The sequence below is a fragment of the Portunus trituberculatus genome, chromosome 50 (assembly GCF_017591435.1).
Source record: "Portunus trituberculatus isolate SZX2019 chromosome 50, ASM1759143v1, whole genome shotgun sequence".
Classification (NCBI taxonomy): Eukaryota; Metazoa; Arthropoda; class Malacostraca; order Decapoda; family Portunidae; genus Portunus; species Portunus trituberculatus.
The window spans coordinates 9,634,050-9,706,138 of record NC_059304.1 but is presented as its reverse complement, the minus strand read 5'-3'; the positions used below and the strand labels follow the sequence as shown (position 1 = coordinate 9,706,138).

General features: G+C 37.5%; 5 protein-coding genes across 13 annotated transcripts in view; 2 read left to right on the top strand and 3 right to left on the bottom strand.

Moving 5' to 3' along the window:
- Positions 1 to 14,141, top strand: part of LOC123499536 (stress response protein NST1-like) — a 22,469-nt gene extending 8,328 nt beyond the window's left edge. For 3 of the 7 annotated variants that reach the window (XM_045247633.1, XM_045247632.1, XM_045247638.1), the window contains exons 3-6: positions 6,823 to 6,953; positions 9,959 to 10,684; positions 11,639 to 11,856; positions 12,704 to 14,141. In XM_045247633.1, coding sequence (XP_045103568.1) covers positions 6,823 to 6,953; positions 9,959 to 10,684; positions 11,639 to 11,821 — 1,040 coding nt within the window. In that variant the 3' untranslated portion in view covers positions 11,822 to 11,856; positions 12,704 to 14,141. Of the gene's footprint in view, positions 1 to 6,668; positions 6,954 to 9,958; positions 10,685 to 11,638; positions 11,857 to 12,703 lie in introns of all 7 variants that reach the window. The other 4 variants (XM_045247637.1, XM_045247639.1, XM_045247635.1 and 1 more) reach the window with 3 other exon arrangements.
- A 10,710-nt stretch (positions 14,142 to 24,851) lies between these two features.
- LOC123499834 (SPRY domain-containing protein 3-like) lies at positions 24,852 to 56,682 on the top strand. 3 transcript variants are annotated; one of them, XM_045248369.1, is made up of 10 exons: positions 24,852 to 24,945; positions 46,858 to 47,128; positions 47,236 to 47,360; positions 49,620 to 49,701; positions 51,330 to 51,477; positions 51,690 to 51,875; positions 52,313 to 52,462; positions 52,969 to 53,147; positions 53,261 to 53,525; positions 55,556 to 56,682. In XM_045248369.1, exons 2-10 carry the CDS (start codon positions 46,923 to 46,925, stop codon positions 55,688 to 55,690), a joined length of 1,476 nt encoding a protein of 491 aa, XP_045104304.1. In that variant the 5' UTR covers positions 24,852 to 24,945; positions 46,858 to 46,922; the 3' UTR covers positions 55,691 to 56,682. The 3 variants fall into 3 exon arrangements, with proteins under 3 accessions (XP_045104304.1, XP_045104303.1, XP_045104305.1); XM_045248368.1 differs by lacking the exon at positions 24,852 to 24,945 and adding an exon at positions 24,957 to 25,271; XM_045248370.1 differs by lacking the exons at positions 24,852 to 24,945; positions 55,556 to 56,682 and adding exons at positions 24,957 to 25,271; positions 54,945 to 55,115.
- Positions 56,683 to 58,538: 1,856 nt separating this feature from the next.
- LOC123499879 lies at positions 58,539 to 59,563 on the bottom strand. The gene is made up of 2 exons (XM_045248414.1): positions 58,921 to 59,563; positions 58,539 to 58,753 (listed from the first exon to the last, which is right to left on the bottom strand). The coding sequence occupies exons 1-2, from the start codon at positions 59,561 to 59,563 to the stop codon at positions 58,539 to 58,541; spliced, it is 858 nt and encodes a 285-aa protein (XP_045104349.1).
- Positions 59,564 to 59,978: 415 nt separating this feature from the next.
- On the bottom strand, positions 59,979 to 66,579 carry LOC123499878. Its single transcript, XM_045248413.1, has 4 exons — positions 66,111 to 66,579; positions 65,555 to 65,934; positions 65,028 to 65,374; positions 59,979 to 60,072 (listed from the first exon to the last, which is right to left on the bottom strand). The coding sequence occupies exons 1-4, from the start codon at positions 66,577 to 66,579 to the stop codon at positions 59,979 to 59,981; spliced, it is 1,290 nt and encodes a 429-aa protein (XP_045104348.1).
- A 211-nt stretch (positions 66,580 to 66,790) lies between these two features.
- Positions 66,791 to 68,506, bottom strand: LOC123499877. Its single transcript, XM_045248412.1, has 4 exons — positions 68,271 to 68,506; positions 68,020 to 68,170; positions 67,250 to 67,863; positions 66,791 to 67,187 (listed from the first exon to the last, which is right to left on the bottom strand). The coding sequence occupies exons 1-4, from the start codon at positions 68,504 to 68,506 to the stop codon at positions 66,791 to 66,793; spliced, it is 1,398 nt and encodes a 465-aa protein (XP_045104347.1).
- Positions 68,507 to 72,089: the final 3,583 nt, after the last annotated feature.

Here is a 72,089-nt window from a genome sequence, read left to right as displayed (position 1 = left end):
CGATAATGTATTGGGAATATTCTGTGAATATTTTAATTTGTTGATTTTATTTATTTATTTATTATAATTATTTTATTTTTCTATTTATTTTTTTTATTTATTTATTTATTATTTTTTTTATGACGCTGTGTCATCACCTGCAGTTGACGGGTTAAGGATACTAAGAAATGCATTTGTTCAAGTTGTGTAAATTTTCCACTGATTGCATGTGATATCTCAAGCTAATAACGGAAAAAAAGTGGACTCATAGCATGCTCATGAACAATCATGTACTAGATCACTTTTTAAGCTAATCAGCATCTCACTGTCTTTGGTGGAGGATCCACAATATTATTCCTTATGTATCCCCTGTAGTTGCCAGAAAAGTTCTACGGATTTTTTAATTAATTGATTAATTAATTATTAATATTATTTTCTTTTTCTTTCATTTATATTTTTATTTTTATTTATTTTATTTTATTTTTTATATTTTTTCATTTTTATTTATTTATTTATTTATTTTGGTCATTAAAATTATTAATTGTCTTGAAACACTGATTCAAAAGACAGTGAAGAAGGTATAAACATGTAATTATGAAAATGCTGTGCCATGTGTTTGAACGTGAAATTGACCCAGCTTGCCACTAAATGTACTATCAAGGTGAGAAGAGAAACTAATAAAACAATTTGTGATACAAATTCTTGAAAGCAAGTATTGTATGTATGTGATTTCTCTGGTGACAGGTGTGAATTGCAGCATTGTCATCATCTGTGGTGAGTTCTGTTTTATTGTGTGTGTGTGTGTGTGTGTGTGTTTCACTGTTTGATCTGCAGTCTCTGACGAGACAGCCAGATGTTACCCTACGGAACGAGCTCAGAGCTCATTATTTTCGATCTTCGGATAGGCCTGAGACCAGGCACACAACACATACCGGGACAACAAGGTCACAACTCCTTGATTTACATCCGGTACCTACTTACTGCTAGGTGAACAGGGGCTACACGTGAAAGGAGACACACCCAAATATTTCCACCCGGCCGGGGAATCGAACCCTGGTCCTCTGGCTTGTCTCTCTCTCCAGCCTCTCTCTCTCTCTCTCTCTCTCTCTCTCTCTCTCTCTCTCTCTCTCTCTCTCTCTCTCTCTCTCTCTCTCTCTCTCTCTCTCTCTCTCTCTCTCTCTCTCTCTATATATATATATATATATATATATATATATATATATATATATATATATATATATATATATATATATATATATATATATGTGTGTGTGTGTGTGTGTGTGTGTGTGTGTGTGTGTGTGTGTGTGTGTGTGTGTGTGTATGTATGTATGTATGTATTTTTCTTTAAAGCTATGCACACTCTTTGCTGACACCACTTCCTCACTCAAACTATGCCAAGTCTCAACACATCTTTGTGGGAAACTATATTTTTTACATCTCTCAGACATCTTCCTTCCTCAGTTTTTACTATGCGATCTTGTGCTTCGAATGTCATATTCTTCTCAGGATCAGTTTCTCATCCACTTGATCCATTCCGTTAATCAATTTATAAACTTGTATCAGATCCCCTCTCTCCCTTCTCTGTTCCAGGGTTGGTAGATCCATAGCCTTTAGTCTCTCCTCATATGTCATACCTTCAAATTCTGGAACCATTCTTGTAGCCATTTTTGTAGTCTCTCCAACTTCCTTATGTGTTTCTTTTGTATGGGGGGTCCACACAACTCCTTCATATTCCAATCTGGGTCTTATTATAGTACTTATCAATTTCTTCATAATTTCTTTGTCCGTGAAGTGATTGCTAATCCAATATTCCTTAGCAAATTATGTCTCTGAAAATCCTATCAATATGGCTTACCGGTTGATTGTTTTCTTCCATCGTCACTCCCAAGTCCTTTTTCCTTTTATACTTTATTTAGTTCTACTCTATCTCCCATCTTATAGATTCCCACTGGTCATCTTTCTCTCTTTCCCATTTCCATGACATTACTTTTGTCCACATTGAATTCCATCTCCCACTTTTTACTCCATTTCCAGATTTTATTCAGGTCTTCTTGCAGTATTTCACAATTCTCTTTTTGCTTTATAACTCTGCACAGTTTAGCATCGTCCGCAAACTGTTCACTCCCTCTGGCATGTTGTTTATATATATATGAGAAAAAGTATTCGCCAATACTGACCCCTGTGGCACTCCGCTTTCTACTGCTCTCCACTTGGACTTCACATCTCTAACAACCGTCCTTATTTCTCTCCCCCTCAAATAATTTTCCACCCATCTCAATGTGCTTCCTTTTAATCCACCCTTCTCTTCTAACTTCCACAGTAATCTTTCATGTGGCACTTTATCAAACGCCTTTTTTAAATCCAAATAAATACAGTCAATCCATCCCTCTCTCTCTTGTACTCTATCAACTATTCTAGAGTAGAAACTCAGTAAATTTGTTACACATGACTGACCTTTCCTAAAACCAAATTGGCTATTTGATAATAATTTGTTGTCTTCAAGAAACTCGATCCATTGTTTCTTTATTACTCTTTCACACATCTTGCATATTACACTAGTTAGTGATACCGGTCTGTAATTTAAAGTTTCTTCTTACCTTCCCTTATATATGGGAACTACCTCAGCTCTTTTCCATTCTACTGTTACTGTTCCATTTTCAATTGAGCATTTTATGATGTATATAGGACTTGCTAGTTCTTCCCTACATCTTTTAATATTCTGGCTGAGACTTCATCCGGTCTCATTGCCTTTTCTTCATCTAATTCCATCATCAACTCTTTAATTTCAAGCTTGGTTACTTTAATCTCTTTCATATAGACGGTCTCTCTATTACCCTGTGGTCTTTCGAATTTGGATTCCTTAGTAAAGAACTGAAATTTACAATTTGACAGTTCCGCCATACTTTTTGGGTCTTCCACCATCCTGTTTTCTCCCTTTAACCTTTCTATTTTTTTCTTTTTGCCTTATTTTTCCATTTATGAATCTGTAGAATAATTTTGGTTGCTCCTTACATTTTTCGACAATGTCCTTTTCATAGTTCCTTTCCTCTTTCTTCCTCACCTTAGCATATTCATTTCTCGCTGCTTTGAAGTTTTCCTTATTTTCTGGATTTCTATTTCTCCACCTATTCCATGTTCCATCTCTTTTTTTTCCCTTGCCCTAGCACACTTTGTGTTAAACCAATCTTTCTTTCCTTCTTTAGGTCTATATTTTTTTATTAATATGTATCTTCTTAATATACAGTACTTCTGCTTTTCCTTCCCCACACTCCACTTGGTTTACCACCATTTCTTTCCTTAACATCATCATGACTTCCTCCTCCTTTACCCACTCTCTCTCTCTCCTCCATATATTATACCTATTATCCATGTCTATTTTTATTGCCTCATTTAATTTTGCTTCAACCAGGCATACAATATCCAGTTCTTCTTTATGTAATCTCTTAATTCTAATTTACATGATAAAACCCCATCTGTGTTCGTTTACATCATTTTTAATCTCTTGCTCTTATCATTTTTAGTTAAACTTGCTCCATTTTTTTCTCTTCCATCTCTTTTATATACCATTTCCTTATCCTGACTCCTAGAATTCTCCAAAAAATGCCTCCTTCTCCTCTGACCTTTCATTATTTTTTCCCTTGCTTCTGCCACCAGTTTGTTGTGTCTCTTCCTTTCTTCCTCATTTATATTTTTTTTTTATATATATATATATATATATATATATATATATATATATATATATATATATATATATATATATATCCTTGCAACCTTCTGTTTCTCTGAGTTTTGTCGTTCTATATAGTATTTCTTCTGTTGCTGCTTGTGATTTTAGTAGTATCTTAATTGGTCTCACTGTTCCTTCTTGATATGGTCCCATTCTGTGGATTTCTTCTACCTCCTCTTCTAAGTTCTGTCTATCCTCATCATTTAGATTCTTTAGTAGGTCTTTGACTGATTTCATTTCCTCTTTTTCCCTTCTTGGTCTATATTTTACATTTTTTCTTTCAGGCCAAAAATTATTACACTTTTTTTCTGCAATTTCCCTTACTAGATTTTCTTTTTTTTTTAAGGATTCCTATCATTTTGTTTGCCATATTCTCATCTCTTTCTTTTAACTGTTCTTGAAACACTTCCTGAAAATTTTCCTTGTCTTTCTTATCTTGGATTCTCCATGCCTGTACTTCTTTTTAATCACGTCCTGTACTCTTTCCTCTTCTTTGTTTACTAGATCTTTCAGTTCCTCTTTTTCTTTTTCGGCTTTACCGAGTCCTTCTTCCATCTGTTTCTTGTACTTAGCTACTTCCTTTTTCAGTTCCTCGTTTTCTGCTCTTAGCCTAGCTTCGTTTTCTTCCACTCTTTTTATCCTTTCTTTCAATTTCTGAAACTTTCCTGTTCTTCGTTCTCTTTAATTCCCATTCTTTCCTTTATCCATTTATCCAATTTTCATTCAATAGTTAACACTCTCTTAAGTAGGGAAGTATTTGCCTTATCGAAACCTTCGAATGCCCTCTCACCCTCATCAACTTATTCATTCACTTTTTGCATTCTTTCCCTAGTCTGATACCTGCATTTAGATGTAATCTCTTCCTTAATCATGCTTCTCTAACAATGTATTCATGAAAAGAGTCTACACTACTTGCCCAGGCCTCTGCAAACACAAACACCAGGTAGTGGGGATCAGCTGATGCTCGGAGCATCAGCACCGGGTCCTTCCTCGACTGTGTCTCGTTTGTGTAATTCACCATGGTCGCCTGCTGGTCACTCAGCCAGTCCTCCCCATTATGGGGCGAGCTCAGAGCACATAGACCGATCTTCGGGTCGGACTGAGACCACAACACACTCCACACACTGGGAAAGCGAGGCCACAACCCCTCGAGTTACATCCCGTACCTATTTACTGCTAGGTAAACAGGGGTCACACATTAAGAGGCTTGCCCATTTGCCTCGCTGCCTCTGGGATTCGAACCCGGATCCTTTCGAGTGTGAGTTGAGCGTGCTAACCACTACACTACGCAGTGTGTGAGAGAGGGGGGGGGTGGCCCTTAGAACCTTAGGGGGTCAAGTGCTATTTTTTGAAAACTGAGAAAATGCACGTTTATGAACAATAACTTCATTTCTAAGAAAGATATCGATTTCAACCAAGTTTCAGATGACAACTCTGCTCTTCAGAATTATTTTTACCAAGAATGAAAAAATATATGTATGGTGCGTTTGCATGCTATCATGTAAAATGTAACCCCCCCCCTCGAGTTTTCGTATATTTCATTGCATGGCTTGTGATTTGAACCTTGATGAAATTTTAACCAAAATAAAAATTTTATACAATAAACTATGTAAAGAAACAGCATCATAGGCTAAGTGTATTGAAAATAAGAGAAAATCCAAGTATTGGTACATACTACAGTACAATAGTTACTTAAAAGATAACACTAAATTGAAGGATGATTAATGGTATGTTAGAGGAAGTCATTAAGAAAATAACTTAAAGATGGTATAGTGAAGGATTAAAAGGTGGAACTTGTTATTCATAGGAAAATACTGTTTATGAACAATCTGTATTTACTCTTAGTGTTACTTTACATCCACTAAAGTAGTTGTAGGTTGGGAGGAGGGGGAGGTTAAGTTACTGTTCATCATGCTCCATCAGATTATCATCATCTTTCCCTTCATAGTCACCATCACCTGCCCCCTGTCCTCCCTTATACTGCAGAGCATCCTGCTATACCAAGATATCCTGGAAGTATTGGGACTTGTTATGAGTAATGAAGGGCAGATCCTTGATGTACATAGCAGTGCGGGATTGGCCCAGGGTGATACGTTTCTTATGGAAAAAAAATACTGATTGGACAAGAGATGGGTATGGACTGTGCTCTGTATGCTTTCATTGGCTGGCTGACTCCTCCTAATCTTGAGCCCATCTGGTTCTAAATCGACGCACCACTATGCTCAACCACCAAACACAACATGTGCTTTGCGAACTGATAGGTCGTGAGTTTCTAGCATCTACAAGACTTTCAAGCTTATTGAAAGTGGAAAATGCTAGACAGAGGTAGAGTTGCCAGTTCTGTAGATATGAATACCTTGAAAATTAGGGAGGCAGCATTTGGGTCCTTATGGTTCTAAGGCCCTTATATATATATATATATATATATATATATATATATATATATATATATATATATATATATATATATATATATATATATTATTTATTTATTTATTTATTTATTTATCTCTAAGAGTATTTGCTTAGTAATCTCATATGTGTCTGTGTTCTATGTAATCTTACAATAAACACAGCTCTACCTTTTCACCACTTGGTTGACATTTCTCTTGATGAAGAACCTTTGAACAGAACTTGAATAGAATTTATGTATGTACTTTTAAGCGCTTTATAATTTGAGAACTTTGACACCTATACCTCTTTTTTTCCAATTTTAATTTACCAAGTTTGCTTTTTCTATCTCAGTGCTTCATTTAAGAAGCAGATATCTATTATATTTATTACTTAGACTTTATTTATTTATTTAGTTTTTTAGCATTTCCTCTCATTTTGTTGTAAAATCTCTTTATTTCATAGAATTATATTCAAATATTATCTGCCCTAAGATCAAGTATAAGCTTAAGAAATGGTGCTATAGGTTGTGAAGCCTAGACAAGTCTTCCCTATTTTATCTTTTCAGAACCTGTATTTGTCGCCTAGTTATTGGTGCCATGTCCTACAAGATTAACACAGTTTATCCAGAGTATCAGCTGAGTTTAAGGTGAATGCACAGAAATCTTGACATCTAAAGTTATGGAGTCATCGTTCAATACTTCATATTTTGTCTCTTTCAGAACCTGTAGATGCCAGCTTAATAAATGATAATGGTGCAATGTCCTCTATGCAGGAAGACTCTCTCACATCCAATGAAAATGGCAGCACTGACTCAGTATACAGCTACGAAAACAGAGTTGCCATGGAGCTAGTGAGTTCCCCGGCTTGTGTTTCATTTGCTAAGGTTTCATTTCCTTCTGGTGAATGGAGGGATGAACCTTTTCTCTTCAAATCACCCCATGGGTCCACTGTGTATGGGTGTGTGAGAGACCACTAGTGTTTTTAAGATTCCCTGTTGAATATGAATGCATATAGAAACTTGTATATAAATATATACTGATGATAAAGATCTTTAAAGTATCTATTTACATTTTCCAATGAAAATATCATTGGTATTATCACATTGAACATTGTATTCAAAATAAGGGAAAAGTTCTATATTAATTGGAAAAGAATTTAAGATTTGGAAACAAGGATTTACATTCTTAAATGAAATTTATGATTCTGGAAATTGTTGTATTCCATGTTCATCTGTCTTGTCTATATAACTTTAGTGTGATGACAATTACTGGCTGCACAAAGACCGTAAACAAAGGACTCACTATGAGGCTATATTGTTATCCACTGAATACCATTAGAACATAAAAATGATCACATGTTTTTTTTGCATTGAAGCTTGCAGACATCACATATCCAACATCAGTAAAAGATGTAATATCCTTTAATGGAAACAAAATCATTTCAATTTACTTACATAACTTAAACATTGAAATGTATCATTAAATAAGATCTGAATGTATTTATTAACTTTGTTTTTGTAAGCCTTGTTGGTTAGTGTTTACTCTGTCATCCTCCAAGAGGAAAATTTAACCACAAGATCACTCTGCCTGAAATTTCACCTTCTCAGGATTTTAGACCTAACACACAACTCCTTATTGCTCCACGTGATGCATACTAGTTGCTGGCTGTTGCCTGCAGTTTGCATCACACATGAATCCTATGGTTGCTAATGACTAAACCATTAGCTTTGATTATGCACTCAAAATGGAAAGCAAATGCTCTTTCATTTGTAACCACTGTTTTTATGGATTTGGTGGAAGGATTGCAAGTTTTGTATGAACATTAATGCCAGTAAAGAAAATAGGTCTTGCAGCACTGTATCTGCAGCATGTTTCAGATGTTAATAAGTAAAAGACTGACGAACTGTTATCTGGCTTTATAGGTGCAATTCAGTATGAAGAACCTGTACACATGGGGTTGATTTGAAGATTTAGAAATGAGAGGATGAAAATAGGATAGATTAGTATCTCACTCAGCTATTTTATATGTCAATTGTGGTTCTGGGTAATAATTGGAGCCCAATAGATTCTTTTTTTTTTTTTTTTTTTTTTTTTTTTTTTTTCTTTCTTTCTTTCTTTCTTACTGGTAGCAGTGGTTCATTCCCTCCCTCCACCAATACTTCTTCACCAGAACGTGGTGACCTGTTAAGCACTTAATAGTCCAAAGATCATTGTGCCATGCAACCTCTATTGAGCACTTCCTGTTTATTTTTCTTTATTTTAGTGGTAAAATTTGTGGTATATACTAATGTTTAGATTTATGCAGATTATTTTTCTCGTTCATCAAAAAGGCTGCATAGTGTTTAACAAAAAGATTTGACACCCTGGTGAAAGTGTTGAGGCATTATTCAAGATCATGTTCTTAAAGATAATACATGGCACAAAGTTTTACTTCCTACATAATATCACAGCAGCTTCGATGCTCCTACATTGAGCAAGCTAGCTTATTAGTTGCTCACAGGCATCCACTACTTATTTCCTTAGTCTTGTGATCTGCTTGCTTTAGCCCTCTCATCTGGGCTATCTTGTCTGTTTGGTTTCAACCAATAACTGATAAAAGCCATATTGAACAAACATACCCACAAAATTCTCCTTTTTGGCAGGATCATGCACAGCATAGGTAACAGAACCAGCCATGGTGATGTACATGAGCAGCTAATACGTTGGTTGGATCTAGAATGGAACGCTGTACCTGCTGTGACGTCAAGTAGTTGCTCCAACTTTGTTATGCATATTGCCCTTAAGAATTCTATGGACATATCTCATTACTTACACCTGGGTGATGAATCACTTTGTTAAGCATTGAAGTTTCAGTTTCAAGTTTTACATACCAGGGTATAATTTGGAGGAATGCAAGTGCTTCTTTGAACTCTGGAAAGTATATTGGCTAATGAATGTCATTGTTTACTTTATAAAAGGTGTAATATTGTATTGGTTTGTTTGTGGCAGTGTATTAGCTGGTATTGTTGCTGTGAAAGTTAATCCCTTAAATACCTGTCATTCTAGAATAGAGATTAGTGATAGGGAATTGACTTTTTTTAGGTGATTGGTAAGTTATGCAAATCACATTAATAAATTAAAAGGCAAGTTCATGGTCATTAGCTAGGATTGCATTTGCTTTTAATATAGGTAGTACATTTGATTAATTTATAGCACCTAGGTTTACCTGTTATGAAGTGATCATTTATGTTCTACCAAAAAATTCAAGTGAACCATATCTTCATCAATCATTCATATCAAATTACAAGATTGTTTTAGCTAAGGTGATCAGTCTATTATGGTATGGAAAAAAGGTAAAATAGCTCTGCTGTCAGGCTCTGATGTAAGCTTGCTGTGCAGCTTATTATCTTGTAATGTGGTTCGTCAGGACCAGTCTACTTCCGTAGCATTTGAAGCTATATTTTGAAGAAAAGTTTGTCACTAAATGTATGCATGTCTCACCTCTTGTGTCCATCTATGTATATGACCTAAGAAAGATAGAAAATATTTATTTTAAATTGTTAGGAACCTAAATAGAAGTAACTAGAAATGATGTGATTAATGATAAAGATATGGGAAAGTATATTCACATCTCTTACTCATTAGAAAGTTTGATGGAAAAAAGAACTGGTTATTGCAGTCACATACAATGCTTCCTAGTAATTAGTCTTCTTAATTATAACAGATTCAATTGCTGTGTGGTAGAGACAGTCATTTATGAAGTGTTTGTGTTTGTAGGCAATATAGGATTATGAAACTATATTAATTTATTGTGTACATATGTACTGAAAATGTTGTTATGATTTTATTTTAAATTCTTATATTTCATTTTCCATAGCTGTACAATGCAGTGAGCGATGAACAGATCCAGTTGAAGTCTTCTCGTGCAGCAGCAGCGCAGAGAGCAAGACGACGAAAGCAACTCAAGAAAATGACTGAAGAAGAGATTAAAGCAAGGCGTGCGGCGGCAGCCAGGGCTCAAAGGAAAAACAGGCAGAAACGACTGGAAATGATGACAGAAGATCAAAGAGCAGCCTACAGATCTGCTGTAGCTACTGCCCAGAGAATGCGGCGCCACTTGCGCCTGGAAAAGATGTCAGAGGAAGAGAGACGTTCAGAGAGAGCAATGCAAAGTTCTTTGGCCGCTAAACGTAGACGTGAAAGGGAAGAAAAAATGACCAAGGAAGAGCTACAAACCCGACGAGCTGCAGCAGCAGCCATGCAAAGAAGAAAACGGCAAATGAAGCGAGAACAAATGTCTGAAGAGGAACTGAGAGAACGGCGTGCATCTGAAGCAGCTGTGAGGCGTCAAAGGCGGCAAGCCTCTACCAAGGAAGAGGAAGGAGAGGCTGAAAGCCCAGGTGAATCAGCCAAGAGAGGACGACGACACCGCCAGAAAGAATACTCAGAGAAAGGGGAGGAGTTCCAGCCGCAAGGACAGACACCTGGAGTGGTGCAGCATGACTACTACCACTACAGGAAGGAGTATGGGGTGGAGGGCCAGCCGCCTCCCAACATGGAAGGGGAGCCTACTCCTGAAAATTTAATGGTGCAAATCCTGATGGTTAGTTATCATCATCATCATCATCACCATCATCACCAGAGCTCCATCCCACTCACCTGTGGTGGAGAGCCCCATGCTCAGAAAATAAAAATGAATATGAAATTCATGGGAACAGAATTTACTTATCTTTCATATTACAATTTTCTGAAGGGGCAAACACAACCAAAGGACCTGTAATTGAAGAATCTTTTCAACTTTGCTGTCAAAATATTTTGTGGGTAATCATCAGCCTTCACTTCAGCCCTCCCTCCTTTAGCCAGGTTTTGCCCTGTGCACATATCTTGGTTATCCAATTGCTCAATTTTGTGAGTAGCAGAAAGGCAGCACATTCATTCACATTACATACTTCACAGTCATGACATCTTTGCATCTCACATACACAGCTTCTGCAGTCAAAATCCTATCTATTAACTTGCTTATTTACTCTCACTTACTTTGCCTTTATTGCTCCTACTAGAGCATTTGCAATGTCATCATCCCAAGGCTTCTCTCTCTCTCTCTCTCTCTCTCTCTCTCTCTCTCTCTCTCTCTCTCTCTCTCTCTCTCTCTCTCTCTCTCTCTCTCTCTCTCTCTCTCTCTCTCTCTCTCTCTCTCTCTCTCTCTCTCTCTCTCTCTCTCTCTCTCTCTCAGGTGCATTCTTTAAACCAAAGAAGGAAGTTATGCTGTTAGGTGTTAATTCTACAGATCTTTCTTTCCTTTTCTTTATTGCCTATATCATCATACCACAATCACCTCATGGATGATCACTATTATTATTTTTTTAATTTCTATTTGTTATTTTGCAACTAAAGCATCATGCCAGAGCTTTTTGTATGTGTTTTTCTTTCTTTTTTTATTTATTTATATTTTATGACATTTTGATGATTAAATCTAAACATGGAAATATACATATGTATACTGTTCAGTTTCTTTTGCTGGAGACTTGCAAATGTGAATAAAAATGTATGATTCCAGCAAGCCCAAAATGCTGCTGCCCACCAGTCATACCAGGATGACCGCATGAAGATGGAAACACCAGGACACCACTACCCAACACCCAACCAGCTGGTGGAGGCACACCACATTGCAGCATCTTATGCAATGGGACAAGCTTACCAGGAGATGCCACAGAATGACAGGAAGGACATGATGTATTAACCATGTTTCTCTGTTAAATATACAAATAACAGCAGGTATGATATAAAGAGGAATAAAATTAGATTGTTTATTTTTCGTTTCGCAAATCTTAGATGTGATTGCTTTGTAAGATTGAAGTGTACTTTTATAAGACCATTAGTATTTACATTTTTCTGACTCTTGGAGAAGTCATAAACTCACAAACATTCATACTTGCCATCAACACACACCAGAGCGTAGGATTTTGAATCTCTGCTCTTGCTGCAAAAGTGATGACATAACTTATTGGTTTGGATCCCATGTCTATTCAATTTCTGTATAGAAATCCATTTGGTGATACAAATACATAATTATACTTTGCTGTTTTCCTACAAATAGTAGCAAAGTAATATATTGTCTATATTCATCAATGGGGTCTTGACATAGTGAGTAGTCTCAGTAACTTTTTTTTTTTTTTTTTTTTTTTTTTTTTTGCCACAACTTAGCAAGACATTCAATTATGAGCATGACTACTGGCACAATGACTCATATGGTAGTGATGATGCCACCCAGCAGCATAATACCAAACTACTTCCAGTTTGCTCTCATGCAGTCTTGAAATTTTAGGACAGCACCTCATATTTTTATTCATATATAAGGGCCTATCACTAAGGTAGATTGAAGTTTTGGCCATGATTGTGTGTCATCCTAACACCTGGTTAGGTTATGTATTTATTCATTTGTTTATTTGTTATTATCATTATTATTGTTATTTTCTTTAGTGATTCATCAAGCTTTCACTATGTATATAATATTTTAATTATTTATTTCATTTAACTATTTTCATGAGCTTAACCTGCTCAGTATATGGAATATATTTGCTAATGAATGTGACAATGATGCAGTATTCTTTTGTCTTTTCAGATTTTGCATGGTGCTGGGTACTGCCAGTAGAACACATTCATAGTATTCTCTCCTTAGTAACCATAGACTAATACCTTAGCAAGTATCCTGGATGATGCCAACTGTGACCCATCAGACAAAATTTACATGGTAAATTGTAAGGTGTAAGCAATTGTAGTTTGACGATCAGTCAAGATTGCATAAAACAACAGTGTACAGTGATTATAGCAACAGCTGCATAGAAATTCTCACAGATTCCATACTGATCAAGATATACAAACTTACTAAGTGAACAAATTGCAAAAAATTGCAGGACACTATTGTGTATCACTTTGGAATATTTGTGTGCAGATCTAACAAATTTTTAATTTATGGAATATTTATAGATAAATTGAAAATGAGCATAAAAAGAGTTAGATAGAGAAGGAAATAATCACCAAGTTTAAGCAAAGAAAAGGCCTCATGGAAACCACTTGATATGTTACTATATTGTACAATGTTTCTATCTTTAGCTGAAGTTGAATGTGTATCAATTGGGATGTGCCATTTTCCCCTCAGATTATTATGTTGAGGTATATGTGGCATCAGTCAAGCCTTCTCAATAGTTCTTTTAAGATTTTATTTACATGTTGAATGATTAGAGTAAAGTGACATGCATACTCAGTTTACTTTGTATTACATAAATGTATGTTGGCAGGTCACTGTACTGACAAAAACACCAATACATAAGTGAAAAATTTCATACCACTGGCTCAGTAAAGTTTGATTTCCTGGGACAAGTTCACAGCTACTGTAGAGTACCAGAATATTTATTTTTTATTGTTGTATGTAACATTAAGAATGATATTTGTTAATAATGTAGGCTGTCGCTGTTTTTTTTAGTTATACGTATTTGATGACTTCACATAATTGAATGAGTAAAATCAGCTCTTAATCTAGTGCAAACATTGAATAAACATAAAGTTTTGTGAGAGACAATGCATGATAAGGTATTTTGAAGGTTATGTCATGGATGACACAAGATGTAGATGTTCATTTTGATATCTAAGATTGAAATGATTTGTTATTGTTTGGTTGCAACAATAGATACATGCTTTGGAAGTCAGTTGATAAATTCTAAAAGGCATCATGTCCAAGGTAACTTGTCATATGATGGAAATAAATTATATCAGCATTGCGCAAATTTAAACATTATATTGTATTAAAAAACAGTAACCATTTCACTATCAGAAAGGAAGTCAAGTATAAGAATGTGATGGCACTAGATGAGATGCTTATATTATTGGTGCTGTGTGACAGTGTTAAGTGTGAACATTAAAATAACAATATCTACCTGTGTCAGTATGATAGGAAGTTTTTGTTAATGAGTAATGGATAATGACTGAAGAAAATATGTTGTGTACAGAGAACCAATGTTTCTCCCCAAGCACAAAATATTATGACAAAGGAATTCAATATATTCTGTTGTTATCTTAACCCTCTTGTGTACTGTTTTGACTAGTTTTGTAGTTGATCTTTGCAGCTATTGAAGATGGGAATGTGCAGCGTTTTTTTTTTTTTTTTTTTTTTTTTTTTTTCTGAGGCATTATTTTAACTGACTAAACAAGATATAACTAGATCAAATTTGTAACTTTGATTCAAGTTCCTTATAGAACTTAGTTACACTTACTAGACTGATGAACTAACTGGTGACATTGTGGAACTTTCCACATTCCACTTCTGACCTGCTTGAAGCTGGAGAGGAAAAATGTTCATACATTATAAGATTTTATTTTGCTCTAGAATGGATAGATGCAATCGTATTGATTGTTTACTTACTTTTGCCATTTTTATGTTAAAATGCAAGGCACATTCAAATCAGAAAAAGAATATTGGAGTAATAGTTTTTTTTTTTTTTTTTTATGTTCCTTGGGACTTGGTTTGTGTAATGACATGAATAATAATCTTATGTAGATAAATTTCTTATCTCAGAAAATAAAAACTAGGAAGATCACTTGTAATAGTCTGTAGAGTGGACAAAATGTGACCTCTACTCTAGGTTTTGCAACACACCCAGTTTTATTGCAAAAGAATGACAAACAACTGAAAGCTGATTTTACTTGATTCTGAATAAAAACAAGATTTGCTTTATTACAACTAATATGTTTTAAGATTGAAAAAAAAGTCTGTACACCAACATGAGAAGTGAATTTGTTATTTCTGATCATATATATATATATATATATATATATATATATATATATATATATATATATATATATATATATATTTATATATATATATATTATTTATTTATTTAATTTTTATTAATCAATTGATTTTATTTTATTTAATTTGTTTTATTTATTTTATTTATTTATTTAATTTTTATTAATCAATTGATTTTATTTTATTTATTTATTTATTTTATTTATTTATTTTTTATTTATTTTATTTATTTATTTTTTTTTTTCAGAATAAGACAATTTGTCATTTTCAGGTTAACATCCAGATATCAGTAAATTGACTTTAGCTAAACTATAATTATTTGTACACTGTGTTAGACCAATAAATTTTTAGGAGTAGCATGTTAAACTTCACAACATTTTCAGGTTGAATTTTATACTTTATAGAAAAGCATGCCTAAGCCTGTGTGTATTGTGACTTTTCAGGTGCTCTGTCTGTGTATGAACACTTCAGTCAGCAATAAGATTGTAGATGAGTAACATAACTTTCAAGTAAGGCTACAATTTAACCAGTTAATACATCATAAAATTTTTTATTACAATTTTATATATGAATAGTTGCTTGTATCCATATCCTCACCAGTGAGTCCACCAGTGATATATGAGTACTTATCTTGAAAATCTATCATTGACACTGACCAAGTCCCATTTCTCATATTGAAAGATGATGAATGAAAATGAAAAGTAATTTATATCTGATATTTTTGCCAGGCATCTAGATTGATCTATAACAATTTGCCCATTATTTTTCGTGTAGATTCTGGATGAGTATAAACAGTGAAAAGAAAATGCATATATATATATATATATATATATATATATATATATATATATATATATATATATATATATATATATATATATATATATATATATATATATATACACACACACACACACACACACACACACACACACACACACACACACACACACACACACACACACACACACACACACACACACACAAAGGTTAAAAACAAAAGGACAAGGACAACATTGTCTCTCCAAAGAAAAGTGATGTTTTTAGTGACAGTATCACCAAATCTATTTGAATCTCTTTAGATCGTGTGCTTAATTTGATTTGCAAGTACATGCATAATTTTTGTCACATAGGTTACAGATTCTCATTCTTTATGACAGTGCTGAAAAGATGAAGAAATTAGTTATGTTTATGCATTCATTCATTGATTTATAACTTGATTTTTTGTAAAACTGAAGTGATGGATTGTATAATATCCGTCAAAAGAAATATAGGAGTGGTATGACAACACCTCAGACTAATTAGATATGCTGTTAGGAACTTAAGAAGCTGGAGATTTTCATCATTTTTAGTATAATGATAGTGTGGAATAGACCATTCCTGGTGTTTTTAGTAAGTGCCCATATATGGACAAACTCAGCACACATATATATAAACATAGGAGGGTATATATATATATATATATATATATATATATATATATATATATATATATATATATATATATATATATATATATATATATATATATATGCACACACACACACACAGATAAAGTAGTATAGGTTAAACACAGGATTTTGTGGTCAGCGGTATCAAAACAGTGACACAGTGAATAATTGATATTTATCTTAACTGACTGATGTAAAAGACTCATGACAGACAACTTAGCTTACTGTAATGATATAAAATAGATGATATACTGAGGATTTTGGGTTGTACATTCTTGTTTTCATTAGTATTTTTATGGCTGTACTTTTGGTTCTTGAGCAAAAAATTTATAGCGAATTTATTGGTGTACAAGAGGGTTAAAAGTGATAGAAATTAATCTCATCACATTCATTCTTTTCTTCCATTGATAAAAAGTTATGAATCAGAAATTTTGATTAAAGCTCAATATCTACGAAGCTTTCTTTTACTTGATTGTTGCCATATTGATTTTTCATCAAATAGTATAAATTTAAGGGAATGGAAGGCAGTTTAGCAGAGGGCTATTTGCCAGTCATCCAGTGATGAAGCATTAGTTTTCAACAAATGAATTAATAATATAGTATGATGGGCAAACGTATTTGTTACTGGCTACTTTGGTCATGTACTTGATCCTGGGGCTGTCTGTATAATAGGAAATATGCATAGGTATTATTTTTAGAGTTTTGTATTGGATATTTCATACAAGATAATTGTTTACTTCCATAAGCTCATACAAGGGGAAAGGAAACATTACCATGTAAAAAAATTCATGTAGTAGAACTATACAAGTACAAACTAATTGATACTTTTTTCCTGATCTTGATTCTTTTATTAAAATTATTATTATTATTATTATTATTATGATTGTTGTTGTTGTTATTATTATTTTATCATTATTTTTCACTAATTTTCTTTCCCCTCTTTTTTTCATGCTTTTTCTTATTTTGCTTTTTGCATGCATCAATTATTGATGTTTATTTGTGCATTATTTTCTGTTCTTGATCAACAGCTGGCTTTTGATAGAAGCTCAGACTTCTACAAAAAAAGTAACCCATTCACATAATGTGTTTAGTGAAAATGCAAGGAAAAGAGCATTAGATGTTTCACACTTGAAAACTGTGATAGAATTAAATTATGTTGTATTGTATATCAGCTCCAGTAATGTCCAATGGAGCTTTTGAGGCACAACAACTCTATATCAACGATAAAAATCTGGACATACTTTTGATTAGAACATATAATTGATAGATCCATGATGTGTAAGATGGTAGTTGCATGTTCAGATCATCCATGCATTGCAGTCAGAAGAAGAAAATCAAGAAATGTTTTTTGCTTCCTTCATACAAAAGATTATTACTTACATTTTTTTGTTAATTTTGAATCCATATTGTAACACAGACCAAGTGCTACACTAAACAGTTGCCAAGGCATGCCATAGCGTACAAGTAGATGCATAGGTGCAGTGGTGTATTCTTTGCTTATTTCCAGCCTATTGTGCTTGACTGATGTTGGCATTGCAGGTAACTTAATGACATCTGAGAGGAATAAAGGTATTTTTTATTTTCTAGGGTGAGAAGAAATTACTAATTCATGAGAAGTGTATCAAACTGACACTTCATGAATTGCAGAACATGCAAAGGAACACTGAGGCAAATTTTACACTTAGGCAGCCATTCCTTAGTCATAAAATGTGTTTCAAGGTCTGGTGATCCATGATATATTTTCGCTGCCCAGAAGTCATTGCACAGTGTTTAGAATATCAATTTCTTTTTATAATTTCTACCAAGTTTTTCTATAACTTTTACTTTATAGGGCTTTAGGGTAATTAAGTGGTGATAGACTTTAAGATAGGTTATATCATCTCTTGGCAACATTTATAATGTAGTATTATATACAGTTCCCATCACCTTTACCAGTACTTTCAGTACTAGTATAATAGGAGGATTGTAGACCATCAGTGTCTGTAGGTCTACTTTCCAAAAGCATGATGCAGTGATGATAAATACATGTAGCAGCAGCTTGCTTCAATGCATAGACCATTCACTGACATTACTCAAAGTTATCAAGGCATAAAATGGATAAATTGCTTTTTCCCTGTTAGGCTTAGTAATTTTTTTACATAAACGTAAATTTAGGTGCAGTTGCCATGGGTTCATACAAGCTATATTTCGGCATGTAAAGCTAAATTGCCAGTTAACATCAGTAAGTTAGATGAACAGTTTATGCAGATATCATACTAATCAGTGAAGACATAACATCTGTAGATCCTGGTGTTCTACTACCCTCATCAAAGTCTCGCAGGCAATACCTAGGTAGATAACCAGTCAAGAAGACATTGGTGGTAACTTCCATGAGCTATAGATGAAACTTTTATTTCACTTTTCACAATTTAGAGTCCTGCTTCAAGTAAACTGGAGTTTTGGATATTTGCAAAGCTATATTGGTAGGAGTGTATGCTTATATGATGGGAAGGAAAGTAATTCTTCAGTTTTATAGAATATTTTGATAGTTTTACTGCGCATGCACTTTTCTCAGTTGACTATTTATTACTCAATTATGTATTTGAAAATTCTTATAGAGGGAGATAGAAAGGCCTATTACTGGAAAGAACTGTAAGATATTATTGAAATAGAAACCTTGTATATTGCTTCAATTCTTGAGGATAGCTTGGGGATTGTGGCTGAGCTAGTGATATTCTCTGAGAAGGAGTCATGGTGCCTAGTATACTACCAATAGTTTGCATCTGCATACAGAGATAGTAAATAATAATTATGTTGAGGTTTGAGAAAAATTATTTGAGTACAGGAAGGTATGAGCTACAAAGAAATGTAAGAAAATGAGTGAAGAATAAATATTGAAAGATGTGATTTAAGGAGAAATTGTACAGGAGGATATGTGTGGAGAAAGTACAGTATTTCATAGACTGAACAAGACCTTAGGTGATCTTTAGAACAGATGTGTTTGACTTACTACACCAAAATTAAGGTTATTACTGTTTTAGGTGACATCATTCTAAGTGCATGATATTTTGTTTATTTTTTATCTGTTTACTTGTTTGTTTGTTTACTTGTTTACTTATTTATTTTATTATTATTATTATTATTGTTATTGTTATTGTTATTGTTATTGTTATTATCATTATTATTTTTATTACTATTATTATTATTATTACTGTTATTGTTATTATTATTATTGTTATTATTATTATCATTATTATTATTATTATTATTATTATTATTATTATTATCATTTCATTTTTGTTTTTCAGTTTTTATTTTATTAATTTATATTGTATGATTGTATTTTTTTAAGAAACAAAAATGAAATTGCAGAAAAGTAAACCACTAAGCCATGCCTCAAACATCTCATGGTCAGTAATTACTTACTTTGTTTTTAGTTATGAATGTCAGAGCTTACATGACACTGTATGAACAAAAGTATGGGTGATAAACAAATTTGACAAGACAAAACAACAGGCTTGAAGAAGATATTCCACTAAGTGAGCTTCTGCAGTCCTTGGCAAGTAGGGAAATTAGGCTTTTGTGATTTAATTCCTTTCATACCAACTGTCTGGTTTGTTTCTTTATGTTCTTACAGTGCTAAATTCCCTGTATATTTGCATTTAATAACTCTGTGGCAGAAAGTATATTTTAAAAATTCATATTCAGTATACTAATATGTAGGTAGTACATATAACTATTTAAGTAAACTTTATTACAGAAGACTGCTGTGAAGCCTTGTATGGAAGATAAGTTAGAGACATCCTTGAAGGTGAATATTAGGTATTTGTAGAATGATGAAGTGATATTTTATGTGAATTTTGTTATGTTTAAGCTTCTAGAATTTTTTCTTCCATAAAAGGTATATTTTGCTGCCAGATGTACTAATTCTAAATAGCAGCAAATTCCATGTTTTGCAGCTGACATGAAACTCTCTTTAGTATATAATGTATTCCTACTTAAAGGACTTACAGATATTGTACTGGGATAGTATCAACTCCTGTCACAGGCAAACCTTAACCAATCAGGCAGATAATCTGTCGTAATTTGAAAGGGTGACAATTTCTGAAATTTATAACGATTTTGTAAGCTGTTGATATTCATATGTAGCTTTATCCAGGTCCTCTTCTTCATTGACAGTACTATCCAATATGAGGAATGAGGACTAGACCTGATGAGTATCTGTTAGAGATCCCCTTATATACTCATGTCACACAACAAAGTACAATGTAGCATTGTGATAGTTTTCTGATAATGCCTCCTAAAGCTCTTGACAAGCTCATGGCATCTTAAAGTGGACCTCTCCTGAGATTGGTGTAAATGCTACATACCTCCACTGTGTAATTAACTGTAGTGATACATTTATGTTTCTTGATAGCTCAGAACCAGTTGCAAGAGTTTCAAATACTTTGCCTTGACAATTTTCTTTACTGAAAGTATCCTTATTTTCATGGATACAGATCAAAGCCAGTTAGATATATTTTTATTTCAATTTAGACCAATCAGGGTGACATTAAATTTAAAGCTTACAAAATATGCCTCTTAATGATTCATTGAATTGCCAATCTTGTCTATTGTAAACAGTGAATGACATGTGTAGTAAAATGAAAGTTGCAAAAAAAAAAATAATAATAATAAGCCAATCTGTGAACCAATATTTAGCTACAAATTATTTTTTTTCTTCTTGCATGTTCTGATAAGAAAAAAATCTGTCTGTATATCAGCTGTGGTACATATAAGATCACTTTAAGGTCCCTGTTTTAGAATTTGTGAAGGCCACAACATTTCATACATTCGTGAAGGCCACAGCATTATATATATATATATATATATATATATATATATATATATATATATATATATATATATATATATATATATATATATATATATATATATATATATATATATATGGTGTTAAGTTTATCTGTTTGATTTAGGAAACATCAAGATGAGGAATGTGTTTCATATTTTTGTGAGATGTAGCACATATTGACATAATGGAAGGAAACGGTTTATCTTTTTTTTTTTTTTTTTTTTTTTTTTTTTTTCTCTCTTCTTCTTCCTCCCTGAACACACTGTACAAACTGTTTATTTTGAATTGTGGCCGTACTATAATACATGTGGTTTATCTTTCTGGAAGGCAAAGCTTGAATACTGTATTCATGGATACTGGTGGATTTCCTTTTATACCATGAAGCCTGATGAATTATATGAAAAAAGTGAATTAAATAATGATAATTTTCTCAATTAATATGAAATATTTAATGATAATGTGTTGCATTTTCATGGACACGTATTTGAGTAATGTGCACTAATAATGCACTCCTTGCAGGTGCCATATCAAGGTATTTATGATAATTTGTTATTTTTATGATCATTCATTTTAATCATAACAAACTTACAGGTTTTAAAAGCACTTAAATGATGTATAAAAATCCATGTCTGAAGAACAGAAAGATATTGAAGTAAAGTGAAATGTTAATACTAAGACTGAAAAATAAGGATTGTGAAGCAGTACATAGAAGCTTATCTTCTGGGTTATTGGACAAAACACTTTGTCATCCTTCAGTGATTAGAAATGGTAATGGTCCTAATGGGCATACATACTGTATATGGATTCACAATTATACTTCATTTCTGACAAACTGCAGGTTTAGACTTTAAGGTATAGCATATTGTTTTAGAAAGGCTTTTTGAAAAATGTACTACATTAATTTTTCTCTTATTCAGAATAACACTGTAATATTTAGATATGAAACGATATTTTGATATATCTGGTGTTAATCAGCTGGCTGAATTTTGAGAAAACTTCACCAGGTGTTGTTAGCATTGTGGCTCATGTATTAATACTCATGTGTTGTGGAATGAGGTACATGTCTACCCTCCAACTGCGAGGGATGCCTTTTCACCTCATTAATTGATGAACCACATTACATGGGGGACTCAGGCCATTTGAAAGGAATGAGTATATTTGATGCCAATACTAAAACCAAGAATGACAATTTCAAACAGAAAGATTCCAGGACCTGTTCTGAAATATTTTCTGCATTGTGTGTGTGTGTGTGTGTGTGTGTGTGTGTGTGTGTAATTCACTGTTTGATCTGCTGCAGTCTCTGACGAGACAGCCAGACGTTACCCTACGGAACGAGCTCAGAGCTCATTATTTCCGATCTTGGGATAGGTCTGAGACCAGGCACACACCACACACCGGGACAACAAGGTCACAACTCCTCGATTTACATCCCGTACCTACTCACTGCTAGGTGAACAGGGGCTACACGTGTAAGGAGCCACACCCAAATATCTCCACCCGGCCGGGGAATCGAACCCCGGTCATCTGGCTTGTGAAGCCAGCGCTCTATCCACTGAGCTACCGGGCCGTGTGTGTGTGTGCGCATGCATGTATGTGTTAATGCATGTACTAGCTTATGTGACTATTCTGAACATAACTATTAATATAATCAGTATATAGTTAACACTAATATCCAGAGAAGGAGCTAAAAGACAAAGAAAATTTGTCATTTGGAAGTAGTTTATCAATCATTTACATCATGTGTCATGTGCTTGACATCTGGAAATTTTAGTGGTTCCAGACCTCATTTGGTGCTCATAGATTAAAACTAAGAAGAAAGTGTGAGAAAAGGATATTGCATTTTGAAAATTGCACAAGCTGAAGTACAATTTGCTTATCATTCTGGATAAGAGAAAAATTACTGTAAAGAATGTGTTTAGAAATATATGTAACTATTAATTAATTGACATTTCATACAAGGCAGCAACTCTAATTATATTTGAGGCTGAACGCAATGCTTCTCTGTAAGTTATGAGTAATTCTATTTCAGACTTCTGTAGTGTATACAAAGAACTGTCTCCATAGGAAATGTGTGAGCCGATTATTGAAAATGTAAAGTCATATTGCAAAGTAATTATATAGTATTTCATTAGTGGTACTTGTTATCAGTAGTTCACAAGGGTGAATGATGTTCTTTGTATCATCCTCAGGTTGACAGAAGCCCTTGTGAGCTTGCTGTGGGGTGTTGATTGAGACTCATAGAATAAGAAACACCAAGCCAGGACCACATGTTTACTGTGTCACAAAATTACAATTACATCTTATGAAAATGAAGTGCTATTTAGTCTCCATCACCCAGGCAGCACTGAATTACTTTGCTAGCATAGGCTGCAGCTGTGTTCACCAAACGTGTCTGTTGTTTGTCACTTTGATGGTAATCAGACATCATCCTCAGTAGATTTAGAGGCAAATAACCTTAGCTTTTTATATGACTAATTATTTATTATCAGCTGTACTGATGTGTTTTGTGGCACTGATTTCTGGTTCTCAGTGTTGTCAAATATTCTGTGAGTTGTTTCCCAGGGAAGCAAATATTTTACTTGCAATTTTTTTTTTTTTTTCTTTTCTTCCTTATGTATGGCAAAGTGTAGAAACACTGCAGTAAGTCTTTGTCAGAACATTTATGGTAGTGAACAAATGTTGAAATATACATGTATCACAATTCTGTCTGAAGTTTGACTGCCATTTGTTTGCCAAAAGATATTTCATGTATACTACCAGCATTGGTCCTCCACAATTGTACGTACAACTTATAAATGTATCTTTCTCATTTTTTGAGGTATCCCTTGATCCCCAAAACTAGTTCAGTATTTGTTACTTGTTCAAAGAACCAGTATTAGGAGGCAGAGTGAGGGTATGGAGACCCAAACCCCTAGATAAGTAGTGCCACCAATTGACACTAGACCATGAGCAGCATTCAGGATTGAGTGGTTGTTGCGTATGGTGTCGTAGTGCACAGACTTAAATTGAGCAGTAGCTACAAGACCCAGTAAAGTAGGTAACAGTTTTACTGTGTGCTGTGTTACCTGAAGGCTGGAGCCTGGAATCATGGGTGGAAAGCAGTGAAGTCAAGTACATTACTATCCAATTGGCTAGGGGATGTGACTTGTTTAGCTTGCAGAGAACTAAGGCTAAAAGTTAAAACATTTAAGGAATTCAGAGGGATGATTTACATCCGATCATTTATTTATCTTATTTATTTTTGCATGGGCTGGATTGGTTGCACAGATTGCATTGGTTGCGTCGGTATGGGTTGCATATATATATATATATATATATATATATATATATATATATATATATATATATATATATATATATATATATATATATATATATATATATATATATATATATATATATATATATATATATATATATATATATATATATATATATATATATATATATATATATATATATATATATATATATATATATATATATATATATATATATATATATATATATATATATATATATATATATATATATGTGTGTGTGTGTGTGTGTGTGTGTGTGTGTGTGTGTGTGTGTGTGTATATATAAACAGTTTGCAGTTTTTTTTTTTTTATTTATTATCAATGCGCATTCAATCAGTCAATTTTAAACAAAATCTCATCGTGGAGTAGTAGGGGAGAAAATCAGCTGTTGAAATGTAAACAAAAGTCGCTGCCAAAATTTCCGACACGATGTATTGACACCCATAAACTATCCTTTGTATTTTCAAGGTGAGAGCATGAAAGGATGGTCAGAATAGTGAGGTACGAGTTGATTTGATGTTATATTTAGTCTTGAAATGCGAGTTTAGTGGTGTATAGGAGAGAGCAAGCAGGGACAAGGCTATGGGAGGCGCCTGCGCAGTACTTATTCACACCCACCGCTTCGATCTCGTTGAGTTGCATTGTTTGCTGAGGTTTAAGGTGGACATATGTAAGGTAGACTACAGTAGATGTGAATAGGTATAGTGTTTATAATCAGAACTTCACCACGACGCCTTCACCGCACCATGACATCAGCTGTCTCCTAACATAGGTACCACGGGACGTTTGTGGCGGTAAGTTGTTGGGGGTGTCGCGGCGCCCGGGAGGAGGTTGCGTTTGTGTTGATATATGATATCAGGCCAGCTTTGTTAACGAAATTAGAATGTATGCATTAATACATTTATTTAATGGACTTACTTCAGCCTTTATACCTTCCAGCCCGCACAGTACACAACTGCACAATGCACAGTACATTGCTTGTAAAAAAAAAAAAAAAAAAACTTAATTTTTTGTTAGTGCAGTTCAGTGCAGAAGTATAACACTAATGTTTAAAAAATAAATTTTCAAATTATATGGTATGCATTTTTTCATATTTAAAAAAAAAGTTTTATTTGAAAAATGTTTTAAGAAACAGTGCTATTTAGTATGGAGAGGTTTCCAGGGAGTGCAAACCTCCAACTCAGAAATGGTATTTCCAGCTTCATGTGATAGCCTTTGGGTCCTTAGAATTATTAATGTAACCTTGGCCACAAATGGAGAATTTTGGAGTCAGGCTGTCTGAATACATGGCCTGCCAATATGCCAATATGCATATTTCTGCAGTGTTGCCTGATTTGGTGAACAAAGATACTGACCCACTGTATAGTTGTACTAGCTGGCAGAGCTGAGTGTTGCAGCACTGAGTTGTGTATTTGCCACACCTTGAATTTCAAAGTTGCAAAGTTGGAAGTCCCAAATGTTTTGAAAAGTCAGACTAAGCAAAATAACTGCCAATTTTCCTCAACATTGGATGGGAACAAAGATGACTTTTTAAAAAGAAATTGTTGCAGCTGGAGGAGAAAATGGGCCAAGAGGACATGGAGGAGAAGGAGGACGACATGTAGATATTAGTTTAGGCTGTGTTTTAACAAAAAAAATTAAATAAATATTTATAAATGTTTTTCTCTGCCTTATAAAATTGTGTTTCTTTTATCTTACTGAAATTTACTTTGTAATTTAGTAGAGTCACAGTAGAAAAATAGTTGCAAGTTGCACTTTGTGGGCAAAAAATGGAATCATAAAGTTGCAGTCGCTCCAGATCTGGCGGCAAAAGTTGCAAAGTCAAAGTCGTACCTGAGAAAATTAAAGTCACACCCAGCTCTGCAATCTGGTAACCTCTCTTATCCAAGATGGCAGTATTCTTACAAGCCCACTAGCCCAGTAGGGTAACTGCAACATAAATGCATTATTGGCTACTCATACTGACAGGTTACCAGACTGGAACTCAAAAATTTCACATGTGTCTAACCATGTGCATGTTGCCTAGCAGGAAAACTGTTGTCTCTCCCTGGATTCCTTCATAGGTAAAAACAGTGTTCTTTTAGTGGCAGAAATCAAAATGATAATTCTCTCTGTAATAAAAAGAAACTAAACATTGGTATAGAATATTAGTTTATTAGAATTACTGTTACTAACATTCAAATGCTGGAATTTATTTGAGTATCTTCATACTCCATTACTATCATCTTTGTTTTTATTATTATTATTATTATTGTTATTGTTATTATTATTATGTATTATTATTATTATTATTATTATTATTATTATTATTATTATTATTATTATTATTACTACTCTAATTATTATTATTATTATTATTATTATTATTATTATTATTATTATTATTATTATTATTATTACTACTACTACTATTATTATTGTTATTGTTACCAATATCATCATTGTTGATGTTCTGTCTGATAAAGTACAGTGCTGTGTCTTGAGCATAAATAGTATTCACTGAAAAAGATCTCTCTCTCTCTCTCTCTCTCTCTCTCTCTCTCTCTCTCTCTCTCTCTCTCTCTCTCTCTCTCTCTCTCTCTCTCTCTCTCTCTCTCTCTCTCTCTCTGATGGTAAAAAGTATTACAGTTTGTGTGAATGCCCCTTAACCTAACATACTACCTAACTTCTCTAGCACCTGCAGTGAGCCTTAACACCACCTGCTTGGACAATAACCTCTCCACACCGGCCCACAGGCTATGATGGTATTCTTTTTCCTACTTACTCATCATCTTTCGGCATTGCCTTTTTTGCTTCTTATTTATTTTTGCATATGATTGGCAATTTAAGCCACTATCATGAGCATCTATAGTACCCACCTAAATCTATTGCAGTGACTGAATGCAAGATAAGTGAGGTATTGTGATATGTTGTACCTAGCAGTTTGAACGGCAGAAAACTCATGTTGATGTTAGCAAAGAAATACTGTACCTGGTGACTAGTTTGATGCTTGTCATCAAATATAGGCTTATGATTACCTTGATGTTTTATATTAATACAAGGCAATTTATATGGTTATGGTCTTTGGTGTATAGATAGCAGAATGACATAATAGACAATGGATAGTAAAGATGTTGTAAGTTTTAGTTTCATAACTTGAGCGTGCTGTTTTCTCACGATTTAATGAATATTTGTTCTGTAAGCTCATTAAATGCATGCCTGTCTTATTGCATTACATAAACCATTTATTGTTCAATTTCCATACTGTCATCTTTTTAGCATGAGAATTAAGCTAATTCAGTAATCATGGATCTTTCTAAATAGTGAAAATGGTGAAACAGGATAGCCTCTTATCTTTTTTTATTTCCAGTGAGTTATTAGATTACTAAACTTTGTTTGTTGAATCTGTTTCTGAATATATATATATATATATATATATATATATATATATATATATATATATATATATATATATATATGTGTGTGTGTGTGTGTGTGTGTGTGTGTGCATATGTGCGTGTGTGTATACACACACACACACACTGCGTAGTGTAGTGGTTAGCACGCTCGACTCACAATCGAGAGGGCCGGGTTCGAGTCCCGGGGCGGCGAGGCAAATGGGCAAGCCTCTTAATGTGTGGCCCCTGTTCACCTAGCAGTAAATAGGTACGGGATGTAACTTGAGGGGTTGTGGCCTCACTTTCCCGGTGTGTGGAGTGTGTTGTGGTCTCAGTCCTACCCAAAGATTGGTCTATGAGCTCTAAGCTCGCTCCGTAATGGGAAAGACTGGCTGGGTGACCAGCAGGCGAAAGTGGTGAATTACACACACACACACACACACACACACACACACACACACACACACACACACACACACACACACACACACACACACACACAACCGCAAAGATGTATTGAGACGTGGAACAGTTTAAATGAAGAAGTAGTGTCTGCAACGAGTGTGCATACTTTTAAAGTAAGATTGGATAAGTGTAGATATGGAGACGGGGCCACACGAGCATAAAGCCCAGGCCCTGTAAAACTACAACTAGGTAAATACAACTAGGTAAATACACACACACACGTGACATTAGAAATGCAAATTCAGGAGGATGGTGAGAAGTTACAGAGAGGACTATAAAGGAGAGAGATTAAATTATGCAAGAGCGGATTTTGAAAAATTAAGGATCTATTTTGCTGATATTGAGTGAAGTAATATGTACAGAAAGACAGTGCAAGGGAAATATGACATATTCTCACAGAAATATAATGGAGGAGTAAAAAGGTTTGTACCTGTTTATAGAGTTCGGAAAAAAATACATGCTTGGTACAATGCTAGATGCTTACAACCAAAAAAGGCAAAAGATAAGCATGGAAGAAACTCATAAAACAGGGAAATAACTATAACAGACAGCAGTACGAAGATGCCAGAAATTAATATATTAGAGTAAAGAGAGAGGAAGAAAGAAACTTTGAGAAAGATATAGTGAATAAAAGCAAAGATGAATCCAAACTTTTCTAAAAGTTTATAAACGGCAAAACAAAGAAGGAAACAATTTTAAAAAATAATTAAAGAAGGGAAGACATACCAAACCGAGAAGGAAATGTGTGAAATAACGAATGAGAGCTTCAAAACGGTATTCACTGCAGAAGATGATTTCACAGAACCTAGTAGTGGGATTGCCAAGGATTACAGGAGATCGCAGTGCACAAAGAGGATATTGGAAGATTATTGGATAAGTTGGAAGTCAGAAAAGCAATGGGGCCAAATGATGCATCAGGCTGGGTGTTAAAAGAATGTAAAGAGCAACTACTGGATCCAATTTGGGAAATATTTACAAGTTCAATAAATGAAGGGAAAGTTCCACTAGAATGAAAGAGAGCCAACGTAATACCGATATTTAAAGGAGGAAAGGCAAGTGAACCACTAATTTACAGACCAGTGTCACTTACAAGTGTCTTAGGGAAGTTATGTGAAATAATTATCAAAGAAAATGGATTAAGTTTCTAGAAGAGTAGCAAATCATATCAAACAGACAATTTGGGTTCAGGACAGGGCGGTCATGTGTATCAAACTTATTAAGCTTCTACTCGAGAGTTATTGCAGGACTTGAAAACAGAGATGGATGGGTAGACACAGTATACCTGGATATTAAAAAGGCTTTTGATAAAGCCCCTCATGGAAGACTACTTTGGAAACTAGAGAACATAGGAGGACTGCGAGAAGAGATTATTTGAAGGATAGGAAAATGAGAACTGTGATCAGAGATACATACTCAACTTTGGGTAAAGTAACTAGCGGATTGCCACAAGGGTCAGTGTTAGCCTTCATTATGTTTCAGATTTGTGTAAATGACATTCACATTGGGATAAACAGTTATATAGATTTATTCGCTGATGATGCAAAGCTGCTAAGAGTTATCAAAACTGGAGAGGACTTTGCTGTTGCACGATCCTCTCCATAGGAAGTGGAAATTGGAGTTTAATGCCAAGAAATGTCACATAATGGAACTAGGAAAGAGTAAGAGAAGACTGTTATGGAACTATTTGATAGGAGAGGAACAAATAATAAAGACTTAAGAGAAAAATATCTTGGAGTGATCATACAGGAAAATTTGAGCCCTGAAAAACACATAAGCAAGATATTTGGACTATCATATAAAATGTTGACTAATATAAGAGTGGCATTTCATTACATGGATAAAGATATGATGAAAAAAATCATCACAAGCATGATGCGCCCAAGGCTGGAATATACAGCAGTGGTATGGTCTCTGAGCTCTAAAAAGGTTATAAGAAAATTGGAAAGGATACAGAAGGTTGCTACAAAGATGGTGCCGGAACTAAAGGATCTCACATATGAAGAACGACTGAAGGAAATGGGACTGCCAACCTTACAAGATAGAAGAGAACATGGGGACCTAATAACAATGTATAAGATAGTAAATGATATTGAAAAGATTTGGTGCTGTTGACAGAAGAAGATGGAAGGACAAGATGACATGAAAAGAAGATCAGGATGAGGCAGTGTGTGAAGGATATTGGAAAATACAGTTTTCCACACAGAACGGTGGATAATGAAGTTGTTACAGCACATAATATGCATAACTTTAAGGAAAATTAGATAAATAGAGATGTGGAGACAGGACACTATGAGTCCCGCTCGAATCCTGTACAATATAACTAGGTAAGTAAATACACACACACACACACACTTATTTTTGGAAATATACAAAACAGGAGTCAGGGAATATGTCCCGAAATATAGACCTAAAGAAGAAGGAAAGAAAGATTGGTTTAATGCAAGGTGTGCTAGGGCAAAGGAGAAAAGAGATGGAGCATGGAAAAGGTGGAGGAGAAATAGAAATCCAGCAAATAAGGAAAACTTTAAGGCAGCGAGAAATGAATATTTTAAGGTGAGGAAGGAAGAGGAAAAGAACTTCGAAAAGGACATTGTCGAAAAATGTAAGGAGCAACCAAAATTGTTCTATAGATTCATAAATGGAAAAATTAGGCAAAAAGAAACAATAGAAAGGTTAAAAGGAGAGAACAGGATGGTGGAAGACCCAAAAGTATGGCAGAACTATTAAATAAAAAATTCCAGGAGGTCTTTACTAAGGAATCCAAATTTGAAAGGCCACAGGGTAATAGAGAGACAATCTATATGAAAGAGATTAAAGTAACCAAGCTTTAAATAAAAGAGTTAATGAAGGAACTGGATGAAGAGAAAGCAATGGGACCAGATGAAGTCTCAGGCAGAATACTGAAAAAATGTAGGGAAGAACTAGCAAGTCCTATATACATCATAAAATGCTCAATAGAAAATGGAACGGTACCAGTAGAATGGAAAAGACCTGAGGTGGTTCCCATATATAAGAGCGGAAGGAAGGAAGAACCTTTAAATTACAGACCGGTATCACTAACTAGTGTAATATGCAAGATGTGTGAAACAGTAATAAGGAAACAATGGATCGAGTTCCTTGAAGACAACAAATTAATATCAAATAGCCAATTTGGTTTTAGAAAAAAGACGGTCGTGTGTAACTAATTTATTGAGTTTCTATTCTAGAATAGTTGATAGAGTACAAGAGAGAAAGGGATGGGTTGACTGTATTTATTTGGATTTAAAAAAGACATTTGACAAAGTGCCACATGCAAGATTACTATGGAAGTTAGAGGAGAAGGGTGGCTTAAAAGGAAGCACATTGAGATGGATAGAAAATTATTTGAGGGGGAAAGAAATAAGGACGGTAGTTAAAGATATGAAGTCGAAGTGGAGAGCAGTAGAAAGCGGAGTGCCACAGGGGTCAGTATTGGCACCAATACTTTTCCTCATTTATATTAACGACATGCCAGAAGGAGTGAACAGCTACATAAATCTGTTTGCAGATGATATGAAACTGTGCAGAGTTATAAAGCAAAAGAGGATTGTGAAATACTGCAAGAAGACCTAAATAAGATCTGGGAATGGAGTAAAAGTGGGAAATGGAATTCAATGTGAACAAAAGCCATGTCATGGAAATGGGAAAGAGTGAAAGACGACCTGTGGGAATCTATAAGATGGGAGATGGAGTAGAACTGGAGAAAGTTAAAAGGAAAAGGACTTAGGAGTGACAATGGAAGAAAACAATCAACCAGTAAGCCATATTGATAGAATTTTTAGAGAAACATATAATTTGCTAAGGAATATTGGAGTAGCATTTCACTACATGGACAAAGAAATGATGAAGAAATTGATAAGTACTATAATAAGACCCAGATTGGAATATGCAGGAGTAGTGTGGACCCCTCATAAAAAGAAACACATAAGGAAATTGGAGAGGCTACAAAAAATGGCTACAAGAATGGTTCCAGAATTTGAAGGGATGACATATGAGGAGAGACTAAAGACTATGGATCTACCAACCCTGGAACAAGGAAGGGAGAGAGGAGACCTGATACAAGTTTATAAATTGATCAACGGAATGGACCAAGTGGATAATGAGAACCTGATCCTGAGAGAAGAATATGACATCCGAAGCACAAGATCGCATAGTAAAAAGCTGAGAAAAGGAAGATGTCTGAGAGATATTAAAAAACATAGTTTCCCGCAGAGATGTATTGAGACGTGGAACAGTTTAAATGAAGAAGTAGCGTCTGCAACGAGTGTGCATACTTTTAAAGTAAGATTGGATAAGTATAGATATGGAGACGGGGCCACACGAGCATAAAGCCTAGGCCCTGTAAAACTACAACTAGGTAAATACACACACACACACACTGAGCCATTAAATTACAGACCGGTGTCATTTACAAATGTGGTGAAGATATTTGAAATTGTTATCAAAGTAAAATGGGTTAAATATCTGGAAGAAAAACAAGTTATATTGAAAAGCAATTTGGGTTCAGGACAGGAAGGTCATGTATGTCAAATTTATTAATTTTGTACTTAAGAGTAGTGGAAGGACTGGAGAGCAGATATGGATGGGTGGACACTTGTGTACCTAGACATAAAAAAGGCTTTTGATAAAGTCCCTCATAATAAACTACTTTGGAAATTAGAGAACATAGGAGGACTGAAAGGAATAATATTAGATTTGATAAGGGATTACTTGAAGAACAGAGAGATGAGAACTGTGATCAGGGATACATACTCATCCTGGAATAAAGTATCAAGTGGAGTGCCACAGGGGTCAGTGTTAGCTTGCATTATGTTCCAGGTACAGTAAGCCCCTGCACTTGACGAATCTCATCTTGGCGAAATTCACTTTTTGCGGTAGGGTGGCAACGGACCACCGAGTGCAAGCTTGGCGATTTGAATTCAAACTTGGCGCCGCACGGCGAGCTACACAGCTCCCCGGTGACGTCAGACCTCTCTCTAAACCTATCAGAACGCAGTGTGAGAGTCCCCTTCAGCCATTTTGTTTGTTACCCTCTGTTCTGCTATTGTGGGGACGAATTCTGGCAATTTAATGCCAACATATCCTCTACCAGTGCAACAGGTGCTACCAGTGGAGGTAAGGACAATGGTGGTGGCGGCAAGGACGAAAGTGGGCAAGGGAATTGAGTGGAAAAACGGTAGTTACAGCCTTTATATCATGTCTTATTAGCTTTATTAATTGTTTAGTGGTCTGTTTTGTACGTGTGTTCTAATATGTGAAGGCAAAAGATTTTATTTCAGCTCAAAAAATGGTATTGTAGGGGTCAAAAGAGGGACTTTGGCAATGACCAAAATTATTTAGCTGGTCACTCTATACGGTATGTCGTTTACATATACAGTAAGCCCCCGCACTTGGCGAATTAATTAGTCTGGCAAAACTACCGCCAAATGCGAATTTCGCCAAGCACGAGTTCTTTATACCATAAAAATTAACTAAAAAAATAGTTAATTTTTATGGTATAAAGAACTCGTGCTTGGCGAAATTAGCATTTGGCGGTAGTTTTGCCAGACTAATTAATTCGCCAAGTGCGGGGGCTTACTGTATATGTAAACGACATACCGTATAGAGTGACCAGCTAAATAATTTACTGGGGATCCTTGTGATTCAACAGTTCGCAGTTCAAATTATCAGCAATTCGAGCTCAGTTAATTAATACCCAATCCTCAAGGTTCGACTGACTGACTCGCCAATTCAACATTCATATCTCGCATGCCACCCACCCGGTCAAACCCGCCAGGCAGAAGTGTAAACCGATGCTACCCTGTGTCATCACTAAGGGGGCGTCACACTATCACTTCTCCGTCAACTTTTTCTGTCATCTTTCTGAAGACTGTCAACTTTTGTTGATGCTGGTCGTCACACACAAGCTCGCTTCCGCCTTTGTCGCGTTTGTCAACTGTAAACAAATATGGCGGCCTCTTCACCCCCAGCAAGCCGTTCCTATTTTTTTCGTTGCTATTTTTGGCCTTTAATAATTTCTGTGAGAAACTCTTCAGACAGCTTTGTCCACTCAAAAACAACAGAGCTGCTCATCTTGACGCTAGAGGAAAACGTGCATTTCGTCTGACTCAAGACGACGGAAAGCCACCTCCAGCCCCAGCCCTAAGAAGCACAATTTCCTGTCTTTCAAAAATAAGCTTGAGCTTATAAGAAAGTGTGAGGCAGGTATAGCTCACAGTGTCGTTGGAGTGCAAATGGGTGTCCCTAGATCACCAGTATCAACAATTTGGAAGAACAAGGACAAGTAACGCGAGACCACTGCAAGTGTTTTTATTTCCAAAAATGTACTGTACAGCACCCTAATGTGTTTAATAAAAAAATAAAAAAAATTGATATAAATGAAGCCTTTAATAGTACAGTAAGTCCTTGTTATACGGTACATATGCGTTCCTGAAAACCTTACCGCATGTCGAATTTACCGTATACTGAACCTATTATAACATGTAATAATAGGAAATACATTCCAGCACGTCAAAAGTCACCCTTATAGAAATGAAAATACATAAAAATAATAATTAAAAAAAAAGTAAAGTACTGCACAAAAGAAGTAAACAAAAGGTTTTTATTTACCTTTCACTCGCCATGTATTCTATCAGATGATGTCCTTCCCGAGGCTAAGGGACAGTAGGGATTTCAGCCCTTAAAACTCATCTTCCGCCGAGTGGGCAGACAAGGACAAGACATCGTCGTCTGTACTGTCGGAAGCAGATATAGAAGGGCCAGCTTTAGAAGTATCGGCACGTTTCAATGGTTTGAAGAAAGAGGATATTGAGGAAGGGCCAGCTGTAGCAGGGTTGGCAGGTGTGATAGGGACAGCATGTCTGACTGGCTTGAAGAACGAGTAGATGGAGGTCTGTTTAGTTTTTCTTGTTTTTTCATCATAGATTTCTTGATAAATCTTGACACTTTTCTCTACGTCATGAGTCACTTTGCTACTCCTGGCAGGATTTGGGTCACATTCCTTCAGAGTTTCCAGAGCTTTTTCGATACCACCGAGACATTCTCTAAGAGTTTAGTTGTCCACTGATCACACCGATGTCGTTTTCAGCGAAGCCTGGGAAGTCATGCGCGCATTCTGGCCATACTTTATTCCATGCCAAGTTCATGGTAGACATCTTCACTTCGTCCCAAGATGATTTGATGTTATCTAAGGTGTGCATGATGTTATACGACTTCCACCATTCAATGATAGTGGGTCTGCCAGGCCCATCTGTGCCTTTATCAGTTGCTGCATGGTTTGCCGCCTGTAGTAGGTTTTCAGTCTTTGCTATGATTATTATGAATATATTTGTGCTTACAGTAGACCCTTTAATATTCCATTTATTCATCTAATTAGTAATGCATGTAAGTAATATGTAATGCAGTTAAAAAAAAGGGGGGGAGGGGAAGGGTGGTCAAGTTAAAGTCTGTACTGTCACTGGCACGCCAAGTTCATGGTAGACGTCATCACTTTGTCCCAAGATGACTTGATGTTATCTAAGGCATGCTTGATGTTATATGACTTCCACCATTCTCTGATAGTGAGCTTGCCAGACCCATCTGTGCCCTTTATCAGTTGCTGTATGGTTCGCCGCTGGTAGTAGTTTTTTAGTGTTTGCCATGATTATTATGAGTATATTTGTGCTTACATTAGACCCTTTAATATTCCATTTATTCATCTAATTAGTAATGCATGTAATTAATATGTAATGCAGTTAAAAAAAAAAAAAAGGGAGGGACGGGAAGAGATAATAGGCTCCAAGGGTGGTCAAGTTAAGTCAGTACTGAGTGGCGGGGAGGTGTGGCGTGGATGACGTCATCACCCCTGCTCCCCCGCGCTGGGCCTTCTCGGATGACATGAGCGGATACTGTATCTGTGAATTTTTCTTACCGTATATCGAACCGAGGGTAGTAATTTCCAAATACCGTAACAGTGAATTTACCGTATAAAGAACTACCGTATAGCGAGGACTTACTGTACTGATTTAGTTTACTTTAGTGTTCTTTAGAGGTTATAGTGATGTTTTGAGGGGATTTAGGCTGGAGGTTTGTCCCTATCCCCCCTAATTCTTAAGTATCTTATGGGAAAAAATTGCTTCACTATTTGAATAAACGCTGATTCGACCGCCCTAACCCCGTCGAATTGCGAGAATCCCCTGTAATTGCTGATGATGCAAAATTTTTTAAGAGTAATGAGGACCTAAAAAGACTGTTTGCTACTGCAGGAATACAGTAAGTCCTCCTTATACGGCACTTCATTGTCCGGTAAATTCACAGTTACGGTGTTATGTAATTACTACCCTCGATTCTATTTATGATCAGAAAAATTCACATACGGTATCCGCTCGTGTTTTGTTTACACCGTACCGTAGCGGCACCACGCCGCGCGGCCACCACAACAATCAGTTTCTTCCCGCGTTTCCCTCAGAACATAAGTGAAGTCCTTACGGCGTGTTTTTCGTGGATATTATGAGTAAGGGCTGAAATCCCTACTGTCCCTTAGCCTCAGGAGGGACATCATCTCATAGAATATGTGGCGAGTGAAAGGTAAATAAAAACATTTTCTGTTTATTTCTTTTGCGCCGTACTTTACATTTTTTTTTTATATGATTTTTTATGTATTTTAATTTCTGTAGGGGTGACTTTCGACGTGCTGGAACACATCCCCTATAATTACATGCTATAATGGGTTTGGCGTACAGTAATTTTGATTTGCGGTGAGTTTCAGGAACGCACATGTACCGTATAATGAGGACTTACTGTATATGGACAAAATTTATGAGTGGATTAAGAAGTGGAAGTTAGAATTCAATGCCATGTAATGGAATTAGGAAAGAGTAAGAGAAGACCATTATGAATCTATTTGATGGGAGAGGAACAAAGAATGAAGGCTAGAGAAGAAAAAGATCTGGGAGTGGTTATACAAGAAACTGAGTCCCAAAAAACACATGGATAAAATATTTGGAACAATGTATAAAACGTTGACTAATATTAGGGCAGCATTTCATCACCTGGTTAAGGATATGGTGAAAAATATTATTACAACCATGATATGTCCTTAAAAAAGGAAAAGAAAAAATTAGAACGAATCCAGAGGATAGCTACAAAGATGGTGCTGGAACTAAAGGACCGAACATGAAGAAATGCTGAAGGAAATGGGACTGCCAACCTTACAAGAAAGAAGAGAAAGAGGGGACCTAATAATAATGTATAAAATAGTTAATGGCATTGAAAAGAGAGACAAACAAGACCTGGTGCTGGTGGTAGAAGCTGGAAGTACAAGAGGACATGCAAAGATGAGGAAGAGGCAGTGTGTGAAGGATATTGGAAAACACAGTTTTCCACCTAGAACAGCGGAAAAATGGAATGCATTAGAGTGATGAAATTGTTACAGCACATAATGTGCATAGTTTTAAAGAAAAAATAGATAAATGGAGATATGAGTCACGCTTGAACCCTGTACAATGCAACTAAGTAAATACAGTTAGATAAATACACACACACCGCAGGCATCGTGCCATTCACACGCAGCTGAGCAGCTCGCAGAGAATAACTACAAAAGGAGTTGGAGACTGGCTTAGCCTAGCACATATGTACGGGGGGAGAGGGGGCCATAGGTTCTCCTGTCTCCAAATTAGATAAGTATTGAGACATATATACGGAAAGAATAACGAGAGAGTGATGGAACAGAGTAGTGCTGCCAGGCGTATGGCGGAATCAAAACACACCATCGTGTGAAAGCCAACTGTACATGGAAACTCCAGTTGGTCTAAGGAAACTAACAGATAATATTATGGACAAGGATATTTCGGGATTCAAGGACAAACGAGGTAATATGAGAAGGCTAATTAATGTAGAAAGGGAATTAAGTTTTTCTCGCCCCTCCAACTGCTTACTCTGTATAAGGGCCTTATCTGTCCCTGTATGGAGTACTCTTCGCATGTTCGGGGGGGTTCCAGTCACACAGCTTTGCTTGATAGGGTGGAATCGAAAGCTCTTTGTCTCATCAACTCCCCTCCTCTGACTAACTGTCTTCAGTCTCTTTCTCACCGCCGAAATGTTGCATCCCTTTCTATATTTTATCGCTATTTTCATGGTAACTGTTCTACTGATCTTGCTAACTGCATGCCTCCCTCCTCCTGCGCCACGCTGCACAAGGCTTTCTTCTTCCTCTCATCCCTATTCTGTCCAACTCTCTAATGCAAGAGTTAACCAGTACGCTCAATCATTCATCCTTTCACTGGTAAACTCTGGAACTCCCTCCCTGCATCTGTATTTCCAAATTCCTACAACTTGTCTTCTTTTAAGTGGGAGGTATCGAGGCATTTGCTCCCCTAATTCTAGCTGACGGCACTTTTTGTACTCTTTGGAGAGCCAGCGCTCAAGTGGGCTTTTTTCTAACTTTTTTTTTTTTTGCCCTTGGCTGGCCCTCTTCCCTACGTAAAAAAAAAGAAGAAAAAAAAAAAAAAAAATATATATATATATATATATATATATATATATATATATATATATATATATGAAGGAGGTGATGTCGAGTCTAACGGACAAACAGGACTGACTAATAATGGAAAACACAGACCTGAAATTGAGATTTGCAGAAAGTGAGAAGGTCAGTGCAATAAATCAGGGATTGAAAGAGGAGATACAAGAAATAAAGAAACAAGATGACATACAGGCAACTCCCGGTTAACGAATGTTCACACAGCGAAATTTCGCTACAACGAACGTTTCCTTTTGCTACCATCTGCTCGTATGACGAACACCAAACTCGCTTTAACGAAATTTTATCCTGGCAATTTTTTCCAAGTTTGAAAGCCCCACCGTATCACACAAGCCGACAGGCTTTTGAATACACCAGCGCCTCTCATAAACAAAATGCACTCCACTCACTCTCCCTACCCTTCCCCGCTCTTAATAGTTCAAAACAATAACAGCGTCCAGCATCATCTCGTCTTCTGTCACTCAACATGCCACCAAAACGCCCTGCAACCAGCCCTGCAATGTCACCTAATGTTGCTAAGAAGACCAGGAAGTTTCTTACTCTCTAAGTGAAGCTAGATATTATGCACAGACACGAGAGAAGCGAGAAAACTAATAGCATTGCTCGCCACCATGGCTTGACTCCATCTAGTGTATCTACTATTTTCAAGTCAGCAGACTCTATTAACCCTTAACATACGGTGATTGTTTAAGGATGATTGTAGCGTCATGTGCGGAGAGGCGGAGATCATTCCAGTAATCATGATTTTTCCGCACAAAACTTTTGAATCTCTTCCCCTCATTATTGGTCCTGGGACAAGTGGAGGTATCTGGCATCTTTTCTTGCTTGCCTCTTCGAGCCTTGAGACATATGTTCCCTCACAATAGATCATCTTTTCCCATTTCGAGGCGACATCTGGCTATCCCCATGACCCGGAGGGAGGAAACGGTACTCCGAGTGATGTTATGTCAGTGTTACTCGGTAGTGACATTGAGGACAGTGATGAAAATGAAGACGGTGATTTTTTTATTGAGACAGAAAAAAGTGAAGACTCCAGTAGTGATTCTGATAGTGATCTGGAAGACAGAGACCAACCCTAACAGCGACGTTCATAAACCTCCTCACGTACTCCCCTCGAGCAATGCGCTGGTGTGTGTCACCCTTGGTTACCTCTACAGGACTGTGCTTGTCGGCCAAGTCACATAAATCCCATTGCTAATAAGAGTTGCCAGATTCCAGTTATTATAGAAATCCACAATACTTGTAATATGTGGTTTCTTTTTCTCTTTCTGTTTTGCACATCATTTCATATATCTGAGTTCGAATTTCATGACATGAAAGTGCAAAAGTTCCTACTTTTACATCAAATTCAAATGCCTGAAAGAAGAGAGAGAGAGAGAGAGAGAGAGAGAGAGAGAGAGAGAGATGCGCTGTGTTATCGGAGCTTGGGGGATATTTCTTAGTGGCGGGTTCTGCCACGGGGTTCGGGGAGAATTTTTCAATATGCAATAACTTTGCTCTCAGAGGTAATAACATGTTGAGAACTACATCATTGTACTCAGAATAACACAAAGAAATATGCTTTTATAAGGAAAAAAATCTTTTGGCATTTTTGACAGGTGTGATTTTTCCTTGCTGTAACAGATGAAAAGTAAATCAACTCCCCATACTTTAAGGGTTAAGAAGGCTGGTGAGCCTGTATCTTCTTTGCAAGCTAAAAGAACCACAGAACCCATGACTCTGCAATGGATAAAATGGAAAGCCTTGTGTAAATGTACATAGGTTTTGTATGCGGTACAATGATGCGCCCATTGTTTACATTCCACAAGTTGCCGGCTAGCGTTTTTCTCACTCCACTCTCCCTCCCTTCATAAATTTAAGATCTTCAACATTATAAAGTTATGTACATACATACATTAATGTACATTATAACGACTTAATCTTAAAATTAAACTGCTTAAATGTTTAACTTCATAATTTTTATTTTCATTAAACCTTTTACTCTACTATGATGCACTCTCGCTTTGTTTATTCTCAATGGAAGTTCAAGCCAGGGGTCAAACTTGTTATAATTGGTTCACTTAACGAAAGTTCATGCAAGGAACGTTTTTTTAGGAACGTAACCCATTCATTAAGCGGGGATTGCCTGTACTAAAAGCCACATGTCAAGATTATGAAAGCTCCTTAAGGAGCTTGCAGGTTAAAGTGTAGGACAGGATTGTGGACAGGACAGAAGATGGATTGGATGAAAACAGGCTGAAGGAACTGCGAAATGAATGGAAGCAGGAGCAAGAAGAAGAAAAAGTAAAATTTTCAGAGGTAAAGAGACAAATTCAGGAGAACACAGAAGTCACTAATTGAAGCTATTAAAGAGAAAGAAGACCTGGTGTGGGATACCGTGGATAAGAAAAAAAGCTTCGTAATTTTTGGGATGAAGAAAAAGAGAAATCCAAATAAATTCACAAGAGAATGTGAAGAGAGAGAATTACCCCAAACTGTTTTCAAATGAGTACAAGACAGCGCACAAGAATTAGACCAGGAGATGGAGGAAGTGATCAGGCTAGGAAGATACAGTGAAGGAGGTAGGAGACCAATGAAAGGTGAGAATGAGATCCCAAGTGGCTGTAGAGGAAATTATGGCTAGGAAAGGGAAGCTGGCCGATGATACTGAACACAAGGATATATAGATAAAAAGAGATATGAACTTAGGGGAGAGGGAAAAGAAGAAAGTGCTAAGAAGTGAAGCTAAGGAAAAAAAAACAAAAAAGGGATAGAGATAGAGAAGAATTTATACTGGAGGGTTCTGGATATGAGACTAAAGAAGTGGTACCTAAAGAAAAAAGAGGAGGTTGTGGAGGAGGCAAGAAATTAAGAGTGACTTATACAAATATAGATGGTTTGTTATCAAGCATATTGAAAGTTAGGGATTATTTGAAAGAGAAAAAGCTGGATGTAATGTGCATCGTTGAAACAAAATTGAGAAGAGGGATCCATGTCAACTTTAAAGAGGAGGGATATAATACCTGGAGGAGAGACAGGAAGGATAAAGGGGGAGGAGGAGTGCTAATAATGGTTCGTGATAATATATGTGTGGAGAATGTGCAATATGGTGAGGACAAAGTGGAAGTAATGGGAGTAACTATCAAAACAAGATTTGAAGAAGAGAAACATTATAGTTACATATGTTCCACCAAAGACTAATACATGGGGAACAGAAGAACATAAAGATATGCAAAGAGAGGTATAAAGTAAGTGTCTAGATAACATGGTAAGAAGAGAGAGAAAAATACTTTTACTTGGAGACTTTAACTGCAAAAAAGTAAGCTGGAGAGAAATGGAAGTAATGGATAATGCTGGACAGTGGAGTGAGAAAGTGTTGCAGTTGACTATGGTTAATGTTATGTATCAGTGGGTGGAGGAGTCAGGAAGGTACATGGGGGAAGAAGAGCCATCGTTGTTTGACCTAGTTTTCACAAAGAAACCAGAGCCCTCTCCAATCATACAATACCTTAGTCCAATGGGGAGAAGTGATCATGTGACATTAGAGATGCAAATTCAGGAGGAAGATGAGATAAGTTACAGAGAGGACTATAAAAGAGAGAGATTAAATTATGCAAGAGTGGATTTTGAAAAATTAAGATCTATTTTGCTGATATTGAGTGAAGTAATATTATGTACAGAAAGACAGTACAAGGGAAATATGACATATTCTTACAGAAATATAATGAAGTAAAAAAAAGTTTGTATATGTTTATAGAGTTAAGAAAAAAAATAATAACGCTAGATGCATTCAAGCAAAAAAAAAAAAAGGCAAAAGATAAAGCGTGGAAGAAACTTATAAAGTAGAGAAATGACTAACAGACGGCAGTACAAAGATGCCAGAAATGAATATATTAGAGTAAGGAGAGAGGAAGAAAGAAACTTTGAGAAAGATGTAGTGAATAAAAGCAAAAATGAACCCAAACGTTTCTATAAGTTTATTAACGATAAAACAAAGAAGAAGGAAACAATTGAAAAAATAATTAAAAAAGGGAAGACATACCAAACAGAGAAGGAAATATGCGAAATAATGAATGAGAGCTTCAAAACTATGTTCACTGCAGAAGATGATTTCACAGAACCTATTAGGACATGGAATTGCCAAGAATTACAGGAGATAGCAGTGTACAAAGGATATTGGAAGATTATTGGATAAGTTGGAAGTCAGAAAAGCAATGGGGCCAAATGATGCATCAGGCTGGGTGTTAAAAGAATGTAAAGAGCAACTACTGGATCCAATTTGGGAAATAATTTCAAGTTCAATAAATGAAGGGAAAGTTCTACTAGAATGAAAGAGAGCCAACGTAATACTGATATTTAAAGGAGGAAAGGCAACTGAACCACTAAACTACAGACCAGTGTCACTTACAAGTGTCTTAGGGAAGTTATGTGAAATAATTATCAAAGAAAAGTGGGTTAAATTTCTAGAAGAGTAGCAAATCATATCAAACAGACAATTTGGGTTCAGGACAGGGTGGTCATGTGTATCAAACTTATTAAGTTTCTACTTGAGAGTTATTGCAGGATTTAAAAACAGAGATGGATGGGTAGATACAGTATACCTGGATATTAAAAAGGTTTTTGATAAAGTCCCTCATGGAAGACTACTTTGGAGACTAGAGAACATAGGAGGACTGCAAGGAACTTTGCTCGAATGGACAAGAGATTATTTGAAGGATAGGGAAATGAGAACTGTGATTAGAGATACATACTCAAATTGGGGTAAAGTAACTAGCGCAGTGCCACAAGGGTCAGTGTTAGCCCCCATTTTGTTTCAGATTTATGTAAACAACATTCACGTTGGGATAAACAGTTATATGAATTTATTCACTGATGATGCAAAGCTGCTAAGAGTTATCAAAACCAGAGAAGACTGTCTGCTGTTGCAGGAAGATATAAACAAGATCTATGAGTGGAGCAGTAAATGGAAATTGGAGTTTAATGCCAAGGAATGTCACATAATGAAACTAGGAAAGAGTAAGAGAAGACCAGTATGGAACTATTTGATGGGAGAGGAACAAATAATGAAGATGATGACGTCATCCACGTCACACCTCCCCACCACTCACAGTACTGACTTTAACTTGACCACCCTTGCAGCCTATTATCTCTTCCCCTTTCCCCCTTTTTTTTTTAACTGCTTTACATATTACTTACATGCATTATTAATTAGATGAATAAATTAATATTAAAGGGTCTATTTTAAGCACAAATATATTCATAATAATCATGGTAAACACTTAAAGCCTACTACCAGCAGTGAACCATGCAGCAACTGATAAAGGGCACAGATGGGCTAGGCAAGCCCACTATCAGAGAATGGTGAAAGTTATATGACATCAAGCATATCTTAGATAACATCAAGTCATCTTGGGACGAAGTGAAGACGTTTACCATGAACTTTGCGTGGAATAAAGTATGGCCAAAATGTGCGCATGACTTCTCCCAGGCTTCTCTGAAGATGACATCGGTGCGATCAGAAATGACATAGTAAATCTGTGCCATAGGGCTGACTTCGATGAAGTTGATGATGATAATGTTCAAGATCTTTTGGAAAGCCATGCTGAACCTCTCTCAAATGATGAACTTAACAGTGCTACATCTGGCCCTTCCACATCTGCTTCCGACAGTGCAGACGACGAATTCTTATCCTCATCTGCCCATTCAGCAGAAGATGAGTAAGGGCTGAAATCCCTACTGTCCCTTAGCCTCGGGAGGGACATCATTTGATAGAATACATGGTGATTGAAAGATAAATAATAAAAAAAAATTATTTCTCTTGTGCAGTACTTTATTTTTTTAATTTAATTTATTTATTTATTTTATTTTATTTTTATTTATTATTTTTTTTATGACTATTTTCTTGTATTTTCATTCCTGTAGGGGTGACTTTTGACGTGCTGGAATGCATTCCCTAGTATTACATGTTATAATGGGTTCGGTGTACGGTAATTTCGATTTGTGGTAAGGTTTTCAGGAACGCATATGTACCGTATAGCAAGGACTTACTGTAGTTGAAAGAGTACAAGAGAGAGAGGGATGGGTTGACTGTATTTATTTGGATTTAAAAGAAACGTTTAATAAAGTACCTCAAGCAAGATTACTGTGGAAGTTAGAGAAGGGTGGCTTAAAAGGAAGCACATTGAGATGGATGGAAAATTATTTGAGGGGGAAAGAAATAAGAACGGTAGTTCAAGATATGAAGTCCAAGTGGAGAGCAGTAGAAAGCAGAGTGCCGCAGGGGTCAGTATTGGCGCCAATACTTTTTCTCATATATATAAATGACATACCAGAGGGAGTAAACAGCTATATAAATCTGTTTGCGGACAATGCGAAACTGTGCAGATTTATAAAGCAAAAAGAGGATTGTGAAATACTGCAGGAAGACCTAAATAAGATCTGGGAATGGAGTGAAAAGTGGGAGATGGAATTCAATGTGGACAAAAGCCATGTCATGGAAATGGGAAAGAGTGAAAGACGATCAGTGGGAATCTATAAGATGGGAGATGGAGTAGAACTGAAAAAAGTAAAAAAAGGAAAAGGACTTGGGAGTGACGATGGAAGAAAACAATCAACCAGTAAGCCATATAGATAGAATTTTCAGAGAGACATATAATTTGCTAAGGAATATTGGATTAGTATTTCATGACATGGACAAAGAAACGATGAAGAAACTGATAAGTACTATAATAAGATCCAGATGGGAATATGCACGAGTTGTGTGGACCCCCATAAAAAGAAACACATAAGGAAGTTAGAGAGACTACAAAAAATGGCTACAAGAATGGTTCCAGAATTTGAAGGGATGACATATGAGGATCTACCAACCCTGGAACAGAGAAGGGAGAGAGGGGATCTGATACAAGTTTATAAATTGATCAACAGAATGGATAAAGGGGATAATGAGAAACTGATCCTGAGAGAAGAATATGACATTCAAAGCACAAAATCACAGTAAAAAACTTAGGAAGGAAAGATGCCTGAGAGATGTTAAAAAATATAGTTTTCCCGCAAAGATGTGTTGAGACTTGGAACAGTTTGAGTGAAGAAGTGGTGTCAGCAATGAGTGTGCATAGTTTAAATGAAAAATTGGATAAGTGTAGATATAGAGACGAGGCCACACAAGCGTAAAGCCCAGGCCCTGTAAAACTACAACTAGGTATGTAAATACACACACACACACACACACACACACACACACACACACACACACACACACACACACACACACACACACACACACACACACACACGTGCTTTGGTGCCATTATTTGTTTATTTTGTTTTAAATTTTGATACATACATACTTTGTCTTGTAGTGATTTCATTCATGACCTTGGATACATTTCTTTTTGAGATAATTATCAACCATGAGTAAATGACACAGTTGTATAATACACACCAGATACCTGTGCTCCTTATGATCATAGGAAAGGTCATAGACTCTGTATATGGAGTCTATAAAAAGGTATAAGATGTAACTTAACTTGACGTTTTTTGATGTTTGAAATTTGCATCCTTTCCATCATATACTTGATTTTATTTATATCTAATTGGAATTTTGTGTTTACAGGCTCATCTTCACCCTTATTCGAGGCTCCATCTTTTGGAGGCTGAGATATCCAATAGCTTTCTTTTCACATTTATAACATAAAGAATAGATATTACATTGAACTTTGTTTTGTCAAATAATAAGGACTTAACTAAAAGTACATAACATACATTCATAGTATGTAATTACGTACTAGAAAATGAATTGTGAATGTTCATACAGACTTAATTTCATATTTGCAACATGGATATTGGCATAGCGATACTGTGTTACTATCCTTTCTTTGTTGGAAGTTTTTAGATTATTAAATGTTCAAGCACTGCTATGGAAATCATATCAAGAGGTTGTCCTTGTAAGGGCTTTTTGGTTAAGTGGTTTTGTGTAATATTCAAGACATTCATTAGTAAGATATTCTAACTGCATTTCAGAAGCTGAGAGTGTGGATCTAGGAGAAAGAGGACAGAGGTGCAGAGGCTTGGACGTAGCCAGCCTGATGCTGAGCTGCGTACACCCGAACCTTTTTGTCCTCTTCAAGAAGCTCTTTGGTGTTGCCCCCCCACCGGGTGACTCAGAGGCAGACATGTATAATAACTTGAGTCCACAGTGGCCCTTTGTAAGACAGCGACACCCTGCAGAAGTGCAGGGTGCCAACCACAAGGTGCGGGCTGAAAGAATAACTATAGAAGGGGATATCTTAAGGTCAGTATCATATGCTAATTGAAATGGATTGCATCATTGCTTTACTGTACTTAAATGATATTTGTCTGTAATCTTTACATTACTATTGTTATTATAATTTTCAACAGTTACAGTGAAGAGGAAGAAGAAGAAAGAGTTGGGGTATATATAGGAGAAATGCCCATCTCTCCAGACCACAATTACTTTGAGATTGAAATTCTAGACATGGGAGCACAAGGAGCCATATGCATTGGTGAGTACCACAGGGATTATCATGTTCCATCATAGTTGACAGATATTTTATTAAACTATGTAATGATCTCCATTAAAAGTGCAGTGTGATGCCTACTGTATTAAAGTAGCAAACACAAATCTTCTTCAGTATTTTGGTATATTTATACATCATTAAGATATAAGTTCAGAATACCATTTTTGTCTAGATTCACTGTAATTTATGTAATTATAATGCCCTTGATATGTAGTTCAGTTGTAAATTTACTGAACACTGCATAAAGAATGTTGTTCATTTAGACCAAATAGGAACTCTTAAGTACAGATTCAGTAAGTCTATAGAAGGATTGCATGTGGTTCTTGTCTAGGAAGCCAAAAGTATGATCTATCTCCAGTTCCAAGGAGATTGTAAAACATATGCATGTTTTAGGGACTAGAATTTATGGAAACAGGTCATAAGTAAATAGTTTATGCATTAATTGTAGTACTCAGGTCAATTTCTTTCAACTCATAGTAGCAGCATCATTAGTTTTACTTGCTTGTATACTCACTTGTTTTATCCACATTTTTATACTTACATCCTTGTGTTTAATTAACATTTCAATTCTTCTACCAGGGACTGCAAATCTTCTTAGGTGCTTATGTAGATGCAGGATCAGTAGCAAGCCACTTCCTTTTTAACTATGAAATGTGAACAAGTACATTGTATATGTATTAAATATCCTTTGTTATTTCAATTTGTTTGTGTTAATTTTTCAATAGACATAATATTGAAAATGTTGGGACACAGTAATGGATGAGGTACAATGGAGAATGTGTGCATTTTCTAAATTGTGCTATGCTTGCTCCTTTGTCTTTGATTCTCACAAAGTGTGCCAGAAACCTGCTACCTATGCCAGAATTTCTTAATTTGTTACTAAAAAGAAAAATTCTGTCATTTTTATTTTTATTTTCCAAAACTGCTGGGCTTCATGCATTGTGCGAATCTGAGTTTGCTGCCGCTGCATAATGCCTGTGCATTGTTTGTTGAACATCATAGTCACTTGTTTGATACAGTGTTAGATATCAATGTTGCCTTGCTTTTTGTATCAGGAATATGCTTATTGCTCATGGAGTAATGCAGTTTATGTGTTTTCAAAACTTGAACCTAGGTGTTTATTCACCTGAATTATTGAAAAATGTAACATACCTTTGGATCTTGCATTCATCTTACTGCTTTGTTGATCATTTGCCAAAATGATCAACAAAAATGAATGCAAGATCCACATCCAAGACCCACCATTGCCTGTTTATTTTCATAGCTCACCAGATTATCTGAACTCATGTTTATATGATCCATTAACTTAGATCACAGCTTTGGGGATAGAAATTAGAAACTCATGTAATTTTTAGAAATAACACTGAAGAGTCTACCTGCACCAGCACAGTCTGTGACCTCTGTGTCTCTATTAGTTTTAGGTGCACATGGATCTCAATATCAAATGTGAAATAAGATAATATCATGGAATAAGCACCAGCACAAGACTCTGGCTCCCTTTGATTCATGACACTAGCATGTGACATTAACATATTTGATATGTAGTGTAAATGTTTGATATCTTTATTGGTTGATGGGACAAAAATAATCTCTTAGCCTTCTATTACTTGTTTATTACATATTTGTATAATTTCTTTAATCAGTATCTCTGTGTGCAGTTTCTAAGTGCTACCCTTGTGAAAAAAAATTTCACTTCAGGTATTTGTTGGACACTATTAGCTGGTAACTTGCTCTATTCATCCATTGTCTGTGCATCCCTGAATCATTCAAATGAGGCTACATTTTAAGCTGTGAAAGGATGAGTATATATATATATATATATATATATATATATATATATATATATATATATATATATATATATATATATATATATGATTTGGGAAAAAAAGAATGGTAAGCAAATGTAATTATGTAGTTAGGGTTATAATACGCAACAGGCCCAGATTTTGACTTAAACTAGTAACAACTGCATGCACTCATTAGTTAACCCTGGAAAGCTAACTGCATCACCATATGTATTACAAGTGAAGAAGTCAAGCCTGTTTACATTGGTTGGAGATGGTCAGTTGAAAGACAGGCAACAAGCAAGCTTCCCTTATTCTCCTCACTTAACCTTAATGTTTTGCATGCTTTCTTTACTGGAATTCTTAATCGTTAAGGGCATACTATAAGTTGTCTTATTGAAATAATTACAGGTCTCTGTATAACATGGAAGGTGTTAAGTATAGATTGAATCTTTAGGTCTGTGCTCTGCTAAGTATCCATTGCACAAGTTGCCAGGATGGGCAGTAGACAGTGTGGGCTACCATGCTGATGATGGCAAGTAAGTATTTTTGTACATATATTAAGCATATTGCAGTCAGACCCAGAGAGCTTAGTATTTAGAGAAGGCAGGCCATATGCTAGGAGTGGTAGTTCAGGACTGTTACTGCCACTTAATAAGGAGGGTGTTGCTTTGAATGGTAACATTAGTTACTAAAATAGCCCTTGTCTTTTTTTATGCTTATTAATGGAAGATGGGCAGCTCCAATTACCTAAAAATAATAATTAACATCTTTACCAATTATATATATATATATATATATATATATATATATATATATATATATATATATATATATATATATATATATATATATATATATATATATATATATATATATGATTATCTTTCCTCCTTAAAATCTAGGGATATAGAATGCTTGAATTCTGTCATGTGTTATAACAGATTTCTTCAAAGGATCTAAAGCAAATTTTCAAATCCTCTCCCCTTGAAAGTTAAATCCCCACAAAAATATAAATAAACAAAAATCTTGTTTTATTTAATGTTCTTATTATGATACTTTACTTTGTTATATATTTATTAAGTTCTTCAGCTTCCTAATGTTTTTAGATTTCATTATTGTATTTGTGGAAAAATTATATATTTTTTAAATAGAATTAACTCATTTTATCTTTTTAAATAATAAATGGATTAATATATTGTAGAATCTTATCAGATCTTCATAGATGCCTTGTAGACCATACTCTATGAAGTTTTTAACTAATACTGAGCTTAGATAAAAGCATTTACATTAAAAGTAGATTTTATTATTTATCTCTTCATTGCCATCAGGTGTTAACATTATCACCATCTGGGATTTGCCTGATCCTGGCTGAGGCAGGGAATCTCCCTGGCCAGTGTCTGATAAGCCAGACAGATATGCACTATGCAATGTTGCATAGTGAAAAATGTGAAGGCTAAAAATCAATGTTATATTGGCTTTATAATTCCTTTTATTAGGGATATTTTCCTTTTTCTAGTCATAGATGGAAACAAAAATGTACAATAGGATTTGTATATTTCATATTATACATAAAGTAATATGCATCTCATTGAGAAGTTCTTGCATGGCAAAGAATGTAAGGCCAATCAAATTGTTGATTAAGCATGCAACAATGATGCCTTTCTTTGGATGCTGGTTGCATGGAGTGACTTTGTGGAATCTTAAAGGAGATATTCCAAGAGGCTTAAGAGAAGACTTGGTGATGCATGAATAGTGCACTAATGATGTGACTGTCACTGGTGGGCTGCAATCTCAACATATAAAAGGCTGAATATCAGACACATTAAGTTTGCTTCACTTTGATTGATGAAGGATATAAGGATATATATATATATATATATATATATATATATATATATATATATATATATATATATATATATATATATATATATATATATATTCATTTATTTATTTATTTATTTATTTATTTATTTATTTATTGTCTTTTTTTATGCTTAAAATAATAGCTATTTTCATTGGTTTCATATAAACTGGAGATACATAATGAATATTGGGCTTTTAAGAAAAAAAAATTAAATAATTTAATTTTATGATTTTCTATCATGTCTAATATTTGACATGAAACCAGTCATGATATTAATTGTACACTTACACATTGTAGACTGTACAAGGCTTGGCCTAGAGGGACAGTGTTTGGGCCACGGTGTGGCGCTGGAGACAGGATGGGCTGTGGTGTGAAATATGAGCAACTGTCTCCAGGAAGTGATCCATCATCCGTCCCTGTGTTTTTTACCAAAAATGGAAAAGAAGTGAGTTTCATAATCATATATACATGCCTATAGTATGAATATATTTGAAATATATTGAATATGTGATCTGTTGTGTTTATCTCTTAGAGCATTTTTGAAGAAAGCATCAAATGTAGCAGTGGAATGAGTATAAATTGCAGAAAATTTGAATTTGAAAAAAAAATAATGTAATATTTATTTGGATATTTAAGTGACTAATATTGTACTTCCAGATTGGTGTAGTGATGGTTCATGTGGCTCGTGGAGGGCTGTTTCCCTGTGTTGGGCTGGCTGCTGCCGGTGATGCTGTAAGAATTGTTCCTCAGCTCATCTGGCCTCCAGATGAAGACACACACATGTCTGTCGACTCCATGGAGGAAGAGTGGCTTCGTCTTCATGATATTCGGCTAAATGGCCAGGTTAAATTTGTCTTGCTTTTTAATTTGTATTTAGATGAGTTGTTTTGTTGTTCAGTTTTGGTAGCAGTGGTTTTGCAGCCTTTTATAAATAGGTGATACAGTACTGTCTTTGAAATAATTATATCCATTCACATCATACCCATAACAGACATAGATTTTGAGAATTTTGAAGTGATGGCTTTCATGACAGTTGTAAGTAGCTGAATTTTGACCTTTGGCTAACACCACATACCAGTTTCTCTCTTTCTAGTTCAGTTATATAATACCAGTTGAGCTTCTTGTCTTACTCACTTTGTTCCTTTTTCTTAATAAATCTTGATATGTCTCAATCTTTTGAAAAATTTTTGCAATGTAAATTTAACATGTCAATTGAAGTCTCAAAAAACTGTGAAAGAAGGGTTTCCAAATTAAGTAAGTGATTTCTTGTTTTCTTCAAGATGCTAGAGTACTGTGGACGAGGGAAAAGTCTCTTAGACGTGGGTCTTGCTCAGGCCCGTGTTCCCCTCAACACTACTTGCCATTATTTTGAGATGGAAATTGTTGATCCAGGACGCTCAGGTTACATTACCATAGGACTTACAAAAAAGGTATGCTATTTATATAACTTAGCCACACATGAAGCAGTATTTAGAGAAGAGCTTAGTGATGCCTTCACTGACTTCTATATTTTGAAGTCAATGTCAGTGTTAATTTAGAATATATAGTAAACAACTATCACAAATGAATGATATAGATTATAGCAGGTTTCAATTTGTAAACATCACAATTTCTAATTTTATGGGAAAGCATGTCTACATTGTGTTTGTGCATATGGACAGAGATTTATGTGTAAGTTTCCTAGTAATTGTAGATGTGTTTATCTCATGCTAATATGACACGTGGGAACATAGAAATTGGATACTGATATTGGACACCGAAGCTGGTTTTGAAAGTTAACAGCTTAGAAAAGATGGAAAGAAAGACATATCTTATATCATTTTTTGGTCAGAGCAAGTAATATTACATTTCATCATTGATTTCTTTAGATGAGCATTTGATGACTTATCACTAATCATTAGTTTGGTCATTCATGTAATCCTAATAATGTACACAGGAGTATCCCAAATATCGACACCCCGGCTGGAATAGAGGAAGTATTGCTTATCATGCTGATGATGGAAGAGTCTTCACTGGGAAGTCCATTGGCTCATTGTTTGGGCCTCGGTGCCACAAAGGAGACATTATGGGGTGTGGCATCATATTCCCAAGAGACTATGTTTGTAACTATGATAGGTAACGTAACTTTTCTTCAGAGTTTATACATACATATATAAAATAATAATAATGTCAAAGTGATTAAATATGTATGTATACACAAGGCAATTAAGTGCAGTGTCCTGCTTCAGTGAAGGAGGAAGCATGGAGGAAGAGAGTCCAGAACCCCTGGAATGTGATGATCTCCTGGAGCATTTCTTACACTACCAGCAGCCAGCAGTGCCAGCCCTCTCCCCTCTATATCCTAACCGTCATCACCGCCACCACCATCACCATCATCATAACCATATTCTTACTACTGATTCTGAAGATGATGAGGATGAAGAAGAGGAGGAAGAAGACGAGGAGGATTCCTTAGAACCTTCACGTAGACAACATTTAGGAGGGAAGGTCCAGGTAAATGAGGTTTTGCTTACTTATAAATGCTAATCTGATACTTAATTTACTGCCATTGTATTGTTTAATCATAAGAGTATCATGTTGTGTAAAAGTTACCACACAGTTTATGACAGTAGGGTTTTGGGGTTCAATCCCAAGGTAGGACAAACAGAATGGTAGTATGCTTATATTCTAGACCATATTACTTAACAATCCTGAAGTATCAAATGTAAATTGGATGGTGTGCCCTGCATCCTGGGTGTTTGAGTTATGCTGATACATCTACCACGGCTTTCATATGTGGTACAATAACATAGATATATTTATCTCAAAGGAGAAAATTTCAGCTTGCATAAGGTATCTAAAAGATCTTTTTAGGCTTCAATATTGACTATGTTTCATCCTCGGTGAGTGCCATTAACCTAAGTATTGGAGACCTTAAAGGTTTAAAACTTTGTCATTGTACATATGTATTTATTTCATAAATTGCAAAATTATGATCAACTTGACTATTATCTTTCCATAACACCATATGTTTACTTCATTGTACTGCTGCAGTTCTTTAACTACACTCAACCCTCTGCTATCGTGCCTTCCACTATCGTATTTTACTGTTATTGCACATACTTAAAAAGCTGCACATATTTCTATATCGCACATGAAATTACTGCTATTGTGTGCCCGTCATTCAGAAACTTCCAGGTTATGATGTCATGTGATAATTAAGTTTCTCTATATACTTTTATTAAGAAATAGTTCTTCTACCCATCCACCTTAACTTCTAATCGTCCACCATGAGGTACTGTATTTGATGGCATATAGGATGAACCTTTTTCCAGTGCTTTTACCTACCCTAACTGCATGCATCATTATTTTATTGCTGGCATTATTATCATTACCAGTATTGTCATAAAAATTAAAGAAATCTAACCTGTGAGGCTGTGATATGTTTGCAAATATCAGCTGATTGTCACTGGCTCAATGCCATCTAGCAGAGAGGAGTAATACCAAGTTCGTCATCATAAATAAATACATCAACACCATCACTGTTATGGCAGCAGGAGGAAAAAGATATATATATATATATATATATATATATATATATATATATATATATATATATATATATATATATATATATATATATATATATGCATACACACTATTGAGAAATAGTTTTCCACATATTTCCTCAATCTACCCATCCTACCTTAGGTCCCAACCATTCACAATGAGTATTTGATGACATATAGGTTGCACCTTTTTCCAGTACTTTTACCTACCCTGACTGCATGCATCAATATTTTATTGGTGGTATTATTATCATTACTAATATTATCACTTTAAAAACAAATTATGGGAAAAGTTAAAGTAATCTAATTTGTGAGGCTGTGATGCATGTTTATAAAATATCAGCTGATCACCACTCTGATTCAGTGCCATCTAGCGGTGAGGAGTAACACCAAGATCATAATTATAACAAAACGCAACACCATCACCATTATGGCAGCAGGTGGAAAAAGCTTGAGCTACACTACACAATCTCCTACAAATTAGAAGTGATATATTATACCAAAGAACATGACAATAGAACAGTAGCAAGGGTTTTTGGCCCACCACCTATGGAAAAAATGGTAAGTGTCTGGCAACAGCAAGCGTTTTGTTCATGTTGTTATTACGATTGCTCTTATTATGTTGTTATTAAGATTCTTGATAAGGTAAGTTTTTTATATAGTATTTATTTTAGTATAAAAACTGGGTAAAAATGACAAAAAATGACAGCTTCCTACTCCTAGTGTCAATTTGAATTATTACCATAGGTTCTTCACTTTGGCTATCACGGTTTTGGCTATTTCACAGTGATAGATGCACCAATTAGGCATGATAGCGAAGGGTTGAGTGCATATAGTTAAAATTTTACTCAATCAACCATTGTAATGCGATCAGGTTCTGATATTTCTAGTTATGACAATGTAACAAACTATGACATTCACAACATTCACTTTTTTTGGTGGTTTATTTATAAAGAATGATTCTTTGCATGGCAGGTATTTTTTACAAGGAATGGCCAGATGATTGGACGCCGTGAGGTGGAATTGCCCCGAGGTGGATTCTTCCCAAGCATCAGCATGGGAAGTGTCAATGAAAGAGTCAGGGTCAACCTTCGCCCTCTCACAGGCTAACTAGTCCTCCCCAGCAGTGAGTGTAGAATCACTATGATGTGATCACTATGATGTGATTAGGTTATATCATCCATCAGAAAATTTACCTATCAACATGTCACGGGTTTCAGCAGGATATATGCAGTTGCTTTAATTAGTAATCGGTGTAGATTAGAAATTTACTGAGCAGTACATACACATTTGGTTTTTACTAGTTTGTCTGGTGATTTTCTCCCTGTCATGTATTGGTCATGGGACTCACAGCCAGAGATTAGTGTGTGCTGCAAGATGTGAGAGGAGAATGCTGACAACAGGACACTATAGGACAGCCTTTATTGTTTGATAGCCATGTGTTATGAAATACTGCATTTGAGAAGTATTATTTGCATTCTATTGAGATTGAAACTTGTATTTTTCTCCTGGATAACTTTCATTTGATGGTATTTGAGAAATTATAAAGAAATGTATTCAGTGATGTCAGTCAGTGTGTGTATCTCACTCTTATGTATATTTAATGAAAGTACCTGGATATTCAATAACCATTTTTGTTATTCAAAATATCACATTAAGTAGAGAGTCACCTAGCATGTTGCAGGGTATTTATATCATGTAATCAATCAATTGTGATAGTTTTTAGCACAAAAATATGTGTAATGTGTTGCATATATTTTTACAGATAAGCAAAGTTTAACATTATGCTTCCTCTCAATCAGAAGACTTTTTTTTTATTAGTATGCTTTCCAGAAGTTATAAGTGTTCCTTTATCTTCTTGGCAGGGATGCTTAACATTTGAGTCGTGCATGTGTTCCTTCCTGCCTAGCTGTCATGTCTTTGTGTGCAGGATGTGCTGTTGCTCCTCTGGGAGTTAGTCACCTTTCATACTCTGCTGAGGTTTAGTTTCATGGCTGTAATGCTATAATGTATTTTACCCAAATATCCCTTTTGTACTTATCCCATGAATTTTCATGGGTAGAATATGAACATAAGGGCATATATAGTGAATCATATTTAGATATTTTTTGTTTAATATGCTAAACACACACACACACACACACACACACATATATATATATATATATATATATATATATATATATATATATATATATATATATATATATATATATATATATATTACAGGGATTTCTCAATTTATGCAAGGGATACATTCCTGAAGGGATTGTGTAATGTGAAAATTGCATAAAGTGAACATGATTACTGAACTACACTGTGTACTGTTATAGGTTACACTATATATATATATATATATATATATATATATATATATATATATATATATATATATATATATATATATATATATATATATATATATATATACACAGTACTGGCGGGGGCGCAAGGCGCGGGTGCGGCAACAACCTGTTGCATGTGGGGAGAAGATAATTAATGGGGTAAAATATGGGTTACTCACCAAAATTAGTAGTTAATTGGGTAGCCTTTCTTCTTCTTGACCTTCTCCAGGCGTGTGGGAAGAGAATCAGCTAGATGTTGAAGGTGTTCCTCATCAAGATTATCCCAAATATCTTGAATAGCTGACTTAAGGCGATCGATGGAAGATGTATCCTTATCTTGCAGTCGACGCTTGATGATTGCCCAAAGATTTTCAATGGGGTTAAGGTCCGGTGAATTACCAGGCCAAGGTGCCAGTAACTCAACCCCACAAAAATCAAACCAATCACTGATCAACTTAGCTCTGTGGCAAGGTGCACTGTCTTGCATGAAAATATCAGCCTTGCACTGCAACATGCACTCATCAAGTTCATCCAAAACTAACTGAAAATAGTTAATTTGATTCATCCGAATGTTTTTAGGTAAGAACACTAGCTTGCCAACACCGTGGTATGAAAAACACCCCCACACCATAAGCGAGTCTGGATGTTTCACGGTGTGCTTGGTGTAGCGTGGGTCGGTAGGGTCGCTCCCACGGCGTCGGTACACTCTCCCTCTCTGGTTATCAGTAACCTCAAAGCTAACCTCGTCAGACCACAACACTGTACGCCACTTGTCAAGGGTCCATTCACGGTGTTCAGCCACAAAACGCAGTCTATTTACTCTGTGGGCACGTGTTACCCATGGCTTAGGCACAGCACGGCAACTTCGGTATCCCAGCACTTTCCTCAAGTAGTCACGTAGTGTTCGTTCCGCCACTCCAGCCAACAGACGTGGGTTCCTAGACTTAAGTTCCTTACTAGTTATACGAGATTCGACCTCAAGCTGCCTCCGTATAATGTTGAGAGTCCTCTGAGATAGTTTGGGCTTAGGCCCTGCTGGCTTGTGTGGTGGTGGGACCTTCACGCCTCCTCCCGAGCGAAATTTCAAAGTCCAACGTTGAACAGTTCTCAGTGCTAGTCCGGTGTGAGCAGCTATTTCCTTGTTTGTTTTATTCTCTATTACTAAAGCACCTATCACTGATATTTGAGAGCTATTTAAAAGCTTTCTAGGCCCCATGCTTGGCTGGTAAAACAGCAAGATCGTAGGCACGTGAACGCTAAAATGCGACAGAAAAATGGCCACTCGACGCTCAAAACCCACCACCACGAGGGGTAATTAATCACTGAGGCAAGTTTTTTTTGTTTCCTATAGGCAACGGTCCCAGTAACCTGCCAGATGTCGCTAGATTCCGAATCCCCGAGTAAATAACGGACTTATAGGGGTTACAAAGAATTTGGTGGTGGCGGAAGGCGCGGGCCCCTTCGCGCATTCCGCCACCGCCAGTACTATATATATATATATATATATATATATATACAGTGGGCGCAAAAATAAAGTTTACCCTATGCTTTTTTGGGTTATAAAACACGAAAATAGGTTTAAAGTTCGTTATATTGTGTCCTTATTGATACAATTAGTACTTTGTCATGTTCCCTCGAGTTTTGAGCACCTGTTCGATCCGCTTTGGCATAGATATTGCTAAATTTTCTAAGTATGAGACGTCCATTGTCACCCACATCTTCTTCAGAGCCTCCTTCAGGGGGACGATTGATGTTGGGCGCGACTTGGCTAGGTCGTTTTTCATCTTGTTCCAGGCGTTCTCAATGGGGTTTAAGTCAGGGGAGTTACCTGGCCAGTCCAAAACCTTGATGTTTTGCTCATCAAGGAATTGTTTTACTGCTCGGGACTTGTGTGCCGGGGCTCCGTCGTGCATGAAAAATTCCGTGCGTGAATTTCATATGCGGGAGCAGGTGTTCCTTCAAAACATCGATGTAATTGGCTCCCTTCATGGTTACGTTCTTTGGAAGGAAGTAGAGACCTCCCTGCCCTCTTCCCACTGAAACAGGCCCATACCATGACGCTATCTGGGTGTTTAACTGTCTTGACCGTGTAGTGGGCGTCATATCTGCTCACGGTGCTGGGCCGCCTTACCAAGCTTGAGCCACCCCTGACGAGCCGAAACGTGCTCTCGTCACTCCACATCACACTTTTCCATTGCTCAGGTGTCCAGTCACGGTATTGCTTGGCAAACTGCAGTCTCTTCTTCCTCATGGTGTCTGTGAGAAGCGGCTTCTTGGCAGCACGGCGGCAGGGCAGGCCGAGGTCTTTTTGCAAGCGGTGTTGCAACGTACGGACAGCGACATCTTGGAGCAGGTCTGGGTGTTTTTTCTTCAATTCTGCTGCTGTAATGGATGGATTTTGCTTCAGCTCTCTCACCAACATCTTGTCAGTCCTCTCTGAAGTTTTTCTCTTGCGCCCACATCCCAGTTTGCGAGGTGGTAACGTGCCGGTAGGCAGGGACGCAGCGGACTTTTTAAGCTTGAAGAGGGACACTCTGCTGACATTTAATTCGGCAGCAACGTGCTTCACCGGCATTCCCTGCTCTATTAGGGCAAGGGCCCGGGCCTTTTCTTCCATTGTAAGCTTCTTCCGACCCATTGTGATGCTGTGGTAGTGTTTGGTGTGGTTTTGTGTTTGGTGCGTGGGCGGGAAAGTGAGGGCCCGTGGGGCAGTGCATCATAGGCGTGCTCTCCTTCAGCTCTGAGAGCGCACTAACTGACTCAAGTGTCAGAAGTGGTGTGTAAGGTGGCGGAGGGGAAGCACGCGTCATATCACGCTCCTCCCACCACTCACATCGCGGGTAATTCAAATACAAAGTGGCCGGCGAATTATGCGTTAACTTTATTTTCGCGTTACAGGGGTAAACTTTATTTTTGCGCCCACTGTATATATATATATATATATATATATATATATATATATATATATATATATATATATATATATATATATGGGTTGGTGGTGTAAGGAAACTTGGGAGTCACAGGAGTACTTTATTTCTCTAACGTTTCGCCTACAAGGCTTCTTCAGAGAGGCAGTCGACCGAGCACCTGTATACTATGCGGCAGTATACAGGTGCTCGGTCGACTGCCTGTAGATCATTCTCTCTGTAGGCAAAACGTTAGAGAAATAAAGTACTCCTGTGACTCCCAAGTTTCCTTACACCACCAGCCCATATATGTATACAGGCAACCCCGCTTAAGGGGGAAATTCGTTAATTTGGTCAAAAAAATTGAAAAATTGGAAACTTTTTTTTTTTTTTTTTTTTTTTTTTTACATTACAAGGGCACTGGCCAAGGGAAAACAGTGTTGGAAAAAAAATCCCGCTGGTTGCCAGGCCCTGTTAAGAGGAAAGTAGGAGAAAGAAAAACAAAAAATCTAAAAGGAGGGTCCAGTTAACGTAAGAGGTGTCTTGACACTCCTCTTTTGAAAGAGTTTAAGTCATAGGCAGGTGGAAATACAGACACAGGTAGAGAGTTCCAGAGTTTACCAGTGTAGGGAATGAAGGAGTGAAGATACTGGTTAACTCTTGCATTAGGAAGATGGACAGAATAGGGATGAGAAGAAGTAGAGAGTCTTGTGCAGCGAGGCCGCAGGAGGGGGAAGGCATGCAGTTAGCAAGTTCAGAAGAGCAGACAGCATGAAAACAGCGGTAGAAGACAGATAAAGATGCAACATTGCGGCGGTGACTTAAAGAATCAAGACAGTCAGTTAGAGGAGAAGAGTTGATAAGACGAAAAGCTTTAGATTCCACCTTGTTTAGTAAAGCTGTGTGTGGATCCCCCAGACATGAGAGCCATACTCCATACACGGGCGGATAAGGCCCTTGTACAGAGCAAGCAGCTGGGAGGGAGAGAAAATGGACGAAGACGCCACAGGACACCTAACTTCTTGGAAGCTGATTTAGCAAGAGTAGAGATGTGAAATTTCCAGTTTAGATTTTTAGTGAAGGATAGACCGAGTGTGTTTAATGTAGAGGAGAGGGAAGTTGAGTGTTATTGAAGAAGAGAGGATAGTTGTCTGGAAGGTTATGTCGAGTAGATAGTTGTAGAAATTGAGTTTTTGAGGCATTGAACAAAACCAGGTTTTCTCTGCCCCAATCAGAAACAAGTGAAAGATCAGAAGTTAGGCGTCCTATAGCATCTCGCCTTGAGTCATTTAATTGTTGTTGGGTTGGGCGTCTGTTGAACGCTGTTGAATAATGCAAGGTGGTATCATCAGCATAGGAGTGGATAGGGCATTGAGTCAGATTTAGGAGATCATTGATGAATAATAGAAAGAGAGTGGGTGATAGGACAGAACCCTGTGGAACACCACTGTTGATAGTTTTAGGGAAGAACAGTGACCGTCTACTACAGCAGCAATAGAACGATCGGAAAGGAAACTGGAGATGAAGGTACAGAGAGAAGGATAGAATCCGTAGGAGGGTAGTTTAGAAATTAAAGATTTGTGCCAGACTCTATCGAAGGCTTTCGATATGTCAAGGCCGACAGCAAAGGTTTCACCGAAGTCCCTAAAAGAGGATGACCAAGATTCAGTTAGGAAAGTAAGAAGATCACCAGTAGATCTGCCTTTACGGAAACCATACTGGCAATCAGAGAGAAGGTTGTGAGCTGATAGATGCCTCATTATCTTCCTATTAAGGATAGACTCAAAGGCTTTAGAAAGGCAGGAAATCAAAGCTATAGGGCGGTAGTTAGAAGGATTGGAGTGGTCACCTTTTTTAGGGACAGGTTGAATGTGAGCAAACTTCCAGCAAGAAGGATAAATAGAAGTAGAGAGACACAGATGAAAGAGTTTGACCAGGCAGTGAGCGAGTTCGGAAGCACAGTTTTTGAGAACAACAGGAGGGACTCCATCCGGACCGTAAGCCTTCCGAGAATCAAGGCCAGAGAGGGCCAGGAAAACGTCTTTATAAAGAATTTTAATTTTAGGGATGAAGTAGTCAGAGGGTGGAGGAGTAGGAGGAATATGCCCAGAATCATCCAAAGTTGAGTTGGTAGCAAAGGTTTGAGCGAAGAGTTCAGCTTTAGAAAAGAAGAGACAGCTGTAGAGCCATCTGGATGAAGTAAAGGAGGGAAAGACGAAGAAGTAAAGTTGTTAGAGATATTATTGGCTAGATGCCAGAAATCTCGAGAGGAGTTAGAATTGGAAAGACTTTGACATTTTCTATTGATGAAAGAGTTTTTAGTAAGTTGGAGAATAGATTTGGCATGATTACGGGCAGAAATATATAGGGCATGAGTTTCAGCAGTTGGATGGCTACGGAACCGTTTGTGAGCCGCCTCTCTATCATTGACAGCACGAGAACAAGCAGAGTTAAACCAAGGCTTTTTAGCTTTAGGGTTAGAGAAAGTATGAGGAATGTATAGCTCCATGCCAGAGATAATCACCTCTGTTATGCGCTCGGCACAAAGAGAAGGATCTCTGACATGAAAACAATAATCATCCCAAGGGAAATCAGAATAGTACTGCCTTAGTTCCTCCCACTTAGCAGAGTTAAAATGCCAGAAGCACCTCCGCTTAGGCGGGTCCTGAGGCTGCACTGGAGTGATAGAACAGGTAACGGAAATTAGATTGTGGTCGGAGGAGCCCAACGGAGAGGAAAGTTTAACAGAGTAAGCAGAAGGGTTGGAGGTTAGGAAAAGATCAAGAATGTTGGGCGTGTCTCCAAGGCGGTCAGGAATACGGGTAGGGAACTGCACTAGCTGCTCTAGGTCATGAAGGATAGCAAAGTTGAAGGTTTGTTCACCAGGTTGGTCAGTGAAAGAAGATGAAAGCCAAAGCTGGTGGTGAACATTGAAATCCCTAAAATGGAGATCTCAGCAAAAGGAAAGTGAGATAAGATGTGCTCCACCTTGGAAGTCAAATAGTCAAAGAATTTTACATAGTCAGAGGAATTAGGTGAGAGGTATACAGCACAGATGAATTTAGTTAGAGAGTGACATTGAAGTCTTAGCCAGATGGTAGAAAATTCTGAAGATTCAAGATTGTGGGCACGAGAGCAAGTGGTGTCGTTACGCACGTATGCGCAACATCCAGCTTTGGATTGAAAATGAGGATAGAGCAAGTAGGAGGGAACAGAAAAGGGGCTGCTGTCAGTAGTCACAGACAACTGTGTTTCAGTTAGGAAGAGAAGATGAGGTTTAGTAGAGGAGAGGTGGTGTTCCACAGATTGAAAATTAGAACGAAGGCCACGAATGTTGCAGAAATTGATAGTGAAAGTATTAGATGAAGTGTCAAGACACCCAAGGTCGACAGCAGAGGGCAGTCCGACCTGGGGACATTTATGGTCCCTCCCAGAGGGGACTCCGAGGCAGGGCGTGGTAAAGCCATTATTAAATTTTGATTTGAAGAGAGTGTAAAAGTGTAAGGTGTTGTAGTGTAGTGTAGGAAGTAGTAGAAGTTGTCTTTAGAGGGCAGGCTGCAGCTGCTCAATTGTATAAATGAGACCACAAAGGGAACCGGGAAGAGAGGACACGGGGAATCACTCAGTCTGCAGCACTGCCTACATCCCCGTAAGTACCTCTCCTGGAGTATTCCACCGGGCGGCAGGTGACTACTGCCTACTCCTACTTGGTACTTGGGTTCGTCTCTGGAGAGGGAAGCCATGGCCGAAGTTGCCAGGCCCATAACGCACTGCTTACCTGGTAATGGCGGGTTTAAAGGGCCGGCCCTTTCAATACCCAAGCGTGCATACGCCCCTTTTTCTTCTAGTCTTTGTTTTGCTTGTATTTATTTTTTTTTTTTAGCTGTTTTATTTATTTTTGCGTGATGTACGATAGTTTAGTATCAGGCAGTGAGGGTGAGGAAGACGCTACTTCCTCAGTACCAATTGATACAGCCTTAGGGAGTGCGCGTGCATGCAGTCTACCTGTTGATCGTATTTTACACGTGTTGGGTTCCCAAATTGTGACAATGCCACGTGTAAGGCCATGATGTAACATGGCCTGAAACTATCTAAACAGCCACTACCAGCCTCCAAGCAGTTGTCAAGGGATTATGTAAGTACATATCTGAGTTTGGTACATATTGGAGTGAGTTATTTTTTTTTTTTTTTTTATACCATGTGGGCTTTTCACGGGAATTTATGGGCTAAAGGGGATACTTTTTAGGGTACCTCCTATCTTAAAGCCCACCTGCTAGGAAACCGTTGCCCCGAGTGAGGAAGCGAGTTATGTGGGGGTTTTGAAGATGTTCACAGAAAAATGCGTTTTTCTCGACTTTCAGTTTTTCAGCATATACTGTTGAATAACTTTTCAGTAATTGGTCAATTTCAAAAATTTTTGCAGCAAAATGATCAACAACCTCATCTTAACAAATGCCAGCATGATAATGCATGAACTCACTCAAATAAATTTACAACAGGCTTATAAACTCAAATTTTTGATGAAAAAAAAGGTAACAATTTGGCGTGTAATGAAATTGTTATAACATAGGTTATGTGTATGCCGATGCTAACATTTATTTGTTGTTATGTATATTATATGTGGTTAAGAGGAAATTGCCACACTGTTATTAGTTTTGATTTTATAATGGTATTTTGAATTATTTTCTTATCGCCGAAAAAATATTTATTGCAAAAAAAACTACGCCACATTTGTGTACCAAATTAACACTGAAGACGTACACCATAAACGTACACCTTGTGTATAAATATTATTGAATTCGGTGAAAAAATAGCAATGGGAGAGCCAAAAAACCGATATTGATATTGAGTCATCGAATTGCCACCTTAACGATGTGGTGTTCAGCAAAAAGCAGTCAGCAATCCGGTGATCTTTATTCCCTTGGTGTACAGAGGTGTGGGGCGACTACACAGCTTGCCTTCTGCTCTCCTCCTGACCCGACGCCTCGCGTCACAGTCGTCCTCACTTCCCCTCCCATAACAAGCAATTAACTAGGTAACTAGGTACAAGTGTAAGAGCCAACGACACCCAAGTATTTAACCCATCACCTACACACATCATAGTACATTACAACACAGATACATATACATCACATTACACACCCCCCTGATCTCCAGGATCACAACAATATCGCTGCGGAGGGTGCCGCTCACGGGTACTCCTTCGAAGCACGGCTTCGTGGTGCCTCAGGTGGGGGTTCAGCCACCTGCGGCTGCAGCAGCTGGCTTTGCGCGTCAACATGAAGCGGGGGTTCATCTTCTACTCCCGGTTCATCTGGAGTGCCAGCTTCGTTCACTGAGAGGCTGCTGCGGTGTCTCAAGTCCCTGACGTGTCGTGGGACTCCATCAACCTCTACCACCTGCGGCGAGTTCACCCTGGTGACGACGCCGGGCTGCGATGCTGAGGTGCAGCGCTCGCCCCGCCTCCGAACCCACACTGCATCGTCAACCGTGTAGTTCTTCCTTGCAACATCAGGGGAGGTGTGAACGGCACGCTGTACCTGATCGTGCCGCACGCAGTCTCGTACTCGGTACCGGTAAATACCACTCACGGGAGCTGATGCCACAGTTTCCCGTCCCGGGCGTCACGTTGTACAGGTGGACTGCCTCAGCAACGGAGCAGCCCTTCCTCGCTGCTATCACCTTCACCGTGCGATGGTTCCTTTCCACGATGCCGTTACCAGACGGTGCGTATGCCCTCTGAAGCGCAGCGACACGCCCCAGCGCGCCGCGAAAGCTGCGAATCGCCGGCCTCGGAAGACAGTGTCGTTGTCACAGAGCAGTTCCGCCGGCGCTCCTCGCTCGCAGAAGACTTGTTCCAGGTGACTGACGACGGTGTCCGCATCTGGACGACGTAAGTGCCGCCACACAGCGAACCGAGACGGCCCGCAGTCGACAAGGGACAGGTAGGCGCTACCGAGGTAGTGGGTAACATCTGTCGCCAGACGCCACCACGTCTCAGTCACACTCAATGACCCGTGCTGCCACTTCGCCGGCGCTGGGTCGATCTTGCGGCACACCTCACACTGCCGCACAGTAGCACGTGCTTCAGCACGCGTCACTGCTCGTGAGATGTCACGTCGTGCAAAGAAGAGTGTGCGTCGCACGCCGGGATGGCCAGCACGTATGTGAACGTCAGCGACACTCGCCACGCTGCTATCCCGACTGCTAGCTGCTGATGCTGCTGCTACCGCTGCTACACTCACTGCCGATCCGTCTTTGTCACCTCGCACCCACTCCCTGGGACTCGCGTGAGGGCGTCGGCGCGGTTCTCTGAGGAGCGTACGAGCGTCACAGACATGACCAGCTCAAGTTCCGTCACCAGCTGCCGGATGACATCTACCCGACGGCGAATCAGCATCTCCCCATGAGCCTTGGTGCGAAGACGTGCCCGGCCACTCAGCGCATCGTCAATCCAGCGGTAGACAGTCGCAGAGTCTGTTCGCAGATCGATGGTTCGCATGCCCCACGCGATGGCCAGATTGACGCCACGAACTGCTGCGTCCAGCTCAGCCATGTTAATGTGGGAGCTCTCATCTCTTCTAATCCAGCATGCGTCCTCGATGGCAGCTCCTTGCGGTGTTTCCACAACAACACCGGCAGCGATAGAGCTGGCGTCGGTCCACACCACTGCCTGGTCTCCATGCACGCACCATTGCCCACAGCACGGATCTTCTTTGGACAGCCTGCTTGACACGTACTCCATCTGCTCGCACAGCGCGTCATCCCCGTCACGTCGTCCCAGCCCCGGGTACTAGCGTTCACCTGCCGTTTTATCCATGCCACTGCCGGTCGCAGCCAGCCGCCCACCGGCAAATGAGCGATCAGTCGCCCGCACCACGCAAACACTGCACGGCGGGTCACTTGTTTCGGTGGCGCGGCAACTGCGTTGTCTCGCGTCCATTGCAGTTCCCCGTTCACCGGACGTACGCGTAGACCCAGCAAGCGTGCCCGTCCGCCACACGGACTGGCTGTTTACACTCCAGCCCGTAACTCGCGAAGTGTGCAGCAACCTGCTCTGCACTGACCAGGTCTTCATTCACGAGCAGGTCGTCTACGTACGGCAAAACTGCTTGTTCGATCTTAGAGTCTTGAGCCAGGATGGTCTTGACAACTGCTTTCATAACTTGTGGAGCGATGTTGAGGCCAAATCCAAGGCGCGTTAAGCAGTACCGCCGACCTCTCACCATCACGGTCTGGAAAGGCCACAACTGCTGATCTACACGCACCTGTAGATACGCCTTGCGTAGGTCGAGGACGGACACGTTCTCTCCATGCCGGCGCCACTTCCTTAGTTGGTCAGAGCATACGTCGCTGTCGGCAGTGAAGGCAGTCACGCAGTCATTTAGCTCACGGTAATCGAGTACGGGCCGCACCTTACCGCCATTGTTCTGCCGCACTGCCATGAGCGGTAGAAGCCCCCGAGGTGCTGCTCATCGTGAGGTACAAGCCAACCACTTGTAATCCACGACTCCAGCTCCTGGCAGAACGCCTGTCGCATGGAAAGGGGCACGTTGTACTGCTCCACTGTGTTGCCGAGACAGTCAGGGGCAGCACCATTCGTCCACTTCCACGTGACGATCCACGTCCGACTCACTGTGTTGAACTGCACGCTGAAGTCAGGGGCGTCCACCACCAATGGCGCAGGGGCAGCGGTGCCACACAACCGTCGCTGTCCAGCGCCGCAGAATTGAACATCAGAGGCAGACTTCACCGTGACTCCACCAAGTGCCTCGATGCCTGCGATGCCAAGTACAACATCCGCGCCCAGGGGAGGCTGGCTCACCACCAGTGCTTCGAGTCTGGCACACAGGCCAGCAGGAGTCTCCACAGACACCTCGCCGACTCCAGTACACCGGAACGTGTCTCCACTGATGGTCGTTACGCTGGTGATCCGCGGTTGCCACCGCATGCAACACGAAGCGTGCACGATGGTCTCGGTGCTGCCTGTGTCAACGAGCACTTGACAACGACGTCCGTTGACTAACAGCTGCACCACTGGCAACGCGCCGCTCACTGGTTTCCGGAGGAGAACGCTGGCGCTGATGCGTCCCTCCTACGTCGTTTCCGTCCACGGGCATGCTGCAGCAAGATGCCCCGGCCGGCCGCAATTCCAGCAACGACGAGTGCGCCTCGGTGCTCTCACTTGTTGCTCGTGAAGCTGCTCTCTGGCCGTTGTTGGTTGACCACGAGCCTGTGTCACTACAGCTCCAGCAGCCACACCAGCAGCTACACTCTCATCAGAGAGTACAGCACGAGCCCGGGCCAGCACACTAACCAGGTCGAGGTCTTCGGCCCTACATCCAGCGCGAACTGTTCTGCGAATGTCATCTGGCAGTCCAGTCACGAAGGCACAGGCGAGGGCACGCCCGGGACTCCCCAAACAAAGTTGATAACCTCCGCAGCTCTGCCAGGTAGACGTCGGCGGACTCACCCGGCTGGAGGCGGCGTGTAGCGAATGCCTCGTACGCCGCGTACTGGTCCAAAGCGAACGCCGCGTACAAGGCGTCACGCACGGCTTCTGGAGAACAGCGGCTGGCTTGAGGGAGTTGTGACCACACGGCGAATGCGCCACCAGTCAGGCGCAGCGGTGAGACGGACTGGAAGGCGGCGCCCCGAAGCTCGCACAACATCTCGGCCCTTGTCACCCATTCTACGACGTCCGTTGTACCGTCGAACTCCGGGATGAGTCTAGCGTCAAATGAATAATTATATATATATATATATATATATATATATATATATATATATATATATATATATATATGGTGCAGTGGATAGTCTATCCAGCCGGATACCCGGCTGGATACTGATAATTATTCAGTATTTGGCATCCATGCCGGATAGTTCTCGTATCCGACCGGATAAACCGGATAATTGCAAAACCAAAGTAACAGTTAACAATTACCCTGAAAAGACACTGATAATCATTGATTAATATTTAGGTCTGTGACTGCAAGACTGATGACACATAGCTGGTGTGAATGGAGTCAGTCTCATGAATCTCGCCCCATACATGGCGGTGACGAGCATGGGGCGGCTGTCTTATAGCTATACATGAATACGAGTGTATGGTTTCCTTAGGTCCTAATTACATACTTTATTTACCATAATAATCATGGGAAAGGAAAACTTCATATGGTAACCATTATCATTTAGTAATATCTATCAATGTTTGCAATATCCGGCCGGATATTGTTGAACTATCAAACCTATCCAGTATCCAGCTGGATAGTAAATTTCACTATTCGGTGCACCGCAATATATATATATATATATATATATATATATATATATATATATATATATATATATATATATATATCCGTGAACCAAAAGCATTTTCCCCATAGGAATCAATGTAGAATAGAGTAATCCTTTCCTGGAAGGGCTGCATCTGAGAGCGACTGGGCATGCATCCTGTGGTCCTTACAGCTTGTATCTTATATAAAATGCTTTTTGTGCATATCTCAGCTGGAAAAAACAAGAGATTGTCATTGCTATAGTAACGTCTTCTAACTGACAGCAAGACGGCACATGCTGACCTTCCTGAAGATGTTTATCATGCATCACTAGCTGTCCTGAAGGTGAAGCACCTCTTTGCTGGGATCAGCTGTGATTACAGTATGGGAGCCCAAACAAACATCTCACAGAATGTTATGACTCCCGAGATTTGCCATACCAGTAAAGCATCTTGTTATTCTTAATAATTTGTGTCATTTGAAAAAGTGACTAGGATTTTTACCTCATGTTACTTCAAAATTGCATAATCTAAGCATGCATAAATTGAGAAATACCTGTACACACACACACACACACACACACACACACACACACACTGTGAATATCTTCATATGTGTGAAGCAGAAGCTGAGAGCTGAACCATACAGTGTACATAGCCCACCTTCTGACAGTACAAACGAACAGACAGCTCTCAAACCCAGTGACAATAATGCCTTAATGTTAGGAGGCACTTTGACACCTTAACCAAATCTGTAGTTCATTATATTTTCAGTATGTAGATTAGGTATCCCATCTTTAAGGTATACTCAGTAAAATGGATGTATGATTGCATCATTCATGTAAACTCAATTGTCCCTTAAAGTGCAATATATCTGATCCTATGGCTCAGTGGCTTGCATGTTTGGTGAAACATTTGTGAGACAATGTAATATTTTGACAATCCATTCCTGTAAACCATGTGGACTATTTTGTAGGAGTTCAAAATCATTTCATTGATAGCAGCCTTCTTATAGTCATGGAGTTGGCTGCAGATACATAATTATGACTCAATATTGTGTTACTACTGAGGAGTTATGGAAAATATTTCAATTCTATATCACCTAGTCAGAAAAACAAGACAAGATGCTTGAATTAAATCTTTTATATTGCATGAGACTAATAATATTTTTACATTTGTCATTTTGATTAAGACTGATGGATATAAAGTTTGGTGTAGCCTATCACTGCAGCATGTCTAAGCCTCTCATTTAGCATGAACCAGTGTGTTGGTATTGGTGTCATTGTAGTACTTATTTTTGCTTTGATATTCTTCTTAGTGCTATTTTTAAACACACATGTATTATTTCCCAGTCAAAGTGATCACTTTGACTGTGCCTCAAAGTACTGCCTTCATGTGTAATGTTTTGTTTCTGATTTCATATCCATGATAGTGACAATATTTTTATACATGTGTGGTCTGCAAATATATATGTTACAGGCCATATGTGCATGAATGTAATGCATGACATTCAATAGAATTCTTTGATGAACATTAAGCTCTTGTAATACATTTTCTTAATTTCTTTAAGAAAATGTTTTTCATTCATAAGAAAAATAATATGACAGTGCAGGGCTCACTGCATGTCATTCAGCAGTAGCTAGATGAATTGAAGTCTTAGATGAGCTGCTGCTGTTAAATTAAAAATGATTTACTTTAACCTAATTTTATACACATTTGGTTCAATTCATTTTTTTCCCTGTTATTATCTATACTAACAACTTACATCAATGTGTTGTATTGATATTGACTTAATAGGTGATATTGATGCATCCCTTTAAAGTGATGCTGTTCTTAAAGAAGGTCATGATATCAGCATGTCTGATTGACCTGTCTAGGAAATCAGCAGCATCATACGAACTTCATTTAATTTGAAGATAAGAGAAAGATAGAGCAACTTAGAAATAAGTCTGAATAAAATGTGAGGTGTTGTACTTGTTTATGAAGTTTATTGAAACTGATAGATGACAAAACATCAAAGTACTCTGGTTTTCAAAGATGACCACAACTCACAGTTGTGAGTTTCACAATGCAAGTAAAGATTTGCAGAATAGAAACCATTATTATGCAAAGGCCTGAGTATTCATTTAATTGTTTTTAAATTCACATAAATTAAACGTACTTACTGTTTATATTTTTTAAGTATTTAAATAACATATCTAGTCAAAATATTATGTTGTGAGAAGATGGGCTGCACTTGATGCTGGTGTTGTGCCTCTATATCATGATAGTCTGTTAACACAAGTTTGATGATTAATTTTTGAATACAACTCTTATAAATAACAAATTATTATCAAACTTGTTAAAGTTGTATTATTGTATAATTATGTTGTGCGTTCAAGCATAGTTTTTCTCAAGGGAAAGGAAGATTCTGATTATTATAAGGAAAATCACAGACAAAGATTTTTCTTATAAGAAGTAATTAGGGTCTGTCTGGTATATCATCATTTGTGCATAAATATTCAAGTGTTTGTTTCTGGTCATTGCAGCACAAAATAATATTCACTCGTAAAAATTTTGTCAGATTTTTTTATTTGATCACTACTGTCTGACCACTTTAACCTGAGCATTTGAGTGTTGTCCTTTCCAGGAATTTCCCAGCCTGAGGCGCTGCCACACTTTTATCAACATTACACCTCGTGTCAAGTACTACTTAATACTTCAAAATTAGAATGACTTTTAGTATGTATACAATTTAATGTTCTGAAAAGACAAGTTAATATAATGAATATTTATTCTTTAGTGGTAATTGCATTGTTTTCTACAAACACCACAATATTTAACAATGTTTCTCCCAGATGTTGTCACATTTTCGTGACAATGAGTCACATCACATAGTGAAAGTGACCATGTTGATCCATCGTTCACTTCCTCTCAAGTCTCATGCTGCCAGCCACAATAGAAGCTTTTCCCACTCACTCTTGTCATCTCCATAG

Bases quoted from the DNA above. Each gene is read 5' to 3' on its own strand.
- LOC123499834 (XM_045248369.1), top strand. From the start codon at position 46,923: ATGCTGAGCTGCGTACACCCGAACCTTTTTGTCCTCTTCAAGAAGCTC. The intron at 47,129-47,235 runs GTCAGTATCATA...AATTTTCAACAG, and splicing joins ATAGAAGGGGATATCTTAAG to TTACAGTGAAGAGGAAGAAG. The intron at 52,463-52,968 runs GTATGCTATTTA...TAATGTACACAG, and splicing joins CCATAGGACTTACAAAAAAG to GAGTATCCCAAATATCGACA.
- LOC123499879 (XM_045248414.1), bottom strand. From the start codon at position 59,563: ATGGGTCGGAAGAAGCTTACAATGGAAGAAAAGGCCCGGGCCCTTGCC. The intron at 58,754-58,920 runs GTAACCATGAAG...TGGACTGGCCAG, and splicing joins TCTACTTCCTTCCAAAGAAC to GTAACTCCCCTGACTTAAAC.
- LOC123499878 (XM_045248413.1), bottom strand. From the start codon at position 66,579: ATGGAGTACGTGTCAAGCAGGCTGTCCAAAGAAGATCCGTGCTGTGGG. The intron at 65,935-66,110 runs GTGGGTGCGAGG...TCTCACGAGCAG, and splicing joins CCTCACGCGAGTCCCAGGGA to TGACGCGTGCTGAAGCACGT. The intron at 60,073-65,027 runs GTGAGCGGCACC...TTTTGCCTACAG, and splicing joins CGTGCTTCGAAGGAGTACCC to AGAGAATGATCTACAGGCAG.
- LOC123499877 (XM_045248412.1), bottom strand. From the start codon at position 68,506: ATGTTGTGCGAGCTTCGGGGCGCCGCCTTCCAGTCCGTCTCACCGCTG. The intron at 68,171-68,270 runs GTTATCAACTTT...CGCTGGATGTAG, and splicing joins TACCTGGCAGAGCTGCGGAG to GGCCGAAGACCTCGACCTGG. The intron at 67,188-67,249 runs GTGCGGCCCGTA...CACTGCCGACAG, and splicing joins GGCAGAACAATGGCGGTAAG to CGACGTATGCTCTGACCAAC.